General features: G+C 37.5%; 3 protein-coding genes across 6 annotated transcripts; 2 read left to right on the top strand and 1 right to left on the bottom strand.

The window, feature by feature from the left end:
* Positions 1-3,058: 3,058 nt before the first annotated feature.
* Positions 3,059-12,100, top strand: LOC139718633 (properdin-like). Of its 3 annotated transcripts, XR_011710043.1 has the most exons (6): positions 3,059-3,329; positions 5,256-5,315; positions 7,677-7,862; positions 8,935-9,361; positions 10,345-10,397; positions 11,612-12,100. XR_011710043.1 is itself a non-coding variant. In XM_071630094.1 (5 exons), exons 1-4 carry the CDS (start codon positions 3,260-3,262, stop codon positions 10,371-10,373), a joined length of 345 nt encoding a protein of 114 aa, XP_071486195.1. In that variant the 5' UTR covers positions 3,059-3,259; the 3' UTR covers positions 10,374-10,397; positions 11,612-12,100. The 3 variants fall into 3 exon arrangements, 2 of the variants coding, with proteins under 2 accessions (XP_071486195.1, XP_071486194.1); XM_071630094.1 differs by lacking the exon at positions 8,935-9,361; XM_071630093.1 differs by lacking the exons at positions 10,345-10,397; positions 11,612-12,100 and having other exon boundaries at positions 8,935-10,136.
* A 19,676-nt stretch (positions 12,101-31,776) lies between these two features.
* LOC139718688 (ADP-ribosylation factor-like protein 8B-A) lies at positions 31,777-44,504 on the bottom strand. The gene is made up of 6 exons (XM_071630147.1): positions 44,208-44,504; positions 41,613-41,693; positions 40,298-40,371; positions 39,025-39,118; positions 37,119-37,257; positions 31,777-34,514 (listed from the first exon to the last, which is right to left on the bottom strand). The coding sequence occupies exons 1-6, from the start codon at positions 44,328-44,330 to the stop codon at positions 34,462-34,464; spliced, it is 564 nt and encodes a 187-aa protein (XP_071486248.1). The 5' UTR covers positions 44,331-44,504; the 3' UTR covers positions 31,777-34,461.
* Positions 44,505-44,883: 379 nt separating this feature from the next.
* LOC139718687 (dipeptidyl peptidase 1-like) lies at positions 44,884-63,521 on the top strand. 2 transcript variants are annotated; one of them, XM_071630145.1, is made up of 6 exons: positions 44,884-45,176; positions 48,052-48,221; positions 49,960-50,087; positions 53,080-53,247; positions 60,975-61,222; positions 62,548-63,521. In XM_071630145.1, exons 1-6 carry the CDS (start codon positions 45,020-45,022, stop codon positions 63,057-63,059), a joined length of 1,383 nt encoding a protein of 460 aa, XP_071486246.1. In that variant the 5' UTR covers positions 44,884-45,019; the 3' UTR covers positions 63,060-63,521. The 2 variants fall into 2 exon arrangements, with proteins under 2 accessions (XP_071486246.1, XP_071486247.1); XM_071630146.1 differs by lacking the exons at positions 60,975-61,222; positions 62,548-63,521 and adding exons at positions 55,060-55,307; positions 56,911-57,422.
* The last annotated feature ends 8,568 nt before the right edge of the window (positions 63,522-72,089 follow it).

Raw genomic sequence — 72,089 nt, 5'->3', positions numbered from 1 at the left:
TACTTTCTTCTGGTTTCTTCTTCGTTAGTGAGAACAGACCGAACTTGATACATTTTCAGTCTTTATTTTCAAAGCATGCCAAAGCGAACCGGATGCCTGGTACATAGATATTGAGATTAATCGCAACTCTTCATGAAACAGGGCCCAGAATGGTCTCAAACGATTCCAAGTTGGGACGAGCGCCCCCGCAGTGAACCGTGGCAGAGCGAACTTTTAGCCACAAAGCGCGCTCCCGTGGGCCATATCTTGCTATGTGGAGTGTCCAGAGGGAAAGGGACTTAATGCAACCAAGCCGGAGCGAATTTTGCTGCATTTGCTTTGTCCACCGTTTAGATTTGACACACCGGCAAATGTATAAGATTACAGAAAGAATCATTACAATTTCTGTAAAAAAAAAAAAAAAAAAAAAAACACACGCACACCCAAACAAACAAACGTGACGTGACTATACCTGTATCTTTTGTCTTCTTCCTCGTCACCATATGTTGAATCTGACCCGACCCCCCCCCCAAAAAAAAATAAAATAAAATAAATAAATAACGCAGTTTCTTTTTCAATGGTTCTAGGGTTAGTTACGGCGCGCCATAACCTTAGTAGATGGAAATGCAATCTCACCATTCAAGCACCAAAAGTTACAAAATGATTTTCAAATCGGCAGGACTGAATTAAAAAAACAAACAAACAAACAATCGGAAAGTAGATAAAATACCACGTAATAATGGGCTTAAATCCCACATTTATTAGTTATGAAGCTCAAAAAGCTTGCACAAAAAATTTAGCTCGAATGAGCGAAGCGTCATTCGGATGGTATGCTTGATGAAATTTTTTTTCGACATCATGGACTTCCAGCCTCTTTGTGATTCGCCAACAAAGTTGCGCTGTGTTTGTCCTTCGGGAAATCCTAATTTTGTGTTGTTACCATGACTACCTTCCTAACTTCCTTCCTCTAGGTTGTATAGGAAACGTAATAAATTGACCAGGGTGGCGTTTTTATCGACTCCCATGGAAACGGGTCAGATCAGGGAGGTGATCCATCCATTACACAAATGACCAAAATGACAAGAAAGTGTAAACCGATTATTGCAGAGACCATTTGCAGACAAATGGGTCATTTTTTTAATATCTACATCTCCATGCATCTTTCTGTGTGTTAACATAACAACTATGCATATTTCTCATCTGTCCTCTCTTCCTCCCCTTTATCCCCCCCCCCCCCCTCCATCTACTCTCTACGTTTGCTGCGTGTGATTTTTCATCAATACAGTACACGTCTGTCTGTTTAAACATTGGCGACCATAAATAGTAATGCTGGTAGTACCAAGATATCCTTGACAATTTGCGATGACTCGGAAAGATTCAAGAGAGTCAATTTTCATGGCTCAAAGCCAGCCCCCTTACCCAATTCGCGTGATGGCGGACGTTAGTCAAAGTTATGTGAATTTGAGCGTTTACTACACCGTAAATTTGTCAGTCGTCACAGCTATATGTCAAGCTATATAACGTAAATCGATCTCTTGCGGGTGATACGTGATAGTTTCAACTAGCGGAATCCAAATACCATTGCCTCTGTGAAATTTTGTATTCTATTATGGGTCGAATATCATGTTGGGAAGGATACTACTGGAATGCGGAAACTGCAGTGGACAGAAAACACAAATGTCTATACTCGCTTCATAGAAGTTGAATTTGTTTGAAAATCGGAGCAAATCTCCACTCTTCGTTCATATACAGTACCTAAATGCAACTATAGACTAAAAACTTTTGGGCTGCTGAATTTTACACATCTTTTGACGATGTAATGATGTTTGGTTACAGTGATATCATGCAATGCAGCACTGCGCTCATCGCATCGAAAGTCTTCCATTGGCTTCACTGTTTGTATGCATTATAGATGTGACTGTGTGTCATCCCTTATTATACATTAAAGGGATGGTTATATAGTAATGGTTGAGGTGAGGATTTAGCTTGAATTTATCTGGGAGAGATATTTAGAAACCACTTCACGAAATGTTAAAGATCATACAGTTCTAAAAGTTTACTTGTTGATGAAAATCGATTTTATTAGAATCGTTTTGTTTCGGATATCTCAGCAATTTCAAAACGTATTTTCATCCAGCTAAATGAAATACTGATTTTCTCTTAGAACTATTATGCTCTTTCATATTTAAAGAGAAGTTTCTCATCATCTCAAAAAATAATCATCGAAAGTAGTTGGAAACATGGAACCCCATCTCAACCGAAACTGTACCGTCCCTTTTAGAAGGAACTGATGACACAATGTTGAAAAATTACTAGCAATTCCGTCGCTAATCTTATTTCAGGGGTAAAACCGAGCTTTCGGCAAGTCTTGATCATCAATAACAGCCAGAACGACTGCAGAGTTCAGTCTAGGTACTCTCTGAAATCTCAACTGTAATTCAGGAAGACTTCTGCACCAGTACATGGTCAAGGCTTACACACTTTGCATGCCGCTTTGCAAAATATTTGATTGGCCATAATCAGTCAAAATTGCGCAGCAGAGCATATGATTTTAGTAGCTGCGCAATAGACAATGTAAATGGCAATTCAATAATAACGATGATGAGCGACACTTGTCACTAATATTGAGCAGCTACTAGGATACATAATACTATATTCTGTCGTGCAATATTGATGATGATTATGTCCAATTAAATTTAAAAAGCTTATCAACTCCATAATATAGTTTTAGAAAAGAAAAAAAAAAGCCCACCTGCATATCGCATCAAACGTGAAGTTGTAAAGGAAGTAATAACGTATACCCACGCATATACACATACAGATAGAAAGAGAGAGAGAGAGAGAGAGAGAGAGAGTGACGCATTATTCTGCTCATTATTTCCTTTGTTTTGTTTTGTTATATAAGTTGCTTTCCTGCCCGCCCCAGGTCGTTGATTGCTTTACAAAAACGGAAGTTTAGGTTTATCACACTGGCAGGGACACAATACAAAGTACTACGCACTGCAACACTCGCGCGTAACCTATATAAATCTACGACACCTTTCGTCTTACACGCCAAACAGTCTGTGGACAGCTCAGCGAACGGAACACACCCGTAGGTAGACATACATTGTGTTATCATCATAGTTACGCCCGCTTGCTGCTCATCCACCAGGTAGAATCCTTTGTATATTTGGGTTGTTATTTCCCCCATCTCTCTCGTTTTCATAGTGGAAGTGTGTTCGACGCCACAGGGAAGATTTTTCTATATTCTCTGGTATCTGATAAAGCATTTGGAAGAATGATGGATATTTCACGAACAAGAATTTGGATCAGTTGTCTACTACTGGGGGTTCTCCTTCACATATGCTGTAAGTATTTTTCATCACAGCGCTTTCATTTTGTTGCCAGTTTTGGAATACAATTAGCGTTTCTCCGAAAGTAGAAAATCAGTGGAATTAGTTTATTATGAGACCACACGACCATGGAAGGAGAGTACAAGCTTTCAGCACGTGTTGAGTTTTTAACAAGAGTTTCAGTCAAGTGTATAAGCGAAATTTTGCTGCATTCTACGATATGATATTGTTTGTTCTCTTCAGCTGCCGAAGGATCGTGTTTCATAAAGCATGTAGAATCTAATTTCCTGTAATTGTTCTCATGATATACCGTGGTAACGTGACACGGTGGCAGTGTGATTCACAATAAAGACCCAACATAAAAGAAACAGTCAACAGTAGGCGCGCTATGATGATTCTAGATAAATAAGGCCTTATTGATTGTCAACTTTATACAGTTGCATATGATTACCACGTAATTATATTATGTGTTATGTGTGTAAATACAAATATGTACGTGAGTATGTATTTCAGATACATATTTTATACAAATAAGAAGATATGTATATGCTTCTAATGAAAATTTAAACTAAACGCAAACAAAAACGATTGACTACGTAATCTTCTTTCATTAAAGCCGAGAACACGTTAATGTGACGCTTGTTTAGATTTGACAGTTGTCTTGAATTCATGACAAAGAACAAAGTGATCATGGTTTGTTGAGTAGTTGGATGTCAGTAAAGCATTCAGCATTAAGAAGGGTGCTTCCGTTCGTGACATCACACGACTAGAAATGTGTAGCGTGTATATTATATATTATTATTGTTCCATATTCCACATTTTGGTACAAATTTACATCTCATTTGACTTCGAAGAAAAATACGTTGAACACAGCAGTCAATTTGAGACAAAATTACAGAAATGTATGAGGACAAATAAATGATGTGTGAGAGGAACCTACTAAAAAGCAAAGCTTGCACGATGTAGGCTCCAAAGTTATGATATAAGCGTTTAGTATCTATGTTTCTACTCATTTTCTTGACTTTTCTCTGAAGAAATGGGCATGAAAGGAGAAGGTTGTTTCCCAATGCAATGTTTTTACCAGCTGCAGTCACTAACGGAATAGGGCTCTCCTGTTCGATATTGTGCATTTGTTGAGATTTTTTTTTTTTGAACGAGACAGGTGATGATGACCTCACAGCGGTCATTGTCAAACGTCGCTTGACCCAATGTCATTGTCGATTATGCCATGTCAGATTACTAACGTTCAGATGGCTACAATTTTTTTGACAGTTTCCAATACTAATTGCTCTTATCCAAAGTTCCCCGTCCATTAAAAATTGGGGGGGGGGGGGAGGGGGAGGGGGAAGCAGCTCATTTTGCTCCCTAATAGTTCCTGAGGTGTGGACATTTTTCTTGCTTTTTCTTGATTGGAAATTGTACAAATATTTAACCAAAAGTATGCACCAGATCGCTCAATTTCAATTGTTTGTTTGTTTGTTTTTATTGTTCCATATTCCACGTTTCAACAATTAAACTATAAACATAACCAATATATATATATATATATATATATATGCATGGATGAATTGTCAAATACAGCATTTAAGACAATTAAACTTGTGAAATATGAAGAATCTACATTAAAGCATTGCTTGTAGGGTGTAGATTCCCAGATTTTGATATGAGATTAATTCTTACTTGATATCTACAATTGAAAGGAAGAACAATTTTTGAATGAGGGAAATATAAGCGTCGAAGAATATAAAATGAAAAAGAGAAGACAAAGAAAACAATGTCCGCGGTACAAAACTTCTAGAGGGTTGCGTGGTCAGCTACTGCTGTTCACTCCACAGAAAAGAAAAAACAAATTATCGTGATAGAGGCGACCTTGTATAAAACTAAAACAAACACGTTGCACCTTATTTATTCATATGTTGTTGTTGTTTTCTGCTGAACTAGATGTTCCTGGTAATGCCACGCCGGTGTCATACAACGCTTGCTCTGAGGAACCGTGTCCAGGTACGTCGATTTACTACCACGACGATAGGGCGTGGTCAAAGGAGTGAAGGGGTGTGAGCACATCAGAGGGAGAGGGCGGAGCTTGGGCAGGAGCTAAGTAGAGTAAAGGGTAGCGCGGTGGTGGGCGGGATTAATGAGGAATTAAACTGCAGGTGCCTCTCCATTGAAGCGAACAATATTGTTACGTCATTTGTAGAATTTGTGTATAATAATGTTTTCTAGTTTTTAGGGATGGTATAGTATTGGTTGAGGTGAGGAATCAGCTTTTAGCATTTTGCGAGATACTTAGAAACCACTTCATGAAATGTTGAAAAGCATATATTATTCTAAGAGGAATTCAAAATTTATTTGAAGAAAATTGGTTTTGAAGTGGCTGAGATGTCAAAAACAAAGTAATACAAAGCGATTCTAATAAAAGATGGATCCCACCTTTTATTAAGGATTGCTTTGTTTTGGATATCTCAGCCATTTCAAAACCAATTTTCATCAAATTAACTCTGAATTCCTCGTAAAATTATATGCTGTTTCATATTTCATAAGAGGTATTTCATTATCTACAACAACAACAAAAAAATCATCAAAAAACGTCGGAATTAAACCTTAAGCCTCATCTCAAATCAAAATTGCGGTGCATACCATCCCTGTAAACACCTACTTTCTCAGGAGTCAAGAATGCTGTATTACAGAGAGAGAGAGAAATATGATTTTGACAGATGCCACAGTAATGACTGACATACATCTGAGTGTATCTTGCTTCTGTTATGACGACAAGTTGATGTAAACTGCGTAATGAAACAAGGCCCTGAATTAATATGTGAGCAATATCATTATTCTTATGAAGCATGATATAGAAATACAATACATGTAGGGGCATGACTCCAATAAAATAATCATTTGAAGGGGAAAGCATGAATGAATGAATGAATGAATGAATGAATGAATGAATGAATGAATGAATGAATGAATAAGAAAGAACAGAGATTTAACAATTAACAGTTTGACCATTATCTCTTCCTATACATGTATTTTTAGTTAAGCTTATATTGGTAGTAGTGCATAAGGCTCATGGTCATCTTGAATGGTTGTATGACACATCCATTGCGAGTTTCAAGACTATGGAATGAGTAAAGAGAAATATTGCCTTCATGGATGGCTCTGAAGAAATTTATAAGACAAATGAAATGAAATTATGATAAATTAATGAATTATTTATTCAGATACTGAGAGAGTTATGCTTGCAACCAACACCTTCGCGTTCAAAATTTACAGAAAATATTGATGATGAGTTTGAAGAACTTGAGTAAAAAGTAGCAGAGATTGTGTGCTCAGGTTTGGTCATTAATACTAAAGAGATTGTACACTTTCGCTACAAGTTTAGCATCACACTTTCACATGAGTGGGAATTGAACGCTTTCCGAAACCGAGCATAACTTGCATGTTCCTCGACAATGTCTTTTGTTAGTCACATTAGTAACACAGAAACATGGAAGTTATGCTTGGTGCATTCCAGTATCTTTTGTTTAATATGCAGTGGACTCCCGTTGTAAGTCCTCAGGACCGGCAGTTTTCTTTCGTTATATCGAAATTTCGTTATAACCGACCAAATGAACAATAAAAATACATAGAGTGGATAATGTTACCGGCTGAATTTTTACTTCGTTGTAACCGGAATTTCGTTATAACCGTGTTCGTTATAACGGGAGTGTACGGTAGTACTTTATCAATGCTTGGCAGATGAGGTCACGAGTAGAATATTGGATTTGGAAGGTGTTTTTTGGTGGGCGTATCCAAGTAATCAGAAGAAAAATAGTTTCAAAAAGTTATAGAATATGATTATGGAATATATCTAGATATTCGTTTGGCCACACAAGTGATGTTCGGTGTTTATCTTGAATCAAAACAAATCACCATACATTTGCATTACATAGGCCCTTTAAAGGGATGGTACAGTATTGGTGGAAATGATAATTGGGCTTTTGACTTTTTGCGAGATACCAAGAAAACACTTATGAAATAGTACAGAGCATACCATTTTAAGAGGAATTCAAAGTTTATTTGATGAAAATCGGGTTTGGAATGACTGAAATACCCCAAAACAAAGTAAAACAAAGCGATCGTAATAAAAGGTGGGTCCCACACTTTAATAGAATCGCTCTCTTTTGGATATCTCAGCCCTTTCAAAACCAAAACCAAAAATAAATGTCGATTTCCTCATGAATTACATGCTCTTTCATATTTCATATGAGGTTTCTCATTATCTCACAAAGAAATGTTAGAAACCTCAATTTAGGTCTCAACCAAAACTATACGATCCCCTTAACCATGAAAGTTCCATGTTTCTTTCTTCTTGTTTCAATGTAGTTGATGGGAAATGGGGAAATTGGAGTGAAGTTTACTGCAGCGATCCTCAATGCGAGACAACTTACCAGCTCGTCATGTATTCCCGAGAGTGCGACAACCCAGCTCCCGCTGACGGCGGTGCCGACTGTACAGGTCCAGCGGTTCACACGGTCCGGGCAGGCGAGTGCGACGTTTGTAAACAAGCGGGTGAGTATATGGCCGCCACTCATCATGACACGCACGTGCGATTCCATCTTGATTCAACAAATATTCTGAGCAGGTTTTAAATCGAAATTTAAGAGCGATGTTCAAGTTGGTTTGAAAAGATAGCCAAATCTGACTAAAAGAACGGTATTGGTGGTCAGACTTAAAGAACGGTATTAGTAGTCAGACTAAAAGAACGGTATTGGTAGTCAGACTAAAAGAACGGTATTGGTAGTCAGACTAAAAGAACGGTATTGGTAGTCACACTAAAATCCTCATGTTAAACATTGTCCGATTTGGTAGTCACATTAAAATCGGACATAGGGTGATCTCGCTGCTGTTAGAGACCAGACGAAAGCATTATTGTCACATATTTTAATTTAAAGCATTCTATCACACATGAACTAAATATCTGAGGAATTCTTCACTTCCCTATATTCCATGACCTTCTAAGCTTTCAATTAAACTCTCAAGATTTTGTACGTTTCAGTGTAGCCTACTTATTTCATATAAGACGGCTTTAAAGTGGAGCTTTATTCCCCTTCAACCCGGGATTCCGAATAAGACAGGTCACTACATTGATAATGATCATATCTGCAAGGAAGACGTTGAATCGAAATGTTGTCGCATTGCGTAGTTGACCCATGACCAAGTATATAGTAAATTCAAACATCCGATAGTTTTCTTTTATGAAGGTGAGCTCGCTCGTCGGTACCAAATTATGAATTTTTGCTTATCGCAGTTAATGTGTGAATTATAGTTTCATTAATGTTTCATCACACAGCTTTCGTAGCTATTTTGCACAAATGATATATACGGAGAAGACGGAATTCGGGCCAATATCAACATTTTCAATTTCTTCCTGAAAAACTTGACAGACATTATCAATCTAGAAGGTGACGATATAGTATTCAATGCAAGGACCCTAGGAACCCCTTTTAGAGTAGAGAGAAAGTAAAAAAAAAACACAGAAATGCGATGAGTAAATACATTACATGAGCGCGAGACCTCCGGGTCTCTCGTTTTAATCAGATCCTCGTAATTTGACGTGGAACGTTACTTCTATCTTCCACAGCTTCAACTACCCTAATAACGGGAGTCACGGAAGAAATAGAAATGACGACAATGCTAGATCAAACAACTACAGACGCTTCAGAGGAGAATGAACATGATGAAGAATAGAAATCCGCCCAGCGACTTGGAAAAACCGGAAAAACACGCTGAAAGGACTGAAGATCTACAGCCGTTCATATTCTATAGTTGACCTACATGAAAGAAAATGCCTGATATCAGTCTATATCAATACATAATTTCAAATCAACCCACTTTGAAATAAGAAAAACAGAATATTCTACGTGAAATGAAGCTATCCGATATCGATGGATACTGGAGACAATATACGATGGAAAAGATATCAAAGCGGTACATAGGCCCTCGGAACCTCGACTAGACATTCCCTTGTTGCACAGCGAAGAGGTTTCTACCAATAAAGGATAGGGAAGGTACGACAATCAGTGAGCTAAGGTGTACATGATACGTATTTGCACCTGTTGTCTTATTATATGCACTACCACTTTCCATGTACTTTGTTTCTGAGTGAGACGATTATGCGTTTCATCGAAAATTGACTCGGGCAGACTGAAGAAAAAAAAACACAACATGTACATGACTACAGATGATGAGGGAGTTTTTTCCGTTTTTTTCGATGTGGCAACGCAGCACATTTCATTTTATCAGAGACAAATACTCGCCTTGAGTGAGATCACATTTTGTACGTTTGAACGGGATATGTACCAAATGGAGCAAAGAACGATATTTGATAAAAAGTTTTTAAAAAGTGGAAATAAAGTGTAAAGAAATATGTAAGAAACTCATTACGTCATATTTAAGACGTGCAATGAAAGTGCAATTTTACCCTACCTAAAATAGACGTTTATAATGAGATCAGATAAAATAAAATTAAAAAAAAAATCAAACGAAAATTTGTGGGATTTTGAAGTTTCGCGAAACAGTGTACGACCAGATCATGCAAATTATCTTGGGTGAGATGTCTTAACCCTCCAATTTTATATGCCATTAGCCATGTTAACTGGCTTAGATAATGTCAACGCATTTTATATTCTACCCAAACTTATATTTTTGAAACGTGTATCACAATGTGTGTTTGATTTTGAATTGTTTGTGGAAGTTAACTTCAACCTGGAATTGCACTTTTGGCATTGATAAAGTACTCCCTTAAATGATTCTTCATTCGAAATGATGCAAACGCACGAGAGACCAGACCCCTCTGTATATATATATATATATATATGTATATATATATATATATATATATATACATATATATAAACCTTCAGGTGAGAGGGTTGTTCCACCTCATGAGTCAAAAGTAAAACTGATTGATAGATTTCTAGAATCGCATGAGAGAAACTTTATTAAGAAATGACTCACAGCTGATGAATATCTTCACTTTCTTGCTCCGCAGAAATAGCCGCAAACCTGGCATGGAACTGAGTTTGACAAACTTATAACGCAATGGTAAATGTTATTTTGTTACCATTTAAAACATATTTATTACGTACATCGATTATGAACACAATATTATCATTGAGTATCATTGAGTATCATAAAGCCACCTCGAAAGTAGTAAAGGAATACAGGCTCCACAATCACCGAAAGTAATTTCAGCTGTGCAGAAACAAAAACGAATTTGGAAATCAGAGTCTTGAACTGTATGACTTGCCAAAAGGTTTGCTGAATTGCAAATGAAGACAAGCGTTCTGGAAATCAAAAAGTCAAGATTATCTCTTAAGATTACACTGTTCTTCCTCGTGTCATTTTAAGTACTGATGTTCTTCGCCTTCAACTGAAATAAGATTTTCCTTGTCACCAGCTTCCAACAGTTATCGACTACTGAAATAATCACAACAATGTGCAGTGCTTACGCACTAGGTACAATGTACATGATAAACAAGAAATAACAAAGACATGGATCTACATGTATTCATGTCATTATTCTAAAGCAGTATGTATTCATGTATATTACAAACACGTATATTCTGTAGTTTGTTAGTTCTGGCACTTAGTATAAGGGTGATAGAATACTATTTCTCAGCTTCATCATGCAGCAAAGTACCTTGTAGCTGTATCCTGGGTTTGTGTTACGATCAATCTATGTTTTGTGTACATATTATATAATATATACTGTATATACTTGTAGAATGAATTCAGTTTGTCTGTTGTTACCCAGCTAAAACATTCAGTTTTCACCGGACTCTGGAGTTTTACCGGCTTGGGACGCCATCGATTAATCCAAGTTGAGCTTGTCGAGAGATTTAGGAATCAATGAAATCGAATAAAAAAAAAAGTACAACCTCATCGATTTCCAATGATTTTTACTTTGAAGTTATGATTCCTATGATGTAGGATTTAAAGAAAACTAATAAAGGTAGCCGAAACCGCAGACACCATTCGCAGAAATATCCGGGATCTTGGATTCTTTCTTGCCTTTTCTCATTCATATGATCGTCGCCTGTTGCTGGCTGTTATTTGGATAATACAAAAAAAAATGTCTGCCTAAAGAGCAACAAAACAACAAACAAACAAACAAACAAAAACTATTCAAATGATAATCACAATGGCGATGTTAATGTGCAAAGCATGAGATGATGAATAAAGCCATTCATTGTGAATAGTGCATCCATTGATTTGCAATGACAATAACATTTCTCATATTTTACGTGTCGTTGCAGGTCAGTGAGTTCCTTGAAAGACTGCCACAAGGGGACAAATTATCTCGAGAAAGTTTGAGAATCTCACTGATGCCCCCCTCAAAACATCGACAACAAAACAGAACCAAAATCACAACTATACGGGAGTGGAGTTAGACCGGGATCAAAGAGATGTTTCTGCGAATGGACTCTTAGCGGTGGGCCATCTCACCTTTCTGATGTTCCTCGGATGTGTTAATTATTGATTATTTTAAAATTGATGCAATAATCTGCATTTTGTCACATGATGATAGTATAGTTTAGTGTGAGCTTTCGAAAGTGCTCCGTCGTTTCTTCTTATTGGAAAAAAAATTGTTTTCTGTGACGACAGTACTATAAAACATAACATAATAAACGCCAGAATAAAACAAAAAGTGTAATAATTTCTCTGCCACTCCAAGTTTTTATGATGATGATCACGGAAGCGAGGGTAAACTGTAAATATTGTATCGCATATAGGATGTGGTTTTGAGTGAAGGTTATACATAGATACGAACAATGGCAAATTGCGTGGAAGGTCATCCATTCTGAGAAGGCCATTGTTTAACGATGTTTTCAGCTGCTGAAAACCTTCACTGCAAGGTCTTCCATGCTATCCCACAGTGTGAACACAGTATGGAATCTTCTTCACATTGTTAAATTCGAGCGTTTTAACATTACGAACACATTGCGATTCATTAATTCACAGTGTGAAATAGAACAATACTATGTGAACACTGTGAAAACCACACCACAGTGTGAAATCATCTCCACACTGTTAAGTTCGAGCGTTGTCACAAAGCCGACTATGCGAACACACTGTGGTACACTGTATTCTTTCGAGCAGGAACCAGTGTCTCTGATACATGTATTGCGCAAAAAGAAAGTGAAGCCATGAAAACAATGTGGTCGAAACTACAGATGAAGTGTTTGAAAAGTGATCTTTTGTGAGCGACCAACTCTGCCACAAACGATTTTCCCTCCAGGGACAGTGGTGTTAGAATGAAAATAATTTCGGAAACGGTTTACCAGCATGGCGTGGTTATTCATTGCTGTGGTGGTGTGACATCAGTTCTGGTTTATATGCTTCAGGGTTTCCTTTCTTCCGTTTGAACATCATTATACAGCTTAGCCAAGAAAGTTCATATTTTGTTGGCTTATTTCTTGGATGTTGTTGTTGTTGTTGTTGTTGTTGTTGTTGTTGTTGTTGTTGTTGTTGTTGTTGTTTTAAACTTACCCACGACAATGTTAAGATGTGTCTTTAACACTGCCAACACGTGTCATGCTTCGTTACGTCAGGGCAGGGAGGTCAGGGCTGGCATGAAACGATCTGAAGTAAGGTAGTACCTGTACAATAATTATGTGGTCCTTGTTTGCACGTCATATGCTTTCCTGGGAATATAAATCAAATGGGGGGGGGGAACTTTCTTTGAATTGGAAACGTATTAAGTTAAAGTATCTCGAGGTGCCAATAGTTTGATCAATGATTGCACATGTATATGAAAATTAAACGATTGCTGTACCCGCTGAATTCCCACTCAGAAACTGAAGAAATTGACGCACTTCCATATTTCCCGTTCTGAAATAGATAATTGGCAAGAACGGCTATGTATTACTTTTCAGTTTCAGTATCAGTTTGTCTGATTTCCCTGTTTAAGTTCAAATGAAATCCTCATGACAAATCAACGACGTTCTCAGTAAACTATAAACAAGAGTAGAAAAAAGAGTACTTGAAGAACATAAATATAATTATGTTTAAAAACATTAATCTATCGTTATACGTGTAAGGTGCAGGTGCAGGAGAACGTCTTAGTTGTCTGGGATAAGGCCTCTTGGCGACATATTATTACGCTGAAGCCAAAGAAAATAAACAATGATCTTATCAATATGAGTTTTGATTTGATTTATTGGTTTCTGTATCATCATTGTACATACACATTCATGTACAAACATAAATATAAGTTGTTCGCAGAGTATTTTCTTCTTCATTGTCTTTGCACAATGTACAGCAAAACGTACAACAAACATACAACAATAAATAATACAGTGCTTGATTTGAGTACAGCCCCCGTACATATCGCAAGGAGAATAGGAGGGAGTTATTTTACTGTTACCTGTAACTCGATTATTTCCATTTATCATTTATTCCACCTGTTAGTTATTCATTATTCGTGATTAAAGCAAAATAACGATGGTGGTCTTTGAGGTACTACTGAGAGTGAAAGATCGTTGTCAACGTAATCGCTGAAAATCAGGAAATGTGTTGGATTGTAATGTGATGCTGGAACTTGTGTACATAATTATCTAACAATCTAAGTTGTAATCATTATTGATTAAAGGAGTATTTGCTGTAAATACCACCATCACAGTACATCAAGTGTCTGTCTGTTCTCTATATGTATGTGTGTATACATATTTGTATATATATATATATATATATATATATATATATATGTGTGTGTGTGTGTGTGTAATCATTTCATATATGCATTCTCAAAAACTAAAAAAAAAAGTAGTTATTGAAGAATTTTCTGAATATTTCTTTCCGACTGTCTGTGGGCCATTTCACAGGTTGGTGGACACGAGGTTAGAAATAAAAATGCAATATATTTTCTCAATTGTTAAGCATTTTTGTCCCTCAAATATCACGAAATACTTAAACTTCAACACAAATTTATCAATATTCAGTGAAGCTTGCATTCCTGCCATAAGCATAGACAAGCTGTAACGTGAGTTTACAATATATTTGCAGCCTCACTAGCTACATACAAATAATACTGTGGTACATGTATAGCGCGCGCCAACATAAATATATATATATATCTCTGCACACTAAAAAATAAAGGTTCAAATTTGCACCCTATATTTGTCCCTATAGCAGCACCCTGGTGTGCACAATTGCAACTGTTATTATGCAAGTAGAAAATTAAATCTCTTAATATTTATATTCGTATACCTACAAAGATGCAGACATATCCATGAGAGTGTAAGTTTGATCTTACGAGTAAAATCTTGGTACTCGTGGTCCGAATTTTAAATTCACAATGTATTAATGTTTATTGTGCACGTTTGCACCCTTGATTAGCACAAAACTGAGGGTGCAAATTCGCACCCCTGCAGGTTCAAAACTTAGCGTACTGCACCTCTAAGGGTGCAAATTGCTTATTTGGGTGCAAAGTCGCACCTTATAGGGTGGTTGTATGGGGACAATTCTGGGGTTTAAATTTGAACCCGAATTTCTTAGTGTGTGGAGGTTTGGATAACGTTAATATCAAAGAAACTTGAAGCGATATCGTGCCGTTTCAACACCTCATATAACGACATAGGCCATGCCGCTAGATAATGATAACACGATCGAAACAACATGAAAAGCACCGACACGGCAGAATCACTGCATAAACAGAGGACAGAGAAATTGATTTCCTTAATTAAGTTGAATCCAGGAGAGAAAATAATGTGGATCTAAACCTATCCCAATCTGAAGACAGCGCCCCCCCCCCCCCCCCCCCAGCAATGGCACTGTACAGGGCGGAACAACATGCTGACGGGTTTGAATATTGGTCTAGCCACACAACTAGTCGTGGTGCGAATGTGATGTAAGAACATTCAGATGCACTATCTTTAGACTTCTCCGAGTTTGCTCACAAATCTTTGCTATACTTTGATGCTTTTGAAGTCAGAAAACAAGCTCATATATCTGGAGTATCATTTCGTGAGAAAAGTGTGCGGGAAGCCTTTTATCGATTGAAGGCTATGTTATCATCATCACCAGACACCCTATACAATAGAGGTCAATTCCTGCGCAGCTGGCTCGGTCCACTGGTCGGCGTCTTGTCGAATGTACTTGTCATATATTTAGCTCGAGTCTTCCCTTCACTCGGACATATCTAGTTTTGTTTTCTGGCTCGGTTTTTCGAGACAGGAATAGCAATATCCGTCGTCTCTTCGAGAGACGAAGTCAGAAAGTCCATTTTGCTTTCACCCGGTTATTACGGCACAGTGTGCGTGAAAGAGCGTGATGGAAAAATATATACCGTGACACGTGCTGTGGTTGCGTCGATGCGCTTTCGAATATAATTTTCTGAGATGTAAAGGTCAAACAAAAGCTGATAAAAGTCAATAATCCTTGTGGGTATTGGTGGAAGCACATACAAGGCAGCTGCATGCTTAGCCTTGCCAAAGGCTCTAGGCGTGTGTACCGAAGTGTGCCGAAGTGTTACGGGTGGCGCCAAATTCACAAAAATACATGATTATGTCAGACAGAAATTAAATCGTAAGACTACATCATGGATTAATACATCAATATAAGATAAAACTCTTGCGTCGTGAATCAACGTGACACAACACAAGTGAGGGAGGTGGGCGAGAGACCTCGATCCCCAGGTAGGCGAACACTTACACTCACACATCCACACCTAACACATATACAAACACACAGACAGACGCAAGCGCGCGCACACACACACACACACACACACACACCCACACCCAGACACACCCACACACACACACACACACACACACACACACACACACACACACACACACACACACATGAAACTAAAGCAAGACCAGTAGCATCGGAAGAAATGTCAAGAAATATCAAGAAACTTTCTTATCTTATTTTCATGAAACATTGTGTAACCTTGCTACGACGCAATGTGTACTCGTGTATGTATGTATATGTGTGTTGTTGTTGTTGTTGTTGTAAGCACGCACCAAAACGAAAGGAAAAGAAAACACGGACGGTATGCAAGATTGGATGTCTCAAAGGAACTGAAGACAAAATGAACAAGCAAATAAACTAACAGATCATCAGATTCAATTTGATTGGGCGAATAGGAACAAGCAGATAATCCATCCCGTACACCCAAATACACCCTCTGTATATGCTAAATTTCTCCAACATCTATAACAATAGATTTATTCCTTGCCTTTAAGGACTAACGGTCTTGCACAGTCGTGAAAAAAAGAAGAAAAGATTACATTGAGTCTGAGGTTTTGCTAATCTGAATTTTCTTTGCCCAAAATCTTGAGTTCAGATATTTTGGAGTCAAGGACATGTTTACTGTGGAGCGCACATTTAAGTTTGCGATGGGCAAGAAGGAACAAACAACGCTAATGGGTTCCCATAATTGTTTCAAGCAAATACGACATGGCAATATTCCACTCACCATCTCATTGGCCGTATATCTTTTTTTTTTCATCCTCGTGAAGAAATGTTTGTATATTATTTCCTGGTGTGTGTGTGTGTGTGTGTGTGTGTGTGTGTGTGTGTGTGTGTGTGCGTATGTGTGCGTGCGTATGTGTGTGTGTGTGTGTGTGTGTGTGTGTGTGTGTGTGTGTGTGTGTGCGTATGTGTGTCGTAAAACGCGACTCCTTCGAGACACAACCATATCACATTGCAACTCCGTCTGGCAACGTCTGGGGCGTTTCAGTTTCAAGTTAAACGACACCATGTGCCAAAGTTCACTCGTGTTGAGCGCGAGCACACATACAAAGAGTAGATTATATCTGGACTGTGGAAGTTTCATGGGGTGCTGTTCGTTTAATCAGAACGTGATATCCCATAGGTTCGTTATTCCGAAATACACAAATTCCGTATACCTATGTAGAATTTGTGACATTTTTCCGAAGTTCGTTTGTCCGAAAATGAAATACAGCTGTAAATAGTTTGTGTTGCGAAGGTTGGTCATCGTGGTTCAGAACATGGGGAAAAAACGATGCGAATTTCGAACTTTATTTCGTTTTCCGATAAACGAACATGAAATGGACATGGAATACAAACCTTTGTTGCTGTTTTTTTTCCCCCATTTTCGGATTAACGTGCGAAACCTTATTTCATTTTCGGAATTACGAACATTCGCAATAACGAACCTCCCTGAGTGATAACGAACCTTTGGAATAGCGAGCTGTAATTGTTTCAGCAAGATTGGGCATATACGTGGACATCAGGAGTGGTATTGATCAAATGTATATTAAATGAAACGATGAGGCCCCGATGTCCTCACCAGTCACCCATTAACCTGTATTATAGTTTATTACAATCTTCACTGAACTCCGTCTCTGTTTTGGTAGAATTTTATGAAGAGCATAATTATTTTAAAATGCATTAATTGTAAATATATGTAGCATCAAATTATCGCAGAGTTGTTTATCTTACATGATGACTAGATTTGTTTAAAGAGAAAGGGAGCTGTAGCTTTTGAAATCATTGACCGTAACCTTTGTTTACACCAAAAAGCCCTCTGCGAGGGGGAATGATGTATCTTTTCACTGAAACTAGGCAAAACAATAGTACTTATAATGATTTTTTTTTCTTAATGAGCAAAATATGAAATTCATTGTTTCATGGAATCTCCACCGTTCTGTACGTTGAATTCTTATTAACACAGACTTTATTTCATAGGCCCTTGAAGCAGGCTGCCGAAGGCAACGCCATTCGAGAGCGAAGAGCTTAAGAACCACTGAATGCTCTCGCTATTTGGGTCTGGGTTCTCGCTCGTAGCTTGACTACATGATTGCAGTCTCGCGTAAACATTAACCTTCTGCTTGCTTCTCTTGCAATCACTGTACAGCGGTAGGGACTATGACAAAGACTCTTCCTGTATATACCCATTTCGTCCATGACCCATTTGACGTCACCCTTCGATTTCCCGCCATTTTTTTTCTCCATAAATCTTTCATTGGCCCATTGATCTTTGAGGGAGGTTATCGTCACGTGTAAAATGGCGCGACGAATTTTCACGCCACGAACTTCTGCTCGCCGTGTCAGCCGGGAAAACAAACAAACAAGCAAAAAACAAACAAACAAGCACAACTGACTTGCGTTACAGTTGTGAAAATAAATATCTTTACATCACCTGTATTCTGTTATTGTTTAACTACATTCTCTCATTCCCCTCCCTTTTTCTGTCGTTTCTTGGTTACTTGTTTTCCTAAATGTTGGTTGTATGGTTTGTTGTTTTTGTTTGAAAAAAGTGGTTTGTTTGTTTGTTTGTTTGTTATATTTCCGTACTAAAAATCAACATATTTCATACATAAAGGTCCAGAAAAGAAAAGAAAAACATACGGAGGGTAGCCCATTTTCAGTAGTGACAATGATAGTCACTTTTGGTCTTCCATAGGGCCCTGTTCACACAAAAAATTCACATAGGCCTAATCAGGGACTGACAATAGAAAAAAAAATATAACACAAACACAAAAAGAACGGTACTTACATTACTACACTGTGACTACATATATACCATATTATTACATAATGTTCAAAGGTTTGGAGCATTAAAAAAAATCAAGTGGAAAGGATTTCGGTTTTGTCTAAATTGAACTTGAAAACGGGTAAAGAGGAAAGTTGACGTAGATCATCAGGTATGTTATTATACGCTGCCGCAGCTCTGTATGAAAATAATCTCTTACAATAATTAGTTTTAGGCTGTGGTAACTGTAAATCGTTTTGATTACGGAGAGAGTATGCTGATGTCTTGTACTTAAACATTATCTTTCATATACTCGGGGGCCATGTCATTCATAATCTTATACATGAATGAAAGCAGATGAATTTTTTTGTCTTTTGGTTACTGGTATGATCAGTCAGTCTCACACGCATCTAGTAATGATTAGTTCGCACTAATTCTACTTGATTATTAACACCTAACGACCTTCGTAACCTGGCTATATTCACGACGTTCTCCATGTATGATGCAGCTCTGAACTGCGATGCGTTGTTATCACCTTTTCTTCCGTTCATGCCGGTTGTTATGATTACAGTTTAATTACATGGCCTATCAAATGCTATGTTGGCAAGGTCCTCCTTGGATTAGCGAAAACGATAACTTCCTGCTAAGAAATGTTTTGACAAGCCAAAAGTAGGATTTTTCTAGCCACACTCGGGAAACACTAACGGCCTCGTCTATAGTGTTATGAACACAAGATAACTGCCTACAGGATAATCCTTTGGTACAAAGTTTTCAACCAGCGAATAAAGCTCGATTTACCTTTTTGTCTGTTTTACGATACCATAGTAATGATTAATTAGGGGAATTTCCGTTGCGTCGCGTGCTACTAATTGGCTTTTGGTCCTCAATCCAGCATAAATAGATTTTTTGTTTTATATCTCTCTGTACATCCCATCCAAGTATTCTCTTCTGTCTCTTCCTAGCTCTCTTGCTATCTCCTTCCTACTCCTTCTGTGTTTCTCTCTCACTCTCCGCCTCTATACGCAAGTGTTTAATATTTCTTATGTCATCACTGCCGTCTTCATTTTTTTTTCAGTATATGTATAAACAAAATTTAAAAGTTATTGGAGAAGTATAATGATTTGTGTATATTTGATATATTTTAGTCTATAAGTTTGTGTATTGTAATATGTTGGTGACATGAAGATTATGTTTAATTTTTCTCACAGCTTTTTCAATGTGTATGTACAAGTGTATTCGATTAATTTTGATATTTTGGTCATCAAGTGTTTATATATATATATATAATTGTGTAGTTTTATATTTTAATCTAAGAATGATTGTATGACTATGTATGTTATTATAAAATGAAATGATATTGAACAAAATTCTGCAATTCAGCCATCTCCATGGCTGCAAATGAAATTTTAATAAACCATTACCGTTACCATTACCATTATATCGAGAATGATATCCCATAAAAATATCATCTTTGTAAAATCACTAGAAGTGAATGTGATGGTTACAATCAAATCTGTTCTCTTTGCATTTATTAAAAAAAAAAACTAGTGAAGATTTGTAAGCAAGTCAGCTGCATCATGACACTATGGTCTCATTCTCATTCGAATATGTATTGTCTGCCAAAAATACTGTACAACTTAAAAATCCCCCCAATATTTTACTTCATTCTTTTCAATAATTTCACTTATTTCATCTCCACAGAGTATAATTACATTTGCGAGTTGGTATAGTTTTACGAGATCAATGAAGCTCATTTCTCAGTATAATAAGGGAAAAAATTGTAGTGTAAGGAAATACAGTCATATGGGGGCCGTGGGGGCTCGGGCCCCCACACTTTTTGTGCATCATACAAAGGAATACATAAGGTGTTATCACTTTGGGCCCCCACACTTTTTTCAACCCGGAAGTACGTATGTGGCACTAAAATAGAAATAGATAGAGATCTTGAAGTATGGCGGCGGTAAGGTTAAGTGTTTTCTCTGAAGACCTTTTTTTTTTTTTTTATAACACCCGGAAATGGGAGGGGAGAGAATGAGATGAGGACTTTTTTTTTTTTGCTTGTTAGCTCATGAAACCCGGAAGTGGGCCCCCACACTTTTGAAAACACTGCGCCGGCCCTGTTTTATGTCACTTTGCCTTGTTCAGTTTTGATGAATTCTAGACCATTTGTTTACTTGACCTCACTCTTTCATTCAGAATGAATTTACTGCTCATTTCAGAAATCCTCAACGGCAGGCAATAGTTTCGCCACTCAATTTTGAGTATTTTCTTTTTTTTTAGCCTCCGTCAAAATGAAATCTATTAGATGTAAAGGGATGACTGTCTATACCCAATTATGAGATATACAGCTCGGAGATGAAACTCATAACCACAGATCATCAGTTCTCACCAAGCTAGTATTCGTGATCTTCATCAATATAAATTTCCAGCGATTATGGCTGGTAAATAGATAGATAGATAGATAGATAGATAGATAGATAGATAGATAGATAGATAGATGTAGAGAGATATAGATGGGGAGGGTCAGTATGACTTTCTTCTTTTACTTTCCAGTTAATATCAGAAGTAGACAGTCATTGAAAATAAAAAGTGGTACAGAAAATCCGAACTTAATGCTGAACATCGTTTCTGATCTTTAAAAAGTATGCAATGTCATAGAGGTTGTTATTCGTTTTTGCCAGTAGCTCCCGTTTCTCACACTTCCGCCTATTTTTACGTTTCGCGTTAGAAGATTAGTATACATGTCTTGTTATTGTTCATGCCTATACAGGTTTAGCAGAGAGCGAATGTGATTCCCCAATAATATTTCCTTTCGTTTTCTTTGAACAGAACTTGTAACAAACGCTGTAAAAAACATAATCTGCCTGGGTTAGGCGTTAAGCGCCAACAGTCATTTTTGCAGTTTTGGATAGATACATGTGTAGACATAGATAGACAGACAGACAGACAGACAGACAGACAGATAGATAGATGGATAGATAGATAGATAGATAGATAGATAGATAGATAGATAGAGAGGGAGAGAAATTGGGAGGGTTAGTATGACTTTCTTATTTTACTTTCAGTTTGTATCAGAATTACACAATCATGAAAAAAAAGAGAAATGGTATTGAAAATCCGAACATAAGTCTGAACATCACTTCTGATCGTTAAAAAGTATGCGATGAAAGGTTGTTATTCGTTTTGCCAGCAGCTCCAGTTTCTCACAATTGACGTTTCGCGCTAGAAGTATAGATGTCTTGTTATTGGCATGCCTATCCCAGGTTTAGCAGCGAGCTAATGTGATTTCCCAATGATATTTCCTTTTGTTTCTTTGAACAGAACTTTGCCCGCTGTAAAAAACATAATCTCCTTAGGTTAAATGTTATGCCCCAACAATCATTTGCAGTTTGTAATATACGCTTATACAAGAAGTATCTACTCTAACTTGCAATGAAGTTATTCAAAGCAAAACCTGCTATTCTATGCAAATCCGGGTTTGAAATCCATCTTCTTACTTGCAGAGCCCTTTGTCGCAGAATCTGGTAGATACTAAAGCTGTCATAGTGGAGGTATTTTGCAGTAATAGATATATTGTTATCCCATGGGAGTCAGGAACAATGGCTGCATTATTAGTAACAGACTGTTTTGAGACAACCGTATTGTTTCTCTATTAATCATACACTGATTTATGATCGGTGGGGACAACATTTTCCTCACACGTGACCAGGAACTGCATTGTTTACTTCCCCTGACTCTGGAACACGTGATAGTTGTTGTGGTACCATAGTGCACGATCTCTGATGTTTGGCAAGAAAGGGTGAAGGAAAAAAAAGAAGAAGAGGAATTCAATTCAAACCAAATTTCATTTATAATGTCTCAAATTATTATGAATAAAACGATTCAAACAACGACAAAATCATTGTGATACAAAAATAAAATACTTTTTTTTTAATCGCACTAATTTTTTACAGTCACATTCACATGTTTTCCATATGTTTTCCGCAGGCTCTCATGCGCCGAGAGTATCATTAATGATAGATACGGCGCATTATAAATGTACTTTAATATTATTATCATTATTATTAATTATGCGTATGAAAGTGGACTAGAAAAATTAGCAGATGCATAACCTATATCTTAATTAAAAAAAAGGTCATGTAAAAGACAAGAAGAGGAAGAAGATTTAGTAAAAGGTAGTAATACACTTGTAGTGGGCGAAAAAGAAGTAATGGAACCAGAAGAAAAAAAAGGAAGAATGGTTTTTAAAGGAAAAAGAAAGAAAGACGGAAAGTTTGTTCACTTGGTTTTTGATAGTGGCGCATCATGGTATTTTCCTTGAGCTGTGAAGATAAAAAGGGATGGTATAGTATTGGTTGAGTTAAGGATTCAGCTCCAACTTTTTTGCAAGATACTTGAGTGTATACTTAGAAAACCACTTCATAGAGTGCTTAAAGAGCATACAATTTCTAAGAAGAATTCAAAATTTATTTGATGAAATCGGTTTTGAAATGGCTGAGATATCCCCCAGATCAAAGTAAAATCATAGTAACACAAAGCGATCATATAATGAAAGATGGGTCCCATAATTTTATATATATATATATTAAATCAATATCGCTTTGTTTTTGGATATGTCAGCCGTTAGAAAGCCCACAATTTTTCATCGAATAAACTTTCCTCGAAGTAGAATTATATGCTCTTTTCATATTTCATAAGATGTTTTCTCATTATCTTAAAAAAAAAATCATCTTCAAAAAATCGTTGGAAACCCGAAGCCCATCCCAAAAAGAAAACTGTACCATCCCTACAATATTTTTTTTTATATACAGTGTACATTTACTCTGCATATTATTCATCGCTTATTAGCATTTCTCATGTTTCTGTGTGTGAGGCCAGCGCAATATATTTTTTGACATTTTTTTTTTTTCACTATATCGGTCGTTTGTAGAAGTGACGAATTCCAAGATTTGACCGAGCAAGAAAGCAAACTCCTACTAACCTGGATTTCCTAACTCCCTCTCCTCCTTCTCCTCCTCATGTATATCATAAAATTTTTCTCCTTCGTCTGTTTCATCCTCCTTCTCCGATTGATTCTTGCAAAATTCCGAGGTAAATGAGAGTAGAAATTCCCTAGAGGGAGTTTTTATTTGTATGAAAAACAGGAAAAAAAAAAGTAGAGAAGTAAAGTTAGCGAAAAAAAAAAATGGAAAAAATATCGCGTACATGAAAAAAAAAAAAAACATGAAAGTTTAGAGAGTAAAAACAAGTTGGGAAACTCTGTGCGATGCAAAGGGTGCTAAGCAGCTCTCTATGTGTTTTTGTACACAAAAATTTCACTAATTGTAATTTTTCTCAAATATTTGGCCAGAGCAGACAGAATTTATGAGCTAAGGAGGATGCGCGAATATTCTTGTTATGATCTGGCCCGAAGATTTTTTTTTCCCTCCGAAGAAAAACTGAAATTGATGAACTTTTGTGCAAAACAAAACCTATAGTGGAGAGCTGATCAACATCTTCACATTACGCAGATTTCCCAATTTGTCTTACTCTAGATTTTTTCCAGTTTATAACTTTCTGTGTCTGATTTTTTTCCTCAGATTTTCTTCTGATGGACTTCTCTGACATTTCTGTTGACATTCAAAGCGACATTATCACAGGATGGCGCTTCCCCCTTTAAGTGTGCTTCGGATTCGTTTTTATACAACGCCCCTTCAATAAAAGAGCGGGTGAAACCGAAGTAGGTCACATTCTTCCATGTTTACCGGATGCCAGTTCAAATCGAAGGATGGCATGAATAGTATCGTGCATGATGAGAGCTGATCATCGACTCTACGGCTGAAAGCTAATCAGCTTGGGGAAGTCTGCCCTTCAGCATTCAGGATGCCCTTATACGAATGTAAAGAATGAGGACTCTGATATATCATGATGTATTTTTTTCACATATACCCTATGTTAGTTCTCACTGTCCATTTATCTATCCATCCGTCTATCTACCTATGTGATCTATTCTGTTTTGTCTGCCTATTTCTCTATCTTCCCCGTCCTTTATTTCATATTTTTCCCTTTTAATCGTCCTCTCCATCTTTATCTATCAATCCATGTATCCATTCATATATCTCTCTATCTACCTGTAACATCTATCTGTCCACCGGCTATCAAGCTGCCTGTCTATATGCCCCCCTTTCCAACTTTTAATTCCTGTTCATAGCTAGGTGTTTATCCCTCTTGTCTTTCGTTATCTCTCGCCTTTTCCTCTTTCCTTATCTCACTCGCTTCCCTCCTTTCCGATTCAGATTTCATTATCCTCGTCTTTCCCACACTTTTTGTCTGTCCTCCGAGCTGTTATTTTATACATCACCTTCGTTTCTAGCCCTTCGTTTCTTTTTCTTTTCCTCCTCCCCTCTCTCCTCCTTCTGTGGCATATGGGAGGCAACGGGGATGAATGTTCATGAGAGAGGGTAGAGGGAGAACAGATCGCTATAACACATACATCAGCATTCATATAATATTATATATATATATATATATATATATATATATTATATATATATATCTATATATATATATATATATATATATATATATATATAGAGAGAGAGAGAGAGAGAGAGAGAGAGAGAGAATATACATGTATTATGTATAGAAATATAGAAACAGAAACTGAACAAGAAAATATCATGGTGTCTATACCAACAGTTTTCTTTGAAAAACACAGACATTATCGGGCTCCTTGCCATCATGATTCTGTCAAGTGATTTTGATTCCGTTGGTCTTGACAGCATGATACATTTTCTTGAGTTTCTGTTTCTAGTTCTTATTGTACCAACACGTGGGACTATAGGAAATTACTTAACACACGCACACACACACACACACACACACACACACAAATATAGATATACATATAAGAGACAGAGAACGAGGGGAAGAGAGAAGGAGAGAGAGAGAGAGAGAGAGAGAGAGAGAGGAGAAGGAGCGAGTAATTGGATTGAGGGGAGGAGAAGTGATTTTTTTTTTTTAAGATTGGCTAGCTATATAATGATGAGGGAGAGACTACCTACAAAAAAAAGGGGAAAAAAAGACATGTTTTTGCCTCAAAGAACTTCTTCATCAGCGGGAAATATAATAGTTTTTTGTACTCTTTTCTTTCAATCTAATCTAATCCCACCGACTGTAAGCTTAAAATCCAAAGAAGCATTAATAACGATATCCACGAGCAAGATCGAGGCACTTGCTAAGTGATGGCTATTGCAGAAACAGCCGTCATTGATTGATTGATTGATTGATTTTATTTTTCCATATAAAACAAAACAACAAAAACAAAAACAAACGGCTGGATAGCCCATATTCACTTGGTAGCGCTGGTCTTCAATGGGGTCTAGAACATCAAAATTACAAATACAATATGAAATTATGAAATAAATAAGTTGAAAACATGAAGATATGAAAGTATATAGTTTGAGAGAGATAGAAAAAAAAAAAACCCTCAAACAACAACATCGCATATTACAGTTTGATACAAGCAAAATAACAAAAGAAAATGATACACGGGAAAGAAAAATGAAAATATAATAAATCATAAACTTATGGTAACCTGTACTAATTTAAATGATGCAGCTCTTTCTCATCAACAGATAAAAAATTAAATTAATGGGGAAAACACTCCGTCATATCCACAGCGCTTCGAGCCTTAGATCTGTGATTACAATAAACGTGATTATTACGGGGTCCCCACCAATTCATCGCAGAAACCATATAAAACAAATCACATAAAAAAATCAACCATGGAAAAAAGAAAAAATCAACCAAAGAAAAAATCGCAAAGACTCTCTAAAGAATGACGGTTTTGAGAATTAGCTGTTTCTATTTACAGTTGATTTTATTTGATCTTTAACAAAAACCCACCCCATCCTTTGCTACCTGAAAAACTGGCAGGACCTTTTTACATCGTCACAGATTCATACGGTATATTTGAGTGAAAAACACAGGACATTTAAGAATTCTTGAAGAAGTTTTGTTCCCTCCCCGGTAATTTTCGTAATTGAATTGAGACAAATTGGTCTACCTAGATATTGTACGAGAAAGATAACCTTTCCCTGTTTTTTATTACACATCCTTTTTTATATATTGAAAAACATGTGGGGTCTAATCATAGAGAATGATTTTACCCATACGAAGACCTTCACCCCGCACCCCGGTTTACTGCAAATTACAATTTTACAACAAACAGGTGGCGGTATATAGGTGAAACACAGCTGACAACCAAAAAGGATTTAGTGCATCACATTCTGCCCCCCGCCGGGTATGAATGAGAACTGGAAAATTCGCGACGTTTTGTGAATATTATTTCTCTGGAGAATGCTTTTTGCTCTTTTCCCGCCCGCACTTTTCATCAATTCCTTCCACATAATTATCCTGATCACAAAGCCAGAGCTGACCAATATTGTGCGCAGTTATAGGTCAATGTCGTGCCAAAGTTGTCATTCTGACTCCCGCCATACCCCGGGTCTACCTTGCATCGAGGGCAGATTTATGATTGTTGCAGTCCCACTACAACTCGTCACTGCCACTTTTTTAGCGATACGCCACCCCATTTTACAAATACCAAAATAACTTTTAAAAAAAAATTAGAATTAGAAAAAAAAACACACACCACAGAACAGTAGAAAATAGGTCACGGTCACATACTAATGAAAATTAGATGTAGTGATGACGTCCACAGTAAACACAATTCTCCAATTTCCCTTTCTCTGCCAATGAATCAAATGTGCACAAATGTCACACACAAACATATGGCCAGATAATTGATGTGGAATACAGAGGGTTAAAATATCATACACACGTTTTTCAATCTATAAATCTAGCTTAGTATACAGCTTCTCTCTGATGTCATATCTGTTTGAGTTATAACAAAACCTATGGTAAGCTAAAGGGGATGGCTAGTAACTGATCAGTGGGAATGCCTGGGGGATGATTGTTCCAATCCTTGTGGGATTCATTTTTAAGAGTACATTATATATCTATTGTGTGAAAATAATTTGCTTAAGAAACGGTCCTCATATTCAAGTGATGTACAATTTAATGTTTTCCAGGTTAGAATTGCCTGTACAGTGACAGGACATTAAAACTGTACATTACTTGAATATGAGACCGTTTTGAATATTTTTGAATCTTTTGTATGTTCACGAACCCATTGATCATTAATTTTTTTCGTTTGATTATTGCTGATTGTATATTGTCTGCATACATTCAAGATGAATGCTTTTTTTATGTAAAAATTAGAGAAATCAAAATAAAGATTATTGAAAAACGAAAATGTGTTTTGTGTGCGTGTGAGGGTGAGTCTCGATGAAAACTTTACCTGTCATTGGTGATTTGATGTAACTTGTGCAATTCGATTTTTTCATATTCCCAACACCAACACCAATAAATCAACGCAATGACCGTCACAGGGGAGGTATCGAATGTAACGCAGGAGTATTTGATATACATGTCGACTGCTGTCTGTGAATTTTATACCGAAAAGTTACAATGGGGCCTACTTGTGTCATTATATCTGCAAAAGCTGTCAACATTTTACACATCAAAAATCCGTTAGGGAGATTAGTGTGAGTGCGCGTGCTAACGCACAAAACTAGCAAAACAGGTATACTTGTGGGAGTACCTCGTTGTTTTTCTCCCACAAATACTCCCACAATGACATTTTTTACCCCCACAGTGCCCCGACTATATAAAGCGAAATTCACGATGGAACCCCCAAAAATGTACCTCTTGCTCGTCCGCTTCCGTGTGTTTTGTGTTATGAGCATCTAAACAGGTGAAAAATATCTAACAAGTTATTTATAAAGAGACTTTTTCTTTTACTTCTCTGGTGGAGATTTTATATTCGCAAGTTTTTAACGGAAAAAACTCTCACAGAATCAAACATATGTCATACAACTGGTTGTCTGCCACAATAATGCTGTCATACCAGTCACAAGTTCACCAAACCACAATGATACAAAAACTCACACCAGACGGGGTGTTGGGCGGAGGGTGATACGGCTCCGTGATTAAGACAGCAAAGACGCAATAATTATTGTATTTGACCTTTGTGGTACCAGAAATTTATTTCAACTGATCGCTTGGTTGACTCTCTTTGGGTATTGTGGCTATGTGGTAAAATTAATTGTAAACTATTGTACTAATTAGCGACAATTTACAATACCATGTATCAAAAATCTCATTGCAAGATCAAAGAGATTGAGTTTGTAAAAGAAAGGGAGAGAGAAAAAACACAAAACAAAACAAAACAAAACAAAACAAAACAAAACTAGATATATCGCTACGGCTACTGATATGCCTCCGCCATAATGCATGGTTCTCCTAATAGGTCTCAATGTCTTGACAACAGTTTCACACAATTGGCACAGGTTTGACACAAATGTGCAATGTTCACTTTCCTAGAACTAGGTTCAATTGACAGAAGGAAAAATTTTTACTTGACTTTTGACCCTTTTATAAGTTTATGCATTGAGTAATTTTCAAGAAGGAAAAGTATAATTTCTTCAAATGGGAAAATAGCATCTAAACCTGGCCTTTGACCTTTGACCTCACAGTTCCAAAGAGAATCACTGTTAGGTTGAGCATGCATAAATATGTAAGTTTCATGATGATACCTTGAGTATTTCCAATTTAGCACTTTCAAACCTTTTGCACCTTTTGGCAAGAAACTAAAAATATATATTGGGTAATGCATGCCATATCAAGTTTAAAAAAAAAAAAAACCTTCAGGCTTATTGCATTTTAAGGAAAGTAGTGATAATTTTGAGGAGTTGACTTGACCTTTGACCCCCCTGACCTGTGACCCATGACCCCCAACTTCCCTAGATAATCACTTCGGTACAAGGTTCCATGAAGATACCTTGAACCATTTGCGAGATATGGAGAAAAACATGAAATTTCATTTTTTCCCCCACAAAATAACCTGTGAACCTTTGACCCTGACCCTAAAATCCACACAAAGCATTATCCCCCAAGGATATCCCTCATACCAAGTTTGATGTAAAACCACCTCACGAGATATCGACAAAAAACAAAACGGGACGGACGGACGGACGGACGGACGACCCGAAAACATAATGCCTCCGGCCACTTCAGGCATAACAAAACAAAACATGATCACGCTTTGGGATTTAACTCCCAACCGCAAGGACTTTACAACATGGGTCGACAGAAGGAAAAAAACAGTCAATTACTCTGTGTTGAATTTATTGTTAACCTGATCATCCAAAATGCTCTCTTCATATACCAAAAACACATACAGCCAATTTGTCTTTCCAGGAACTGCTGAAATTTCAGTCTATGTGTTACAGTATGCACCTACAACTGCTAAGAGTTATACAGTACTGTGACTGTAGACGGACCCCCTTAAAATATCTCTGCACATCCTATCTCGGAACTGGCAGCTTAACCTGCAAAGTTGGAACAGTCACTTGAGCCTGAGGAATTGTAAAATGTATACAGAAAGGATTTTAATATCTGTCGAAAAATCAAACTGCAGGAATCTTGGAAGTGAAAAAATGTACCAGGTATATTTCATCAGTGCCACCTCGGAAGTCTCGACAACTTTTGTGTACATGAACCAAAACATTACACATTCTTACTGTGATTTTGAAACGTGAATTTCTAACAAATCATGCACAATTAAATAAACTTGTATATTCCCCTATTAAAGCAACTGTCAAGATAAGGGACAATGTACATAGTATGATGCCCAAGTCCTTAGCATCGAGCATGCAGAAAAGAAACTCCCACATCCTCCTTTTTTTTTTTTTTTGCTTGAAAAAATTCTGTCACATGTATTCAGCTGATTACACCTTTAACATGAAAAGGAAATAATAAGTTCAACTCCAGGCTGCAATGATTGACTTCAGGCCCCAAATGCGATGTTCTTCACTCAGCTCGTTTCTCACCATAGAATTTTGTACCCTAGAAACCTGCCATCTTGTTTAGTTGCTCGGAGAAAGTTTAGCCCGTTCATTTGGGGTGAAACTGTATCCATCACTACTAGAGGCATTTGATTACAGTATTTCATTACTTCTCATGCTGAAACAAATATTTTATGACTTAAATTTGGCTGAAAGGTCTTTGAATCCTACTTAAGATAGACAGTTTCCTTTTTTTTTCAAATGATTGTTTTACTGGGAGTCACTGGGATTTTCCCTTCCCTCAAGTTAGTTTAATATCTCTATGAATGCAATGTTTTACATCGTCCCTGTACAAGCTTACTAAGTGCATGTAGCAGCCTTGTCAATAGTATCATTCAATACACATGAATGGCTGCAATGGCAATAATAACACAAACATCCATGGCCCATTATAATAATGTGTATGAATGGCAGAAATTCTGATCATCATGGTAAACCGGTAGTGGGAGTTTAAAGGTTCAATTTCTGTTAATCCTCAAGCCTGTACATTTCTTCTTTTCTTTTTCATAACGTGAAGTACACAAGCACACAAGAAATACCAGTATTAAAGATTTCTGGACACGGATATCTTGGAGGAACACAAACATAAAATTGATTGGTATCATTCCCATTGACCAGATCTGTACAATATGTACAGAACTCGGATGCTGAAGAATTCATTAAGAGCAAGCTATAAACGGACTGTTAATCAATGAACTTATCAAAGACTAGTGCCCTTGCAAATTCACAAGGAAAATTTCTACCAAATGATCACATAATTTCATAATATTGATCAAAATCTCATATAAAACACAATTTGAAACTGACTTACAGTAGTGAATGAAAACACACAGAACAACCAGACAGACACAACATATAGTATGCATGTACGTATGTATGTTTATCTATTTACATTGTATTACACACCAGAGCATATTATAGACAAAATGTCTTCACACTGCAACAGTTGTGGCAAAATATGGTGTCATTTCTATGGATTTGTTCCCCCCCCCCAAAAAAAAAACAAAACAACAAAACAAAACAAAACAAAAAACCCACAAATTTACTGGCATGCCAATCCCTGTCTCCAAGACATTATCATTCACATTTGTGCATCTTAGCAAAGAGAATTAATAAAAGGGGAATATCATCAAACCTGTACGATGAGAATTCATAAGGTCACATGTTCAAAGTTGTCTCGTCCACAGTGTACGGCAGAATTTGTGGTCGCATCAGGTTAGGAGATGAAAGGTACAGAGTTTGGAGAGTAAAGTGACTTCTACACAAGTGAGATTCATTTCGTCTTGTCACTGAACCAGAAAGGAGTCTGCTCACAACTTCCAGGAGTGAGCCATAAAGATGGAATAATTATTGAAGGCTTGGTGTACTTGCCACATACTCTGCTCTCTCTAGTGTCTTGCTTATAGATATCCAAAGCATTAGCTTGGAGGTGTGGAGCCATTCTCGATACAGGCAGTGGACTGGGGGAGACGATGTGAAACAGGAGAGAACTTGGCAGGTCAGCATCAACTCTTTTGTCTGTACTCCTGTGAAAGAAGATTCCAGCGCATGCTGTGTCATGATGAGCTGCTCACAAAGCTCAGCAGACTTGGAGCACTCTGCCTCACACACCTGCAAAAACTTGTGACTGACAAAACCTAGCCGAGGATGCTTTGATGAAAACCAACCTGCCCTCGCTCGCCAAGGGCAACTGAAACTTAGAGTCAGGCAAGTGACGTCTATGGGGGCACATGCTCAATAAACGAGGTACAGTGGTCCTTGCCTAAATGCGAAAATCAAACACGTGGTATAAATATTTTCTCTAATGCCCTGTAACCCCTTGTGGTTCACCCAAGGTGACAAGATATCGCACACTAAATAGTCATCCTGGCGTGCCCTGCTACACAATAGATCACTCAGTCCTTACCCCAAGAGATCACTTGGTGACCAAGAAAGAGTACAAAACACAAGTGGTTTTAATAGTCCAACACCACTGACCAGTGCTTCTCAACCTTTTTTCTTTTTTTATGCGAGGCCCACTTTGGCCCCTATGAATATTTTTGAGGCCCAATCACATGTGTAGATCGAATAAAAAATCTTTCTATTTTTTAATTTGGAGAGACATCACATCCCACTGGTTGAGAAGCACTGGTCTAATACTCCTCACTGGGCAGGAGAGATAAATTAGGGTGTTGCTGCAGGCAACAAATTAAGATTGTTTCCTTTTGAGGGCCAGAACACTCACTACATAATAAGAGGTGCAAACTTTGATATACATGTATTTCAATAGACACAAGTGAACTCTTTAATCACTCTCCTTCGTAAAGCACATGATCAACACATATAACTGATGGAGATTATACATTCACACGCACTGAACTTAACATTTTTGCAAAGAGTCAAAAAATTCCTACAAAGGTCAAATGGCATTTGAAAATATTCAAGAAATACTTGGAAATACATGTATATGAATTACACTTGATTAGAACGCTGTACAAATATCGAGACCACACCTTTTTGCCTGTCACTTCATCACAGGAAAAGATAACCAAGAATATATTCTGCCAACTTGCTCTCAAACCCTACTGTGCTTGAATAGCACAGGTATGTCCAAATGTCAAAATAAATAAATGCATAGACTTTGCCATTCTAAGACAACTCTTTACCAAGAACTAGCTGCAGAATACATGGCATCACTTCACACTCTATTGTCTTGACAATAAACTTCAATCAAGCAGAAACTATCTATGATTAGTGGTTAAAAAAAAGAGTAGCTCTTGAAAAAGCAAACAGTCACATGAAAGAGTACAGTGTCCTCTCTTAATATGTCCAAGGAAGAATTATATTTTGATGCAATGGTCTTTTTCAAAATGTCAGCAAGACTCAAACATCTAAAGTTGAATGTTAATAGTATACAGCCATTGTCAGCTAAACAGCATGAGTTTGCTGTAACATGCAACTTGGTAAATCAATGATTTCTGATGATTATGCTTGTTTAACTACAAATATAGCAACAAAAATATGCTGCAGTATCACTATGTGCGGGTTACGAGTAAATGCACTGAGTTGCGTAGGGCTTGTTTCATATTCAGACAACAATGTGCATTCCTCAGCGCTGGCAAAATGGGACAGTTGCGCAGCCAAGAAAAGGGGAAGAACCCATAAGAGTATATTCTACATATGACTGAGCATCTGGAAAGTGGGGGAGCCAAAGGACACATTATTTGCAGCTTTGCAAAGAAGGAATGTACACTGGTATACATGGAGGGACTTTGGGTGGTGCAATAGCCTAGGTGACGTTATGAATATGCACATACATACAGCAGTGTCTCATTGTAGCTGTCAAAATACCTCTACACTCGCGTGTTCTCAATCCACCGGTGCAGCACATCCCAACACAGTCTCTGAGTTGGATAAATTATGCAGACTACACCAGGGCCCACTCACAACAAAGTTGTGATAAGAGACGGAAAAGGAGATATACTATAGATCCCTCTCCCAAGAAGAAGAAGAAGAAAAAAAAAGGTATTTCTTTGTCTGTTTTGTTTTGTTGTTGTTTTTACAAATAGCAGTAGTTTTTCTCTGACATCTTGGTTACTGTTCATCTAACATAATATACACAACAGACAACGATAATAATAATAATAAATTCATTCAAATCTATGTTGGTCGGCGTTGATCTCCCGCGATACTCTGCCAGTAGACAAGGGATTGTCAGCAGCCAAACCTAGCGACTTCCTCCTGACTTTGAATGCTGTATCAGCCATTGCAACGTGATGTCTGGAAGATGAAAATGAAAGAAAGTATGGATATTTGATAATCAAATAAGTCTGCTTGCTTTTAAGCATTCCTATTTGCTTTTTGGACAAACGCTTACTGAAATCTTCTGTATTTGATCAAGATCATACTTGCTGCACACAGTGAATTTACTGCTTTTAAAGGGAACCCAAACCCAAGGAGCATTGTGGATTGAGTGAAAGCAGCAACATTAGTAGAACACATCAGTGAAAGTTTGAGGAAAATCGAACAATCGATGCAAATGTTATGAATTTTTACAGTTTTGGTGTTGGAACTGCTGGATGAGGAGACTACTAGAGGTTATGACGTATGAGTGGACAACAATATAAAGAACATTCCACAAAAATTCACTTTTCTAGCATAATGAAAGAGCACTTGACTAACCGCTTTCAGAAAGCAGGCGGAATAATTGTCAGTATCAAGTTGATGGAATGTGTAATTTTCATGAAAAATGAATTTTTGTGGAATTCTCTTTACATTTTCTTTATATTGTTGTCCACTCATACGTCATAACCTCTAGTAGTCTCCTCATCCAGCAGTTCCAACACCAAAACTTCAAAAATTCATAACTTTGGCACCGATTGTCCGATTTTATTAAAAATTTCACTGATGTGTTCTACTAGTGTTGCTGCTTTCACTCAATCCACACTGTTCTTTGGGTTTGGGTTCCCTATAAGGGAACCGAGTGTGCAATGGATTTAATCAATGTATATTACATACTTTATCTCAGATGCAATATTCACAATGTGTCATTACAACAAGAAGATTTTCATGATTCTAGCCATGTGGTAGAACTTTACAGCAAGAAGATTTTCGTGATTCTAGCCATACTAACACTGACGAGAAACTTGGATGTCACATGCAAATACTGGAATGGAACACTTTTGATTGGGGCAACTCATTTAGAACAAGAACTCTGAAAGTGCTGACAGAGAACAGTGGCTTTGTATATAACTTAACTGGCATAATGCTAGCAGCAAACCACGACAAACAAAATTACAAGGTGTATTACTCTGAGGCATTCCTGTTCACTGTCTATTGATTGTAGATATATTTGATATGATTAGGGGATGCAGATAATATCCAGACATATCTTGACAGCTCTGGGAAAGAACTTTCATCAAAAATTTATTCACTGCCTTCCTGAGATTTCTGGCTTGTTTTGTGTGTGTGTGTGTGTGTGTGTGTGTGTGTGTGTGTATGTGTGAGTTTTGAGATAACATTCACCTTTACATGTATCAATGTGCATACACAGACGAGTCCAGGTAAACGAGTACACTCAAGAGTGTTGTCAGGCAATGATTGAAAAAGGTCCTGCACATGCCTAAATACACAGTTGCAACAATTATCTCGCTATATCAGGGTACAACAACCAAAGAAATATGAAGATTTAAAGACATATCATCCCTTTTGCATGAAATTTTTGAAAATTTGGTGAGAACACTTAGGTATTGAAGAAAACACTACCGTATTTGGAAACCTCCTGTAAATTTTGAACTCAAGAGGGTCTTTATTTGTTGAGTTAAATTGACCATTAAGATTCGAATAATTTTTTCGGACTACGAAAAAATTACAAATCTAAACTACTAGTCTAGTTTTACAGACCTGTGTGATGCACTTATGTAGTTCATGTAAGTGGTGTGTTGTTAATTGCCATAGATAACAAAGTAAAAGAAGCTAGTGAATTCTTCCTTTCTGACTGCTTTAACATGCATATCTATTGTTCGAAGTGTAAGTATCATATTACAACCACAGGAGGATTAGTATACGCAGCTGTGCCTTGTACACAGAATATGTTGCGGTGAGCATTTGGTGCATTATTTGAATTTTAACAGCTAACAACCTTCAAATATCACAGAAATGTTATAGCTTTACAATAGTCTTGTCATTCTGGTGGAATATATCATGTTCTGTGCTATTTGGGAAGGAATGCAGAAGGGATGGCCCATCTTTAAGACCTACAAAGTCGTCTTGTTAGAAGGTTTCATTCTATCCGACCTCTTTATGACAAGGTTCCACTGTATTTGTAGGGATGGGTGGGGGTTCACAGCCCACATGAAGGAAACCGAGACAGACACTAGGGCTTGACAAACATGTGAATGACATTGAGCTGTTGGGCATTCAATGGAAAAATAGAACAGCCAGTTTCCAAAAACTTAAAAGGACATCTAACCAATGTCATGGCAGAGCTATCAAAATTGGCCTCTCCAGTAAGAACAAACTCCTTGATTTGCAAATGTATGTACATATTGTAAATGAACATATCTTTGTGTATGTGTGTGCAATTACCAGGAAAGAAGATGATTACATGTATATCTTTTTGAAAATTAAGTGTTATTGCTTTTGAATTTCCGTTTTGAGTTTTGCTTTATATCCTTCTTCTAGATCTACACACTTCAATCAATAGTGTCTGTACTTTCATTAAAAAAACAATTCTTTTAGTCTTTTCAACATGAAGTTCTCTGTATGATCATATTATGGGTTTATGACATCACCTCTTGATCTGAAACAGAGAAATAAATGGGTGCAAAGATTATCTGTAGGGGTCAATTTCAGTTTTAGTTTCAGTTTCAATAAGTAATTTACCAATGTTTTCCTTTTCTTTGCACGAGATGGAATAGCAGCAGATCTCCCGGTCCTGGATCGCGGAGAGGTTCATCCTCTCGATAAGCTCCTTCTCATCATAGGCTGTGGGGATGTCTCTCTTGTTACCCAGCACTAGTACCTACAAATATCAACAGATTCACAGGCAGAGAGAGTTGACAAGTGTGATGTACATCTCGCTGCTGCACACGTGCATTGCCACATTATATGAGTTTGACTACACACAAGTCATTGTGTGAACGTGTGTTCTTTCCGCTCTCCAATAGTACTCGAATTTCCGATATAATTTTGGTGATATAGTTGAAGTCAAGACATATTAACAAGGAACTCTGCATCAATCATCACATTTTTCTCAACACATGTCGAGCACAAAATTCACAATCAAATAAACGATACTGCCACAAAAGATAGGTAGTATTTCTTCGAAAAATTAGGCAGTGATATATTCAATACCACATTGATGGTCTCTATGTTGCATTATAGACCTTGATGGAAAGATATGTTAGAAGACAACTTATGGCAAATGTGAGGGCTACTTGTACAACAAATCACTCACTATTCAGGACTGGATTCAGAATATATCCTAGGGGATCGATACTTTACATCAGTATTCTACTTTCTGACCAGTTATCAACACATCAGTTCTAACTTTGACTCTTTCATTACCATGAGCAACTTGTTTGAGTACTGTGTCTATGGAATTTTGAATCATTGGTCCCCTGAGAGTTAAAGCAGATCTTTCAATCCTCTTGGCAATGCCTATGGTTTCACCCTTCATGTGCCACCTTTGTATGCCCGACTCAGTTGATGGCTTGCCAAGTTTGCATATTTTGCTTTAACAAAAACACACACACACCGTTCAATAAATTGCCACAGTGAATTGAAAGTGTCACACGCATTTCCTTGTGCATTTATGACATACATACAATGTACATGTATCTATCACGCTGTGTGGTGATGGAATAGCCGTGTTTTCTTGGGATTTTTCGAGAAAACTCCAATTTTCTGTTGTGGTTGTGACTTCAGAAAGTCTTGTCTCCCAGAGCTACATGTACGCCTAAAAATATAAGTGCTTGTGACCAAGAATAAAATTTTGCATTACATGTACCTTTGGGATAATGTTTTGAATACTGACAATTTGCAAGGAAGAATACCATAGCTTTGTTGCAAGATTAACAACACAGCAAAGCTTGAAATTTTCCCCACAACTTTGCTGTACTGTGATTCTAGCATGAAAGTTTCTATCAAATGTTACAGTTGTACATGGTTTGAAAAACAATGTTTTTCCAAAATGATGAAGCAAGGCAGACACTTTTGTAGTACTTACTTGGCCATTCACCAGTATCAAAGCTAAATCAACTAAAGCAGGCTCACAAATGAAAAGCTGTGTATGACGAAGATATACATGCTCTCATAATTGTGATGATGTGCTCTGTGGAAAGTAATGTCGGTACGACTTTGCTGGTGGTGCTGTCATTTCGTCAAACTTGAGTCTATACCAAAATCTTCTTTTATATTATATACACAGCACATTGATATTCTTTGCACAGAAATAATCTCCAGCATAATATCATGTTTCTGCATTCGTAAGACGGACGATTGATGCTAAACTGAGGTGACTCTCCATCTGTTTATTTCAGAGCACCCAGGCACTTTGCTGACATTTTCCCGATCAAACAATAGCACTGTACCTATCTCTGCTAAGGGTATACTTGATAATGAAATCACAATTTATGCACAATTATGAACTCTATCGAACAAATACACTAAGGCGTCATGGTATGAAGAATTTCAATCAGTCACACGAGATGGACGAACTGTACGCACTTGAACTTCCCTTCATAATGGAGTGTCCGTTTGTAGTACGAAGAGACCTGAATCAACTTACTGGAATTCCTTGCAATTGTGGTTTGTCGAGAAGATTGTGCAGCTCATTCCGTGATGCTTCTAACTTTTCGTGATCGGCTGCATCTACCATGTACCTATGGAATGGATCACAGTGAATGAGATGAGAAATGTTTTGATGAGAATATTATTCCTGTATGCACAAAAATTTGAAACAGATACAACTTACAATGTATACATGTATGCAACATGTACACAACATCCCAGGCAGTATTGTTAAAATCATTCAAGGAGCTGCTCCTATAAAAAGGACTTCTGATTTCTAAAATCGTCAGGGCCCTCTATAAAAGCAATGGAAGAAGGTACATGTACATCTTTGTATCTGTGGAATATAAAACCAAACCAATATAGCTTATTGTTACCAAATTATAACAATCCTCATTATCACATGCATTTTAATCAGAATTTTCACTATTATAATCATTTATTAGAAGTAGTAGTTGTATTTCTACTACCATTATTTTTATTCTGATTATTACTATCATTATTATGATCATTATCGTTATTACCACGACAGTTATCTAAAACAATGAATGGATAAGAATGAATGTAAAGCAATTGACTTGATGAGATGGGAGATTCCATTTTCTCCAATGCAAAGAAAATGATGATTGACAGGTAGTAAATTCAAATGACTACTGACAACTGATGACATGTAGAACTACACTGTGAAGGTTCTACAGTGATGGATCAAATTTATGCTCATAATGAAGTTGTTCACTAGTGTACTGTGAATGGGTCAAAAGTCTCTATCACAAGAAGAGGACAAAACATTTTTTTTCCAGCTATTTCATAATAAGGATTCCCTATCAAATGAGATTTGCACGTTGTAAAGTGATGAATCAAATTTGTGTCAGTCTTACAGTCACTTTATCCCCCCTCCCAAAAAAACAAACACACAAAAAGAAAAAACTGTTCACAAGTTTAGGGTGCCTTTTTCATGTGAACACAAATAGTTGAGCATCAAAAATCTTTCAAGGTAAACATTCTATTAAAGCTAAACTCATTGCTAGATAACAGCAATCTCTTGGATAGTTTCAAAATCTGTGAAAGAATGTGAATAATGATTAACCAAAGCAATAGAGAATCTTCCAAGAGGTAGCAGTATCCGGAAGATAAGTTGAACATAAAGTTGAAAATAGAATAGTTCAACTAACAAAACCATTGATTGAGCTACACTCGAACTGTGTTTTAAACATAAACGGTAAAAACTAAATCCATTTGCATTATGTACAGTCAAAGGCATTCATACTTACACAATACAGTTGACCCCCCTGCAGTATCTTTCCCACATACTCCTGAATCTTGGTTGTCCTCCGATATCCCAGAGCTGCAATGAACAAGACATGGACAATATCGCTCTCAACAACAAGACCAACAAGCTACGAGATGGTAGTGGACAATTTGTCCATTTTCAAATTGCTTTGTCTCTCAATCAAAAATTACTGTACTTGTTTGCTTTCTTGCAGGCAAGAGAAATACCAGAAAAGAAGAAGAAGAAAAAAATCCAGAAAAGAAGAAAAAATACAAAAAAAGCATGAGTTTTCACTAAAATTGATGGCAACAGCTCATCAAAAGTCTGAAATTTCCAGAAATGGACAATAAAATTGAATTGAATTGAATTGAATTGAAGGAGAGTAAACACTGATTATACAGTAACATTTAGATACAGACATTTTTTTTTGAAAATTTGTCCAATATTGTTCATATTTACACCATTTGATTGACTCTATTCATTCAGGCCAACTTCTATACAAGTCATACAATAGATTACTGATATCATGGAATATTTTTGAGGTGAGGAAGTTACTGCACATTTTGTACTCTTCACACTCATTTTGCTAACATTATTCAAGCTACATGATTTTGAGATAAATTATCAGTAGTACTAAGGCATCCAAAGTCAGTGAAACTGAAACGAAAAACAAAAAAATGTCATCTAACCATGATGAGTGCAAGAGTATTAAATGTCTGAAAAATTTTGCTTTCACAGAACACATTCAACAATTAAGGCAAAAAATTTTAAAATAAAGACTTGTCTATCTACACATTGATTGGGTATGACAAATACTCCATCCCGGTACTTTCCTTCTACCATAGGCCTATATACAATTGTACAAGTACATGTACTTGTATGCAGTATTCATTGTACAGATTCTTAAAAATGACCATTAATACAAACACTGCTTTCGAACTGCTGTCACTGAAACTTAAATTTCTCTCCTAGGCATTTTTCCAGACTGACAGAAGCACAACTGAAGTCATAATTACACTGAAGAAGATCTATATTGGCTGGCAGAATGGTGTTCATTGAATTTCCAACAATGCACTTCAGATTTAAATATGAAATTGTAAAAAGCTTCTTATATCTCTCTCTCTTTCTCTCCAGTATTTGGTTGTAGTAACTCAGATGTGATATACTGTATATGATAATTTGTGTGTGTGTGCATGATGGCACATATAGTGTTATTAAACAAGAAATAAACCCTGGATGTGAAGTTAACCCAGCATCATGCACTACTGTATGAGATGAATCTCCTCCACCAAACTGCATACAAGTGTACAACTTACCTTTATTGTGACATTTCCTTTCGTGACTTTCCTCATGTTGAAGCCTACTGTGGGTATCATGTCTTCGCTAAATTGTCCTGACTGCAAATGGGATGGGATGGGATGGGAAGTAGGAGAACATTAAGTCATAAGGCATGATAAAAATTCTCTGTAATTTCATCCATTTATTCAACATGACCAATCACAGCAAAAACAAAACAAAAAATAAATAAAAAACACACAAACAACCAACCAAATCATACATCAAAGAAAACAAAAATCAACAAATATTAAAACTGAAATTCAAGCAACACATGATTTTTTTTTCAAGAAACCCTTAAAAGAAAGTGATATACATGTAAATTAAGATATTCCATCAGCCATAAACAGTTGACACAATCAATGCTTATCAATAAAGTAATAATACCTGCATGTTGATTTTAATACTCTGCAAAACTGCCATCTGCCAACTCAATGAACAGACTCATTCCGAGAAATAAACAAAATGTATAACTATGCTGTATGTTCACCACATGTGCTCATGCTGCATGAAGGCCCAAATACACAAGGGAATTTAAATAAAAAACCTTGGCTTAACCCATTGAGGACGGGCTGATTTTGCTACAACATGCATTTCCCATAGACGCTTGCCAAAGTACATGTATACTCGAGACTCGTTCTCAATGGGTTACGAAATTGAGTCCATGGACTGAAATACAGTGTAGGTCAGAAATATGGATACACGAGGCCTACCCTGCTGAGCATGTCAGCACGCATTCATTTTGGATGTTCTAAGACACTGTAAGAATAAAATAATATGTTCAAATGCATTCCAGTGATTTTATTTTCTACATTATTAATTATTGGCCATGATCACTAGAATTATGATTACCTTTGGTACTAGAAAATCTAAGCAATGCAAGTATTCTTGTAAGATGTACTGTAAAGCAAGCTGCCCATGATTTGACCATAACGCCTTACAAAATTCGACCGGCTGCTACATGTAAAACCTTTGGTTAAATTTTGGCACAGGAAGTCGAACCTTGGCATTTTTGCTTTATAGTCTCTAGATATACAAGACAGGGTTCAAGGGTCAGGGTAACTCAACTGTGACCAGTCCGAATGCGAAGCGTCCTAACTGACTGTGTACAAGGAGTGCCCCGGGGTTAGGGTCAGGGAGGATCTTTTAACAAGCATGTGACAATGCCCAATGGCCTATCAATGCCAAATAAATAGAAAGCAGTGCAATGTGCCTCTTTTTTTTTTCTTTGACACAAACAGAAGGCATCGTGTAGAGTAAAATATCCAGTTTGCGGCAGTTTAAAAATTATTAAGGGTTTTTCCAACTTGTAAACAAATCAGGCAAATTATTTTCAACCATTTCATATATCATAGACAAGATTATTCATTAACGCAATGTTTTTCATAAAATAAATTTACCACTGACAAACGCAGTTTTCATGATTTACCAGGGCAAAACCTAGCACAATTTTTGCCAATAAGGGCAGTATGCGACGTAGTGGTTCTGCTTGCGGCACGATGTACAATCCCTATGTAATACGCGCGTGCTCCGCGATCTCTAGCTGAACGCATTCACATGTCTCACGAACATTGCCTGTTGCGAAAGCATGTGAAAATAGCGAGCGTGCATGCATTGGCAGCAAACAAGATCGCAATTCTGGCGGTGTTGTTGATGACTTTCTCGTGTTTTTCTCAATTTTTTCGATGGTAACATTCACTTTCCGAACAAAAATGGCGGCCCACATCGGCTCGCGAAAGTCCTATTTTATGTGAGGATATGTTTTCAAAATGATGATGATGATGATGATCCACAGCATTTGTATGGCGCCATATATCTGTCATAAAATCCATGAACATCGAGTAAACGACAAAAAATCAAGTTTCTCGGAGCATTATTTCTTAATTGTTATGTTAAGAAGTACCGAAATTGTTTTTTTTTGGATGTGATATGTTGTCATTTAGCCTTTAGGTGAGAAAATTTCACTTTTATTACAGATCGTGCCCATTTTATCGGTTGGTTTTTGTTGATTGGTAGTGTGTTAGTGTGTGTGTAGTGTGCATGTAACACTAACAGTGCAATGCTGTGTTTAATGGTATATTACCGATGCCGTATGTTGCACGGCCGCTTACTGCCGCAGTTACTAGCGGTTAGTTACTAGTTAGTTACTAGTCTTCCAACTTTACAGACTTAAATTTTTACTGTAATTACTTACACCAGCCTCTTGGATCAGCTATACTAGCCTATAATAAATTACATCTGGGCAAATGTAAATTTAGGGTCTCACGTTACGTAGACATGGTATTTTCAATGGTAGAGGGGGTCTAACAGTGGTAAACAGTGACACATTTCTTGGCATGATCATAATCAAGAAAATTGATAAACAAGAGCATCATCGAATGGGGACAGTGAGGAAATTTTATTGACACTAGAATCGATTTCATGTTTAATTAGGCTATGCAGCATGCAGCATGCAGTTGATACTGAAAGAATAAAGTTTACTGTTGTAGTCATACGTGTAAAATTTATTCATACGCATTAGTACACATGCACTTGCATTGCAGTATGCAGTAGAGATGCAGATAGCTAACACCTACCGAAATCACATTGACAAACGTTGTTTTCCCCGAGTATTGCAGCCCAACCAATGTAAGCTCCATTTCTTCCTTCCAGAAAAGGCTTTTAAGCCAGTCAAGAAATCTGTTGATGGCTGCTAACATCTTGACTGATGAAAAGATAGTCAAGTGGGTGATAAATTGCAAATCCTGTCGACTAGCAGTCAAACAAGCGTTTGACTAAGGAGTGTATACACTGTGTCTTGTAAATCGATGTCTTGTACCATACATAAGAAACGCCGAGCCGATATCCGTATCCGAACTGCCTTTCTTCACACTGCGACTATGTTCCACGCAACGGGTTACTGTTATGTGTGTATACAATGTACAATAAATGATCAACCCAAAATGATCTCATGACCCTATTGTCTCTTCGGTAATATTGTGTTACAGCTGAAGTAGTAAAATATCACTATAGTCTTGATTTGAAAGAATCATATTAAAAAATCTAAATAAGATATAATTGATGGGAAAAAAAATATTGCTAGCTGTTAAAAAATGCTTCTTTTTGTTTCCTGTCAAAAAAGTGCGTCTTTATTGACTCCGTTTAAAGTCTAGTTGTACCACCCCCGTAAAAGTCATATGACTGAGTCACCTGACTCTTTGTCTTGTGACTTTACACCACACGGCTTTACACTTTCCTCCAACATACAGCATGTAGCTAGCTCACGGTGTTTCGCGGGATTGAAGCTGACATTACATTCGCTGAGCTGAGTGAAGCGACAACACATTGCAAAAGAACACTGTCTGCCTCCCAGGATTTCAACGAAAGACGTCAGCTGAAGTAGCGTATAATGATGGATGTTCGGGCAGTCATCCTAATCGCCATTACTTTATCTTTCGCAGCAGCTGACACCCCGGCTAACTGTACCTATGAAGACATTGCTGGTTTGTGGACATTTGAGATCAGTGGATATGGCGGGGACAACACGCTTGATTGTACAAATCCAGGTTGGTGGGGCACTAGACCAGTGTAGACCAGACGGTCTACTGTAAACTATGTCAACACTGAACACTCATACAGTAATCTGATCACCGCATAATCATGTTACCCTGATGGTTAGCATTCCGCTGCTGTTGTCAACGAAATTATTTTCAAGGCATACCATAAGGTTTAAATGCCATGTTCAGAGGAGATCAAAATTACAGTGAAAATGAAATGAAATTAAATTCAAATAAAGCTATTCTACTGTATAATTAGGGATCTATATATATGACAATGAAAGTAGGGAAAGGGAAATGTTGACATCTTGGATCATTATGGATGGATAAGCTCTGAGGAAGTGGCTGGATTCATGTGGCACCTCATGGCCCCCAATCGGTAATTTAGTACCGGTATACATTTGTAGAGTCTAACAACATGTTAGATCTAAAGCAGGAATTTGCCGCAAGGGAAGAGTTGCTGCTGATTGACAATTGTCTTTCATCGATGCAAATAAACACCAATTATTCAGTAATTAGAGTAATTAAATTACACAATAAAAATCATTGGTAACTTTATATAGCAGGTGTACAGTTAGACAGAAAGATCCGTCTGTCCGGAGGATTCTTTTATATTTTGCCATTAACGCTGTCCTCCGTAGACAGAGGGGATCCATGAAGCCAGACGCAGTCTCCGCGGAACATTCCCCGACGGACAGATACAGACCGATCTTTCGGTCAAGTGTACAGTGTACATCCTTGGGTGGGCGGGGATGGGATTTTCCACACCACAATTTTCTGGTTGCTAGGCAGGCTTACGTGTATCATATCCATTTAGATTGCAGAGCGAAAAAATGTGAGAAAAGGAAGAGCAAAAATGGCTTTGAAAAAAATGAAGATAACTATAGTAAAGGAGCAGGAAAACAAAAAGCTGAGCCCAGAGCTGAAGACAAAATACAGATGGAAATTTCAAAATAAAATGAAATCAAACACTATATAACTACCATTTGAATCTCAGTAAATATGCTATTCCTTTTATTGTTGCCAATCTGAGGTTGGTAATCACTAACCCATGGTGATTATCGCCAATGCCATGACCTGACCAGAGCACCTGACAAGTTTTGGTCTGTAGAGTTCACCGAGTTTGACAGCCCTGTGACCCCCTCAATGATATTCATGGGTCTTGTCTCAGGAATACCTTACTACTACATTGCAGTTTTAATGTCATTTTTGGACAATTATATACATAAAAATGTACTTGCTTAAATGTACTACAACTTCTCTAGACTAATACAACTGCAAAGTAGGTATCAAAGTAAAATGTATTTGTACTGTAGGCTGCAATGGAAATTAAGAAATTTTACAATTAGATTCGTCAGAATACAGCAAGCCAGTTGCTCAATCTCAAAAATATGTTAAACTGTATTGCAGCCAAACAGAAAAAAGAGTATGTGGTTGATGTTGCAATGCGAGGTTTATAATACATTTCTTGATTTACATGATGTTACACTGAGTATAAAGATCTAATCTTCATACACATTTGACATACAGTATACATATCCATGGAAATCACATTTGACATAATATGCATGCAAATTCTTCAAAATCATGAGCATAATACATGCAGAAATAAGTAAATGACTTCTTTGCAATGTACAAGATGTACATGTGAATGATATTGATTGCATGGGCTACAGTATTTTGAGATTATGGCTGTATTGACACAAATATTCGTGACATCTTTAGTGTTTGTCTGATTTCCAAATTTTGCTCAGTTATTGCCCACAAAATTGTTCTGTTGTTTGATTCAAAGTGAATTCTGTGTTACTTCTTTAACCCTAAAATGGCCAGGGGCTTGAATCACGCCCCCTTGACATTTTCCATGACCATTCCTCTGCACAAAATACATGTACAATGTAATTGACCACACTGCTCACTGACTTTTTATTTTCTAGTCTCGCACATCTCATAACACCAATTTTTGCAAAAATCAGGCATACTGTTATGATGCTGCACAACCTTTTATACATGCTCGTCAGACTGAAAATGGCTCAAAAACAGGATTTTTTTTTTTTTTTTTTGCACAAGGTCAATGCAGTTGGATTTTTCTCACCTTTCTCAAAAAGGTATGATTATTTTCACTTCCACTGGCTGAAATCAGTTCATTTTATTTTAGCATAATTATGCTTGAAAAAGTTCTGTGATAAATTTTGCAAAGAAAGTAACAAAAACAAAAGGTCGAAAACAAAGGAATACATGAGAAATTAATTTTGATACCAGATATACGTATTTGCTATTTCAAGAATGTTTACACTAAAAATTAGAATTCTAAGAGCTTTATTTTTTGATCTAGAGCAAAACATATGATTTCATGCATATAGTAGCATTATTAATAGTTATAAAATTTGGAAAATGAAAATGTAAATTCTTTTTTTCAAAACTCTGGTTCTGATAGATTAAGTCACAGGTAACATATGTGCTAATTTTCACCGATGGCGATTGTGCGATCGATGGCTGAGATCTTAGGAGGGTTAGTTGTAGACAGGCACAATGTTTATATAGTAAACTTAGTCATAGTTACTACAAATGTGTACTTCTACTATTATTTAATGACAATGATAATTATACTCAGAATTGCAGTGCAATAAGAATTAGGGTTGTTTGAGTTACATTGCATTGCACTTACAAAGGCGTACATACAATATTGCCTTGTGATTGACTGAAGCCTGAGCTATGATCCCATTCCTCCAAATTATTTAGATGCCACAGCAGCCCAAAGCATGACTTTTTATAGAATACCCTGTTAGAGGACATGGCTGCCCAGCCTTCTCCACCCTTACAATGTTTATACTCACACACTCTTGCAGTATTAGAAGTCATTTTCCCATCGTGTATTTTCTGACAGGTCCAGTGACTGACACAGTCACAGTTGAGCTCATGTTTCCTGACGTCGCTGTCGATGCCACGTACGGTACCAAAGGTTTCTGGACCCTCATCTATAACCAGGGGTTTGAAGTGGTCCTCAACAACCGCAAATACTTTGCCTTTTCCAAGTACAGCGGATCTGGATCTGAGGTTGGAACTGTGTTGTTTAATTCTTATACTCACACTGCCAAGTGCCCTGTGTAAGATGCCAATGGGATTTCTCAGTTGGCAGCACCTAGTGGAGTAATCTTTGTGGCAGTTCAAAATGTGCACCCTGTTTGGAATTTAAATTAGATAAAAATTGACTATTATCTGAGTTTGCTGAGAAATACACCTTGCCAGGAAACAAATACTGATAACATGCTGTCTTTTTTTAATTTCATTTCATTTTCAGCGAAGAATATCGGTATACAATACATATGAAAAGAAGCAATATACATAGTCTGCATACATCAAAATATAATATAAACACAATAAGTTGAGAAAGCTAGATAATGTTGAAAATGGAGGGGAAACTAAAATGCAGAGCTCAAAAGATGCAATTTCCTCAAAACCATTATTTACAAGGTACGGAAAAAAGTAACTGTGTATAGGCAGAGAAACGTATAATATGTATGAAATCACAACAACACATCAAACATTGTGGATAAAACTAAAACCTACAAAGCCCTTTATAAGGTTGCCTTCTCTCAGCAAGGAATGGGGTGGGGTGTGGAAGGAGTCATGACTTGAGTTCAAGAAAACAGATGCAGAATGCGTGACATAGCCTTCGATAATACAGGTGTTATTAAATCGTGCTATTAAAAAAATGAAAAAGAAAAAGAAATGCTTTTTAGTTCATGATCTTTTTTATGCCTCCGCAACGAAGTGGCCGGAGGCATTATGTTTTCGGGTCGTCCGTCCGTCCGTCCATCCGTACGTCCGTCCGTACGTCCGTCCGTCCCGTTTTGTTTTTGTCGATATCTCAAGAACCGTGTAGTGGTTTTACATCAAACTTGGTATGAGGGTATATCCTTGGGGGATAATACTTTGTGTGGATTTTAGGGTCACAGGGTCAAAGGTCAAAGGTCTCAGGTTATTTTGTGGAAAAAAAAAATTGAAATTTCATGTTTTTCTCCATATCTCGCAAATGGTTCAAGGTATCTTCATGGAACTTAGTATATATGCTTGTACCGATGGGCAGTGATTATCTAGGGAAGTTGGGGGTCATGGGTCAAAGGTCAGGGGGTCAAAGGTCAAGGTCAATTCCTCAAAATATCACTACTTTCCTTAAAATGCAATATGCCTGAAGGTTTTATTTTTTTAAACTTGATGTATGGCATGTATTACCCAATATATATTTTTGGGGAAGTTTCTTGCCAAAAGGTCAAAGGTCAAGTGAAAGTGCTAAATTGCACTTTTTCCTCCATATCTCGAAAGTAACTCAAGGTATCATCATGAAACTTACATATTTATGCATGTTCAACCTAACAGTGATTCTCTTTGGAACTGTGAGGTCAAAGGTCAAAGGCCAGGTTTAGATAATGCTATTTTCCCATTTGATACTGAAATCATACTTTTTCTCAATACCTTGAAAATTACTCAATGCATAAACTTATAAAAGGGTCAAAAGTCAAGTAAAAATCATCAGTCCCCCAAATACCTGCACTCTGACATTTTAATCATTCATCCAATTGAACCTAGTTCTGGGAAAGTGAACATTCAGCACATTTGTGTCAAACCTGTCATTTTAATATTTTGCCAATTGTGTGAAACTGTCATCACACATTGTCAAGACATTGTACTATAGACCTATTAGGAGAACCATGCATTATGGCGGAGGCATATCAGTAGCCGTAGCGATATATCTAGTTTATTTTTTATTTTCTAAATTCATATAATGTTTCAGGTGACGATGAACTGTTCTGAAACTCTGCCTGGGTGGGCTCACAATGTTGTTGGATCTGACTGGGCCTGCTACGTTGGCAAGAAAGTTTCATCTGGTTATGCAAAGGCATACACCTACAAGAAGGAAAGGTAAGAATTGATCACCATGGAGGCCAAACTTTGGATTGATGCAAGGCAAGGCCACAAAGACATCCCAAAAGCCTTGATATAGTCTACATGTGGGCTGCCTGAGAGAACATGAAGATACATGTTGAAGACTATGTCATGCGTTCTACCAAACTCTTAGCAGATGCTTTGGAAAATGAACTTGCTGTTTTCTTGAAGTGACAGACAGTTACCCCGTTCCTCCGGCAATTCTCAGAGAGCCTCCCATGCCCCTAAATGAGATTCTTTTGGAAGTCAACAGACGCGGACAGGTTGTTAATATTTCGCGCTTGGCTGGGCAAAAAGAGATTTGCGTGTTACTCCGCGGAATTAAAACATCACCTACTGGATCATGCAGCAAGCAAAAATATTTGGATGCTTTTCGCACTAGCTTCTGATTGCGCGAAATGCGCAAAAATTTCACCACTGCGAAAATTTCCACTTTTACAGGAAACTATTCCTTAGCATGCTGCATTTATTATGATGGATTATGATATCAATAACTGTAGCATTGACACCATCTTAAAACATGGCTAATGGCCCATAGCAAGCTGAGCAGTGTTTGTTTTTGGAAGAGATAAATGTCTTTTACTCTCCCGGTCTCAACCTAGTTTGCACTTTAATAAGCACCACTTCCTTTACAATGCCTGTCCACTTTAGATCAAAGAGGTGGGAGAGTATCAGTATCTTGTAAAAAAAAATCTCTCTCTCTCTTTCTACCATAATGTCCTAGCATGAACAGTTCCTCCCACGTGAATAAAAGAAAACTGAGATGATGATAAATGTGCAAGGAAGTGAGGTCTAACGTTCAAAAGGAATTTAATGAGAGCAATGATAATAAACTGTGTACGGAATAAAGCTTGTGTTTAAGCAAGCTTTTTTTTTTCCAAGTTCTAAAAGTCAAACTCTAAGAAATGTAAATGGTCCTTGTAAGAGAGAGTCATATTGATCATACCTTTGAAGGCTATGAAAAGAAAGAACATATTTTAATACCATAAAATGAAATTAAATGCTAATGTGCAACTGAAACATTCTTAAAGACCAATAGAGACAGTGTAATATCAATTCAAACTAGAGATGAATGAGTGCATTAGATAAAGAGGAAATGAAACAAAGACAGAACAAGAGGTGATAAAAGGAGTTAAGGTGATAAAAGGAAGAAAAAGCCTTTGATGGGGATTTAAGTGAAAGTGACCATGCGTGGAATGTTTAGAGTATTTAAACTTACCTCCGTAGTATGTGTACTGTTTCCTCTTTTTATAACACCTTTTCACATCACCAGCTCCCATCCCCACACCCCTTACAATGTACAAGGCAAGGATACTGCAATGCATATTTAACCATGTGCAGTTACTTAGTTGAAAATTCAGATTTTAAAAATTCAAGATTTGTTTTTTCATGCCTCCACCACGAAGTGGTGCTGGAGGCATGTTTTCGGGTTGTCCGTCTGTCCTTCCGTCCGTCCTTCTGTCCGCCCGTAATGAATTCTGTGGACAGCGTAACTAAAAAACCTTTTGAGGTATCCTAATGGAACTTGGCATGTCTGTGTATTAGGGGGTGAAGTTGTGCCTATCAACTTTTGGGTGCACATGCTCAAGGTCAAAGGCCAAAAGGTCAAGGTCAAATGCACAAAATTTCACTATTTCCCCCATATCTATGCAATGCCTGAAGATATTTTCTTGAAACTTGATGTATACATGTATCACCCCATTAAGATTCCCTGGTGAAAGTTTGGGGTCATGAGGTCAAAGGTCTAAAGGTCGAGTAAAAATGTTAAAATTTTACTTTTTTTTCCATATCTTGGAAATTGTTCAAGGTATCTTCATGGAACATAGTATAGTGCATGTACTGACTGGCAGTGATTATCTAGGGAATTTTGGGTTCATGGGGTCAAAGGTCAGGGGCAACCCTTCAAAATTTAACTATTTCCCTCATTATTCATGCAATGCATGCAGGATTATTTTTTTTTTTTAAACTTGGCATATGCATGTATAACCCAATAGAGATTCTCTGGGAAGTTTTTTTTTTTTTTTTTGCCAAAAAGGTCAAAGGTCAAAAATCAAGTGAAAGTGCTGAACTTTACCTCTTCCCCCATATCTCGGAAGTGGCTCAAGTTATCTTGAAACCTAGAGTACATATTTATGCATGTTCTGCCTGACAGTGATTCTCTTATGAATTTTAGGGTCAAAGGTCAAGGGTCAAAGGCCAGATGAAAATGGTAGCCTAACAATATACTACCGGTATTCAATACAGAAATTGCACTTTTTCTCCATACCTTGAAAATTACTCAATGCATAGACTTATGAAAGGGTCAAAGTCAAGTAAAAGTCCTAAAATCCCCAAATACATGCTCTCCCATTCATCCATAAACCTAGGTCAAGGAAGGTGAACATTCAACACAATTGCGACAAACATGTTGTTTTAATATTTTGCCAATTTTGTGAAAATATAATAACACATTGTCCACATGTACTATAGACCTATTAGGAGAAACATGCATTATTGCGGAGGCATACCTGTTGCCATAGCGACATTTCTAGTTTCAAGATTTTTATAAATGTTCTATTTGAACCCTTCTGAATCCCAAATTGTATATTTCTGATACACTTGAATGTTTCTTCATGAAGTTTATCACACTCTGAAGTGGAATGAGGGCCAAAATGTACATTTGCCCATTTAAAGGCACTCTCTTTATGTATTGAAATCTTCATGAGTGCTTATTTGTGTGTTTGATAACCTTTATTTATGGTACTGGTACCCAACAGATATCAAAACAGAACCATTGTCAGAAAGCCCCCAAACTGTTCAAAAGTGGTTTCCGTTTGGTAATTGATAGCAATAATCTTGTTTTTGGAGACATATGGGAAACACGAACAAAATCTTCACCCCAAATTTTGAGTGTGAATGTGTCTATTTGTCTGTGATTTCATGTCAGGGACAAAATTTGCATTCATCCTTTTCTCTTTCCCCTCATCAGACACCCGGACTTCAGCCAGATGATGTACCACAACGATGAGAGGATGGTGGCCGAGATCAACAGAGTCCAGAAGTCATGGCGTGCCGCTGTGTATCCAGAACACGAGGGATACACGGTGGAGGAAATGCGGAGGCGAGCAGGAGCGAACAATCACGTCGGTGCCATGAGGTAAGACCGGGGGGTCATTACCATTCCCACTTTCAATCAGTGCTTTCATAGACCCTGTAGTGTGGGGAGAGAATGTTGGCCTGATTGAATTGATTTTCATTCGCTACCGCTGGGGTACATTGGAAAACAACAACTAGCAAATGCCTGCTAAAATAGAATTGCCTGTCAATAAATATGAGCATCAAAGTGTATGCTCATCAGTAATGTTTAACTCAAAGTAAGACTCCTCAGCTGTGTGCATATACTTACATAGAGATCAGTGATAAAGCTATGATGATAAAAATAATGATGATACTAGCTAGTTTTTATATAGCTCATTTTACTCTTGTTAAGCATCTCAATGCACTTTACAGATTATTATTACCCCGGTTACTGGATACATTATTTCCAACCAGCACTGACATAGTGTTCACTCTCCACTCCCTGGGGAGCATTCCAGACAGTCACAGCCATTTTATAAGCGCGCACATGCTGATTAACCAACATAAACTTTTATACTCCTGGGTGGAGAACAGCAATGTGGACAAAGTGCCTTATTTGCTGATGGGCAAACATGCCAGGCTTGGCATCTGGACTCTAACTCATGAACCCATCCATACCGTGCTCATGTCATTTGGAGATGAGCGCTCTTATCCACTCAACCATGACACCTTCACACTCTCCCCACAGTACCTGGTTCTCACTTAATACACATACATGTAGGGGATCCCCAACTAGAGAAAAGTCAGCTTTCCTATTGGATGGAATCCCCATGCTACAGTACAACACTGTACCATGTCTAAAAAGTCTGTCTGTGGCAAGCACATTTGATATAGGACAGTTTGGGAGTTGGCAACTTGCACCAGAGCAGGAATACTTGTATATGGTATGTTATCACAAAGCAGTGAGGATACAAGTCACACCCATGCTCTTTAACCCGTTGAGGATGAGCTGATTTTCCTATAACATGCATTTCCCATAGACACCTGCCTGAGTATACGAAGGACTAGTCTTCATGTATAGGGTTAACCCATTGAGGACGGTTTGATTTTGCTACAACACGCATTTCCCATAGACACCTGACCCAGTATACTCAGGACTCATCCTCAACGGGCTAAGGAAGAGGGGCTTTTGTCTTTTGTCACCTCAAAACTCAAAACTCTCACATCGATCTGCACATACACAAGTCTTTCCTGAGTTTTCATAATAGACACAAAATCAAGCAGAAAACCTTCATCCCTCACACGATCAAGTACTTGTTGTGTGCCACTATAAACATCACCCATTCAGATTAGATTTTACTTGATCTTTATCGCAGGCTAGTTTTGCAGGGAATGTAACTGCATATCAGTGATGCAGTGACTAACTGAAAGACAGCTGTGGCTGATGTTAGTACCATGAAAACAATCTATAAATAAGATGAATGATTTGCTGTAGCAAAGCTTCATATTGATTTTTTTTTCGTGGAATCAGTACCATACATTGATAGAGCTTTTGGGAGTAATTCTTTAACTTCTTCAAAATACAACCTCATCTGTTATACACCTTGTTATTCCAATAATTCATAAAGAATCAAAACAGAGATTTATCATAGTTATAGACTTAAAATTTATGCTACACTGTACTTACAAATTGTTTTCAGTGATGTGCCTTATAAATACAACTTATTCAGAAAAGGAATAAAAACTGAGAAATGACAATGCAGGGGCTTCTTTGGTACAGGAGAGCTTTAGAAGAGGTCTTACAGACATAAACACACACAGACACACACAGACACACAGACACACATAAGAATTCAAAGCAATTGAAGGGCACTTCGTGTATGTGTGACAGACCCAAACCAGCCCTCGTTACACCTGAGGTTGCACAGAAGGCCTCCTTACTTCCGGAGTCATTTGACTGGCGTGACGTCGGTGGGCAGAATTTTGTGTCACCCGTCCGTAACCAGGGGTCTTGTGGCAGTTGCTATGCATTCGGCTCCATGGCGATGCTGGAGTCGCGCCTCCGCGTAGCAACCAACAACAGCATGAAGCTAGTCCTCTCTACTCAAGATGTGGTGTCGTGCAGCGAATATTCTCAAGGTATGGCACGCATACAATACTTGCTGCTTCCTTTGTTGTAAAACTCATGTACGTCAAACTCATAAACCCTATAATATCTTGGAAGTCAGTAGAAAATGAATGTTTTTTGCTGTTGTTATACATCAAAAGTAAGTTAGAAACCAGATTCATGTTGCTTTTTTATGTATATCTTGATAATTTGACATACCAATGAAATTTTTAGTTTGTACATACAAAACATACTGATAAGTCCATATTTATCAATTGTTTTATATCTATACCTCGAGTTTTCAGTGTGTAATTCAATGTTTTTTTGAATCATTGTAAAGCATACAAAATGTAAACAGCAATTCATCCTGTTCGCTGCTATGTTTTACTGTATATGTTTTTATCAACAAACCAATAAATCGATCAATCAGAAATCGTGAGAATGGCCACAGGGACTAGATTAGAGATGGAACAGAAATGAATTCAATGTAATCTTCTGTGTTTGTTACACAACTGCAAATACAGCTCTTGAACTTGTCACGTAAAATCACCGAAAGTGTGGATTTGATTAATTTGCCATCCAAGTAGTTGGCAATGTGAGACATTCTTAGATGTATTGACTGCATGAGTCCAAGTACATGTAACTATGCCATTGAATATAAACTGATATCTTTATTGGACAATGAATGTTGCTGAAAGATGAATATAACCTTGTATGGTGCTGCGCTAAATCCTCTTATAGCGAACTCAAATATAGACCAACATTTGCTGGAGGTCACTCACATGTAGGAAATCATGGACAGGGGTTCATCTAATACAGAAACTGAAACATGAATAAGGTTTCATTTTAAGCAGAAACTGCAACTAGAGGAATGAAAGGATGATTTTCTGAAACCTATTCAAGTTGTCAGGAAGTGTGATTGGATATGGCGTCCTATTCATGCTCATGGGCGTGAAGATATCACATGATAGATACTACAATGTGAATTGGGAGGTATAATACAAAGAAACAACAAAGATATGTTATGGCTGATAGTTTTACATTCTATTCATGAATCATTTAATTGCAAATAAAGAAATCAGGAAATAGATTAATCTATTATAAACATGTGCTTTCTGTGTTATTCAATCTTCTGTGAAGTTTCCATGATTTTATTCAATTACTTTAGGTACTGGAGTACATTGCAAGCAAATTTACTTAACCTACCTCTCTGAAAAAGACTTTGCACAATGTGCATCAAATAAAGTTATGTTTAATATGGTTCACAATGGGACTACAGTACTTGTAAGGTGATGTTGTACTTCCTTTTCATTTTGCATTGGGAAATTCTCAGGGGCGGATCCAGGAATTCCGTAAAGGGGGCGGGGTGCAAAAAAAAAATACTTCTGGTGCCACTTCTGGGTTAATCACCTGACAAGCAATAAAAAAAAAATACAAGTAAAGAAAATAAGGTTTCAGTGCAATTTTTCTGGTACCACTATAGCACAAGTGCCCCCTTTCATTTTCCTTTCATTTTTTTCTTTTGTTTCAAGAAAAAAAAAATCCGCCACAAATTCTAGTACAATTCCTAACAAGAATCCAGGAAGCTTCATTAATTATGATATCTTTTTTTTTTTTTTTTGTGAACATGTATAGGCTGTGAAGGGGGTTTCCCCTATCTGGTGGCAGGGAAATATGCAGAGGACTTTGGGGTGGTGGAAGAATCCTGCTTCCCCTACCAAGGAGTGGAACGGTCTTGCTCCAAGGAGAAGTCGGACTGCAGGCGATACTACGCCACGGGCTACAACTACGTTGGAGGATTCTACGGAGGATGCAACGAGGAACTGATGCGAATTCAGCTGGTCAAGAATGGACCCATCGCTGTCAGTTTCATGGTTTACGATGACTTCCTCAGTTACAAAGGGGGCATCTACGTCCACACCGGCATCGGCAATGCTCAGCTCAAGTTCAACCCCTTCGAGATCACCAACCACGTGGTGCTGGTAGTTGGGTTTGGGGCAGACGCGAAGACAGGGGAGAAGTTTTGGAGCGTGAAGAACAGCTGGGGGGAACAGTGGGGAGAGGAGGGGTATTTCCGCATCCGCCGAGGCACCGATGAATGCAGCATCGAGAGCATTGCTGCCGAGTCTTTCCCCATCATCCAATGAGATTCCAAAAAATGGGTTCACAATTGAAAATTTATAATGTATCCAATCTTTCCTATTAAAAAAAAAGAAAAAAAAGAATGAAAATTCAGAATGATAAGGCAAAGTGAAAAAAAGAATGTAGTTTCTTGACCGGATTTTCGGAAAGAGGTGATGCGGGAGGTCTTATGCATATGCATACACACGAGTATGAGTGTGTGTTGAAACTTGTCCATTCACAAAGAACGTTCAGTTAATGTTCTCAACAGTATGCTGTCCAAGTCCACAGTACTATATAGAGGCTGCTGTGTAGGATTCTTTGCTGGCGGCCGTGATATGATCAACAGTTTATACACAAAATTAGAGATTCTAACACAATGCATTCATTAAATCGTGATAGGTAGAGCCTAGATGAATTTCCGATGCTTTCTTTTTTTCGGCTGCCCAAAAGTAGTAAATACTATAAAGTGGAAGTGGCATCTCTAAAAAGATGTGAGCGGGGTTGTGCATTTGAAAAATTGTAAACAGTGAAAAATTTGAAGCGGCACAAAAATAGGAAGCATGTGAGAACAAGAAACTAATTTCTCTTTTTACTTGGCCTAATGCAGTATTGGAAGCATTGATTGCAAGCCTTCCCCTCTTTACAAAGCTATCAAGTCTTCCTAATTGTGCTGAAAGCTTCCTGATAAGATAAAAGATCACTTCCGTCCTTACAGGAGATGATTAATATGTCAACAATTTTTTTTTAACACACTTTAAAGTTTTATGCACCTTATTTTCTGTAACCCCCCAAAAAGTGATATCTATATGTTCGTGAAATAAAAATTGAATTGAATTGAATTCAATTTTTGAAATCATTTTTACTATCAATATGGATGTATTGCACACAATGCCCTTTTGATTTCATACCTGATGCTCAGGTATAACAAAAAGACAAATCTTTTATGGACTGATAAGATGACGGAAAATGTTAGCAATTTCTTGACCAGCAGAATTTTACAAGTGTGACACACGTCCAAATCATACATCAGCTGTTTCTTTATTTTACAGATGTATTTCAGAGGCTTCAAAAAATCATATGTTAATAAACATTATATTTTTCTAACAAAATCAGGTTTGTCTAGAAATTAGCTTATGCAAGGATTTAGTATGATGTAATGTATTTCAGGGAATGTTATAAAAAAGATTGTGTACACCTTGTTAATTTTCACGATGCCAGTATAATCAAAGTGTGCTGAAGATATATTTTGATATGAGGTTTAGAACAACCATCTTATCATGAAAATAATATTTTCTTCAAGTACTGCTAGGTATTTGAAATATTACTGTAAGTTGGACATATAAGGATTTATTCTTTAGAGGATTTACAAAGATTAAAAGTTTTTTGCCATGGGGTTAAAGGCCAAGTGAAAATGTTAACATGTCATTATTTTCCCACTTATTTTGAAAATAGCTCAAAGTATTGTGAAAATTGGATGTTGCTGGTTATTACCCGTTGTGATTATTTGAAGAAAGCTGTTGGCTGTGGTGTCAAAGTTAAAGAGTCAAAGGTCCAGTGAAAAGGCTTAAATTCCTGAATATTTGCTCTTTGAAACATTTCAGTCATCCAGATGAAATCTGGTTCATGAAATTTATTGACAGTAAAGACATTTGGGTTTGTGCCATCAAACTTTCCAACATGTCATTGCAATTTTTTTTTTCTAATTGTGGGAAAGTGTTGTGTCCATTGTCAAGATGTCCTACAGACCTATTCTGAGTTCTAATAATGTAAGATGACATAGGCATACCAGTCGCCATAGTGACATATCTAGTCTTTTTGTTGCAACTCCTTTTGTTTGTGGTTTTGCATCACATCCAATTCTGCAAGGAGTTCGTTATTTGATTTTCTTGCTACAGAAGAATCTACTTTCAGCCTCGAGCCAATTAGCATTGTATTAAAAAAAAGAGTTGGATTTTGAATTCATCAATGAACTTTTGATGTTTAGAAAGGTTTCCACCCATTGATAATGCTGATGATACCAATAATGATAGCAACAATGAAAAGGATTATATTGATGATAATACTAATGATAGTAATTAACATTTATATAGCACTTCATACGGATTTTACATAGCACATTGATGCAGAACTGAAAAGTTGAATTGAGATATAGAATATGATTATAAACATTGTGATACATACAGTTGGGTATCTAATATACCAAAGAAAAACAGTATGATTGATTAAACAAGTGAGTTTTAACATTAGATAAAAAACCTTGAGTGTTTACAATTAGATAGGGGAGTCTGTTCCAAAGAAATGGTGCAATTGAAATGGAAAACAAAAGGAGCAGTCTAAAATGTGAGAAGAGAGTGGATAGAAAGGACAATGATTTCAAGAAAATGTTAAAATATACTGTATAATTTATACACTATAGAATGATAAAACTTACTCAGATGAATTAATTTTTATCTTTTTTTATCTTTTTTTTCAGTTGTGACAAAGATGATTCCTTGAGAATACCTATGTGCAAAATTATTGTATGTTATACTTTTCATGTACATCATATATTTGCCAAAATATATTGGACAAAAAGACAGCCAAACTCTCAGAGTGCAAAGTCTATGTTGCAATATAAACAGATAGCTATGGATGTTTTCTTTGTTTTGTCTATTCAATTGTAATAAACCAAAATCAGCAGAGAAAATAAGACCCAAAGAATTTGTACTGCCTGGTTTGATTGATTCCTGTGATTTGAAGGGAAGGGTAGAATCATTTGAAGAAGTGTTCTCAATGACATGCAAAGAAAGGCATGGTCATTGCAGTAAACATTGTGTGTATAAATTACAGTTTGCATAAATTCTAAGCCCATTATTTGTGTGTCTGTGTGTGTGTGTGTGTTTGTGTGTGTGTGTGTGTGTGTGTGTGTGTGTGTGTGTGTGTATGTGTGTGTATGTGTGAGTTGGGAGAGAACGAGAGAAAGAATAATGGGGCGTTGCAAGAAAGTCTAGTTGCAATCAATTGCAAGTCTCGCAGTTGATTGCAAAAATTCAGTCGCAAGTCTTACAATTGATTACAATTTGCAATTGATCAATTAAAAGACTTGCGATTGATTTTCAGGAGTTGCAATTTATTGCAACTTTCTTGCAACACTCCGTAAGACTTTTATGTTGGGTCAACAGCTTCTATTTAAATCACGGTCACAGTTTACAGTGTAGATCACAATTTGAATTCACACAATCATTTCAGTGAGGACAAAAAGTGAGACGAAATTATGGTCTCTTTTTACCGTTTGAATGCTATCTTGGTTGATGTACAAAAAGAGGAGCTTATTCAACTACACTTAATCAAATACTACTCACAGTTGTGTGCAGGAACAACGAACTGCAGAGTGAAAGAATGTGTGGGTGAATGATGCACCTGCATGCATTTGTATGTGAGATAGAAATATAAAACATAAATGAAGATCATCCAATCAATGTTCATAATAGCTTGTTGCTAAAAAACAAACAAACCCACAAAAACACAGTTAAACAAGAAGGTGTCTGTGACTTCTCAGAATTTCTTGTTTCATTTTTTGATTACCCAATGCCCAGACCACAAGCGATTCCGGTAACTCCTGACGTGGCGCTTGCGGCCTCCGCCCTGCCAGCTGAATTTGACTGGCGCAACGTGAACGGTCAGAACTTCGTAACGCCAGTGCGGAACCAGGAACAGTGCGGGAGCTGCTTCTCCTTCGCTTCCATGGGCATGCTGGCGTCACGACTCCAGGTCGCCACCAACAACACGGTAAAAAAGGTGTTCAGCCCGCAGGATGTTGTGGCATGCAGTCAGTATGCACAAGGTAATATGAAGTCCACGTCTCTTTCTTTTACTGTGTGATAATAAAGGACAAGCTCACCCAAGTACATGTGTGGATTGAGTGAATTCAGCAGTATTAGTAGAACACATCATTGAAGTTTTAGGAAAATCAGAGATTCCGTTTAAAGATTAAAGGACAAGTTCACCTTCATAAACATAAGGATTGAGAGAATGTAGCAATATTAGTAGAACACATCATTGAAAGTTTGAGGAAAATCAGACAATCCGTTCAAAAGTTATGAATTTTTGAAGTTTTTGTGCAGTAACCGCTGGATGAGAAGACTACTGCAGTGTATGAAAAACTTAGATGTCACATGCGTACAACAATATAAGGAAAATATAAAGAGAATTTCACAAAATGCCATCTTTTGAAAAAAGTACACATTCCCCTGACTCGTTACCGACAAATGTTATGGGTGATATCATTCCCCCTGCCTTAGAAAAGAGGCAAGTCAAGAGCTCTTTTATTCTGCGAAAAAAGTGAAAATATGTTGAATTTTCTTTTACATTTTCTTTATACTGTTGTACGCATATGACTCACAAGCTGTAGTAGTCTCCTCATCCAGCGGTTCCAACACAAAAATTTTAAAAATTCATAACTTTTGCATCGATTGTCCAATTTTCCTCAAACTTTCACTGATATGTTCTACTAATATTGTTGCATTCTCTCAATCCTTATGTTTATGAAGGTGAACTTGTCCTTTAAGAATTTTTAAGGTTTTGGTTCCGCCATTGCTGCATGAGAACACAAATAGTTTGTGACATCACTGCAGGACCATAATATAAAGAAACCAAAATTCACAAAATTTCAGTTTATATGAAAAGCACACATTCTTTTGACTTGATACTGACCCATGTTGAAGGGTAATATTGTTCCTCCTGATAGAGGTATAAGTCAAGTGCTCTTTCACTTTGCTAGAAATATGAAAATATGTTGAATTGTGTATATTTTCTCTCTCTTGTTATCCTGCAGTGACGTCACAAACTGTTGTAGTGTTCTCCATCCAGCGATGGGGGCACTGAAACTTTAAAAACTCTTTGAATGGATTGTCTGTCCTCAACAAACAAGAAACAAAATTATTGTATTTTGACTTTTGATGTGCATATGTTAAGATTACAGTAAAGCAGAGGGAACAAAAAATTGCTGACCAAAGCAAAAGTGACTGACTTAAATGAACGAGTGGTACACTATATAATATATAACTATGGAAAAGTTAGTATGTAATGATTGGTCATCATGCAGTGGTCTTTACTGTACGTGTCAGACTTTAATAATGGTGTTGTTCATCTGTTCATGGTGCTGTTCAGGTTGTGAGGGTGGCTTTGCCTACCTGACCGCTGGCAAGTATGCAGAGGACTTTGGTGTGGTGGAAGAATCTTGCTACCCCTACCAGGGTAAAGATATGTCGTGCAGCAAAGAGAAGCCGCATTGCCGTCGATACTTTGCCACCAACTACCGCTACATCGGTGGCTTCTACGGAGGATGCAATGACGAGCTCATGCGTACCGCTCTCGTTAAAAATGGGCCTGTTGCCGTTGGTTTCATGGTCTATGATGACTTCTTCAACTACAAGAGTGGGATCTACCACCACACCGGCGTCAAGAATTCGATGCTGAAGTACAACCCCTTCGAGATCACCAACCACGCCGTGCTCCTGGTGGGATACGGCACAGATGCAGCGACGGGACAGAAGTTCTGGATTGTGCAGAACAGCTGGGGCGACACGTGGGGTGAGAATGGGTACTTCCGAATCCTACGAGGGGTGGACGAGTGCGGGTTTGAGAGCACTGCAATGGAATCTTTCCCAATCTATCCTTGAATACTCCCTACATGTGCATTGGTGTGTCCTCTGATGTGCAGATATGACCAAAGAAAAAAAAAATCAACGATTAAAGACACATCAAAATCACATGAAACAAAGTTATCTAGAATTGTGGTACGCACACATGTCACATGAAAGGGATTGATGTACTAACAGAAAGTGTCCTTGCCTTAACAATGTATTAGAACAATTGTTGGACTGTCAATTTTGCAAAATTACAGCTCAATAAGTTATGCAAAGAACCTGTAGATGAAGTTCATACGATAAACCTTTGATTATGCACATAATTGTATCATCACACCGGCAAGCAGATAATTGTAAAAACACCTTTTCAAATGAATAGATTACTAGTAACTGAATGGGGTGAGTTTCTGGACTTCAATGTCTTTGCAAGGCAAACAAGTTGAATATTTTGATGGGATTATTAGTTCATATTAAGTCTGAAATGTGTAGGAGCTTGTTTTTGTGTTTTTGAGAGGCTTTAATATTCTTTACATACTTTGTATTCCTTGCCTACCATGTGTAATAAGAGCCTGACGATTGATTTAAGTCTAAATCTTGAGTTGGCTTGTAATAGAATATGATATCATGACAAATGGTGATAATGTAACCTAATGGCTCATAACTTACTTCTGATGAAGTAGATTGATGTAGTCAACTGTTCAAACTTTGTCTTCTATTAATACTTAGATGATTTTTTATTCTTTTAATGGAAAATGAAATTTAAATTCAGTCAGAATTCGCACTTGTATACATCTGTTGCACTGCAAATGCATACAGTTGTAGGTGGCAATTTGATAATTTAGATAAATTGCTGATAACAGATATTTGTACCTCTACTGGAAAGGGTAGATCTCATCTTTGCTAAACTTTATGGGAGACTGCAATATACTCAAATGGAGACTGTCTTATTGACATATGATATGATCACACCTCATGTTGTTAATGTCTACCTGAAAATCAATTTACATTCCTTATATTATACTGACAGTAACAAAGTATCAGATATTTTCATTGGTTCTGAAATGACCAATCACAAAACACAAGTGATACCCAAAGTTCATGATACCTCAGGGATAGTGGGCTCCAACATTTGCGAGAGTTCATGGGAAAAATGCAGTGTAGTGCTTATGAATTGAACGTTATTTTCGATCTCTTTGATAGTGATATTTTCACAGCAATGCTGCATCAGATATAGTGTGCTTGTTGTTAATGTAAATTCCTTTATATAAATTGAAATCCAAATATTTTTGAGTACTTCTGTGCAAAAAAAAAAATGAGTTCAGCTTATGTAGTGTAGACATTTGGCCAGTACACGCAATATGTGATGCTTTAAAAGCTATTAAAAAAAAGATAATAACCTTCCCTTTTCAATTTAAATTCTTTCACAATCTTAGTGATGTTTTTCTTGCGTGAAATCATGTGTGTATCCTTCTGAATGATGGCAAAATTATGGACTGTGTCATTTTCATTAATATACGGGTAAAATACTCAAAAGGTGTCATCTCAGCAGAGATGATAATGGACATGTAGTACTGAATTTGATGTCTTACAAACTCGATGGCACTAAATACATTTGTTCACTTGGGTGGATTCAGTTTTTCAGTGTTACAGTGGTAAAAATACAATGGTATACCGGGTAATGACTTCTATATTTTTCTTATACATTAAAATCTAAATCATGGCATCTAAATGATATTTCATAAGGTTGATAGGGTTATGCAATGAAAAGGATTTTTTTTTACAAGGGTATTTTTAGGATGAGTATTCTAACAGTTCATTCTCTGTCGCCAATCTATAATTGTCATTTTGTAGAGTCCTACCCATTAGTAGACTTCCATGGTTTTTGCAGAAACTTGAGAAAGTCAAATAATGGATTAACTCATGGAATTAACACCTGCTGGGAGTCATGGTCACTCGGGAGTTTTCTATTGGTCAGGTTTAATTTTTCTTTCTTATGTGTCTGTCACTTTGTAAACCTTTTTTTCAGTACTGGTGCCTTGCTGCTAGTCTTTCAGTCTGTCTATATTCGTTTGTCTACATGTTTGTCTGTCTCTAGCTCTCTTGTCTCTCTCTCTCTCTCAGAAACGTGCACACATACACCAACACACAAGGCAGTCATTATGCTTTATCACATAAATGTTGCACGAAGAAGTTGTGCAAGAGCTTTGGGTATTGAGTGTTTGTAATTTATGTTTTGCACTATGTATTCTTTTAAGAAAGAATTGAAGCGTTTGAATGAAGGTTTTTTGAATGAAAATGAATGGAATTGAAGTTATGGAATGAATGAATAAATTCTTTAAAGAACTTTGATCAGCATATGTTTACATTTGTGTTTATTTCAATCATAGGTGTGGATCTCAGTTTTTGGCTCATTTTATGCTTATTTGCAGATTTGTTGCTTAAGTCACAATTCAGATATAATTGGTTATAAACAAGAGCACAGCAACCATATTTTATCCAATAAAACTTGTAGTTTAAATTGACAGGTTAGTACCTGTCATCCTTAAGATCGGCCATAGGCACTAGGAAAAATATTGATTATGTATGGATATATATAGAAAATTTAAATGAGAACTTACCTGTTTGAAATTTAAATTGTATTTTATGAGGAAGGTGAAGGAAGAGACTACGATGCATAATGAGTAATAATAGGAGAGCCCGCACGCGCGTCCAGCAATATTAGTAGCTCCGAAAAATGTGACTACCAATCAAACAGTCATCCTACTGCTATTGAGAACTACCTGAAATTATGAAGAAGGGTGGGAGAGGAGGGACTGTAGTCTCTTCCTTCACCTTCCTCATAAAATACAATTTAAATTTCAAACAGGTAAGTTCTCATTTAAATTTTCTATTTTATTTCGGAAGTCTCGAAAGAGACTACGATGCATAATGAGTAATAATAGGAGACTTTAAAGCACATTTTTTGGCCATACAGAACTGTACCAATGACCGTTTTTACCACTGAGGGGTAAGGCTTTACCTTTTACGATAACACTGCTTGGCTGAAACCCCCATTCTCATCCCTGAGGGGTTTCGCGTAATAAGTTTGAAATGTCTTCTCATTACTCCAGCCTGCCTGTGCCAAAATCTCATGTACAGGCAGATCTTTCCTCTGGGCAGCAGACGCTGCAGCTGCTCTTGTGGAGTGTGCCGAGAACAAGCTGGTGTCAATCCCAGCTTCTGCCATAACTGTCTTAATCCAACGAGACAAAGTTTGGGTAGAAACCCTGTGATAAGGTTTACGAAAACTTATTAACAGATACTTTTGGTCCTTCCTAATAATCTGAGTCCTTCTCAGATACTCTCGAAGGTATCGTACAATGCAAACTCGTCTGTCTGGAGGGTACGCTCTTAGACTCACGACATGGCCTGTATTACCAGGTCTGTGATGTTTTAACAAGTCATCGATGTAGAATTTGACGGAATTGTCTTTGAACATCATCTTGTCTATTCTCAAAGCATTCAATGACTGTACCCGTTGTGCTGAGAGAAGCGCTAACAACATTGTCACTTTCAACGTTAGCTCTTTCAAGCTCAATTCGCCTGCAGGTGATTTCCTCCTCAGATAGTTGAGGACAGTTCTAACGTCCCACACCTCCGTGTAGCGAGGTCTGGGGGGTCGTAAGTGAAAAACTCCCTTCACAAATCTAGTTATTAGAGGATGTGCGCTTATGGAAAGCGAACTGTCTGTGAGAGTCAGAAAAGATGCCAGTGCACTTCTAGCAGAGTTTATGGTACCGTAGCTGGCTCCCTTGTGAAACAAGTCTGAAAGAAATTCTAGTGCCCATTCTGATGATGTCTGGAGATAGTTAATGTTGTTGGCAGTGCAGAAAACTTTCCATTTGCTGATGAAGCTATGATATTGTTGTCGTGTAGATTTCCTCCAAGAAGCTACGATGACCTTGACGGTCCCTGCACTCAATCCCTGCGACCTGAAGGGTTGGCCGAAAGCCTGCAACAGAGCAAATCCAAATGTTTGTGTAAGGGGTGGGGCATTAAAGACACAGGTTGAACAAGAAGTTGTGCATGTCTACGTAGAACAAGTGGTTTTTCAGTCAGCATGTCCTGAAGTGCTGGTAACCATGATTGTGTAGGCCAGTTTGGTACTACTAACAACCCTGTGGCTTTATCTGCCCTTACCTTTTGCAGACATTTAGGGATAAGGCAGAAAGGAGGGAAAGCATAGAACCATAATGGACCCCAATCCACTGTAAATGCATCTACATTCTCTGCCGAAGGATCAGGCTGCCAAGTGATATACCTGGGTAGTTGTGCATTAAGTCTGGAAGCAAAAAGATCTAATTCAGGGAGGCCAAAATATTCTACCACTTCAGTGAATTGAACTTTGTTAAGCATCCACTCTGTTTGATCGTTAAACTTCCTTGACATGAAGTCTGCTGTGGTATTGAGCCGTCCTGGCAAGTAGGCGGCTGTGATCCAAATTTGTCTTTCAATGCACCATTCCCAAATGTCATGTGCCAATTTGTTGCAGTCCTGTGATCTGAAGCCCCCCATATTGTTGATATATGAGACTGCAGTAGTATTATCCAGTCTAATGAGAACATGAACATTTCTCAGGCTAGAACAAAAGGACTTCAATGCCAATCCTGCTGCAAGGGTTTCTAGATAATTGATCTCATTGTTAACAGCCTTTTCTCTTTCCACTTCATTCCATCGTCCCCCTGTGTTTGTGCACATGTCTGTTGCTCCCCAACCAGACCCACTCGCATCTGTACGCAATTCTATTGTGTGCCTAGGTCTATCGATAGGATTAGAGGTGTACTGTATGTGGTCAATCCACCACTTAAGTTCCTGTTTGGCTCTATTAGACAGGCTCATTTTCCTATCAAAGTGACCTTTATTGGCCTTCAATGCCAAAATCTTCTCTTTTTCCAAGAGTTTGTAGTAGAGGGGTCCATATTGGGCTGCGGGAAATGTAGCAATAAGCTTCCCTATTACTCTAGCCACTTCTCGAATAGAGGACTCTGTGGCATTCAACAGGTCTATGCACTCAGCAGTGATATCTTCCTTCTTAGATTCAGGGAGAGTAACTTTCATGTTCACAGAGTTAAGGACAAATCCCAAAAAGGTGAATTCTTTAGTGGGTTTTAACACTGATTAGACTGATGGACAAGAAACCCCAAATCTTCGAAGAGATCAGTCGTAGCATCGACTGCTCTTTGAGTGCAAGCCTCATTCTTCCCAATAATGATAGTATCATCAAGGTATCCCACTACCATATGGCCTGCTCTTCTCAGATGAGCAAAAACTGGTTTGAGAAGCTTTGTGAACAGACGCGGTGCTGTACTAAGCCCGTTTGGCAGTGCACGATATTGCCAAAGTTGGCCCAGCCACACAAATCGCAGGTATTTCCTATGGTACTGAATAATAAGCATCCTGAAGGTCGACTGAGGCTAGAAAGCAATCTGGTGTAATGAATTGCATTGCTGTATGGATGGAATCCATTTTAAAATGCTGGTAGACTAGGCTTTTGTTCAACTCTGAGAGGTCAAGAATGACCCGAAGGCTGCCATTCTTCTTGGGGCGGGTAAAAATGTTAGAGATGAACTCTCCCGCTTCATGTGAACAAGGTTCAATAACATTCTTGGCTACCAGTGAATCAATTTCAGCTTGGATATTGGCCAAATCTTCATTCTTTACTTTGTACTGAACCAAAGGTTTCAGCCTTTCAGGTGGAAAACATTCAGGTTTGAATTCAAGTTTATAGCCATTCACAGCTTGTAGTATTGTGGGATCTGAAGTTAACTTCTCCCAATTACATGCATGAAGCCTCAGTCGACCTCCAACTGGATGGTCATTTACACATGAAGTGGTAGGTCTAGATTCTATAGATCTAGTAAATCGAGGAGTAGATCTAGAAAACTGTTCTTCTAGACAAGATAGAAATGCATCATGGTCAGTTACTGACATGTCAAATGAGCAATCTGTTGAATCATTGTCTCCTACCTCTTCAGAGGAGGGCTGTTGGTTTACTTGTTGTGGGGAGCCTTGCTTCTGGCCTGTGGATGAGCTCTGCTCTGCGGCCGTTGCTGTGGGGGAGGTCGCGACTTCCCCTGGTAGCGCTGGTCTAAAAAAGGACGATTTGCCGTTCCATGCACGAAGCGTGAGGCTGCAGCACTACGTGCGCCCGTCCAGCCCGCATCGCGAGCCTGCCGGCGAGCTCCGCTGTAGAAGGGTCGTCTGTACGGATGGAAAGAGCCGCTCGGGCGAGAAATGTGTTTCTGCTGGGTCCTCATGACCCCAGCAGAGGCCTTGTGTTGTTCTTTTAGATCTTTCATCTGTCTTGTGAGATCATCACCAAACAAGAGCTGCGTGACTGGTGTTGAGGGCTTACAGAGATGCACGTACAGTCAAACTCGGATACCTCGACATCGGATAAGCCGAATATCACTTACCTCGGGGCAAAATGAAAGTCCCGATTGTTCCTATGGAGTTTCCGTGTATTAAAATTCGCGTAGCTCGAAAAAGATAACTCGAAGTTCGGTTACCTCGAAGGGAAATCTAATGTCCCGATCTTAATTAACTTATTGTTTTTCCCAGCATGTTGCTCGAATCGAAATTGTAAACATCACTCAGCATCTCCGATTAAGCGCGCGTGGACAGCGAAGACGTGTCACATGTTTTCACACTCGATTGTAAATATTCTGAGACCAGAACAATCGCGCGCCCAAGAAGAAATACCCGATACACAGCTGACAAGGAAAATCCCCAACACCACACGTACATGGGTATGCACATAGCACCCGTGCCAATGGAGTGCTTTACGATAGAGCACTACGCGCTGCCCCATCATTTGCTTTTCTTTAACCACTGTGTTTTGATTTTTGATCGAGACAGTCATACCGTGCGCGTAGATTTCTCAACCGTCGGGGCGCACCTGCTTACGTTGACAGTTATATCTTTGCCATTAATCACGCTCCACTGTCAAAACATCAATCTACCTCGTAGTGCCTTTTTTTAAACTATTTTTTTTTTTGCCTTTCACGAAGTTTACTTCCCCGAGAACGCAAGCACTGAAACTTTTTTTTCCAGCAATGCGATTATGAAAATCTGGAAGTATAGGCCGATCACAATGAAGAATAGAATACACAGGGCTCCGCACTAAGTTTTATCGGGCCACCAATATCATTGATTTTTATTTTCTGGTGGTCGAAAGTAAAATCTGGTGACAAAAAAAAAATCAGGAAAAACATTAGAAAAACTAAATCGGTCCTACTAAACATAGACAAATTAATATTAAGCATTATTGAAGTGATACAGATGTCCATGTCTAAAACAAATGAATAGAAAATTCAATCATCTTACTTAGTGTTTAAAGATTTGACAAGTTAATAGGCGTAGATATTATTATAAAAGTTGATGCCAATATATTGAGGAGGTCAAAACTTACGTTTGAAATGAGAAAATGGGAGCATTTGCTGACATTTGTTAGCATCCGACATTTGTTTTAGCATTGTAAAAAACCGAAAGTTACCGTTATTCATTTCTAAATGTAAAAGCAAACAACCGACATTCATTTTAGAATCTTACGGAGCTGAATACTATCGTAATCCATTTCCAAACGTGAAAGCAAACATCCGCTATTTGTTTTAGCATCTAACTGAGCGGATTAATACCATTAATCATTTCCAAAATTTAAAGCAACAATCTGTTATTTATTTTTGCATCGTACGGAGCAGAATATTACCGTTATTCATTTCAAACATCCGACATTTATTTCATTATCGAACGGAGCCGAATGTTACTGCTGTCCACTTCCGAAAGTGAAATGAATCATCTGACAATTATTTTATCATCGCACGGAGCCGAATGTTACTGTTCATTTTTGAACGTAAAGGCAGACATCAGACATTTTGGACTATGAAACGTATAGCTGAATGTTACTGATATTTATTTTGAAATGTACCGTAGCAAATATCTAATATATATATATTTTTTTATCATCGTATGGGGCAGAATGTTACTGCTGTTCACTTCCAAACATGCCAAACGTAAAAGCAATCATTCGACATGTATTTTAGCATCTTCCGGAGCTGAATGCTATTGACATTTACTTTCGGACGTATCCGGCATTTATTTTATCAGCGTACGGAGTTGAATGTTATTGTTATTCACTTCAGAACATCAAAGCAAACATTCGACATTTATTTTAGCATCTTTCGGAGCTAAATGTTATTGCAATTTACTTTCGAACATAGAAGCAAACATCCAGCATTTATTTCATCATTGTCAGGAGTTGAATATTATTGTTACTCTTTTCCGAACGTCAAAGCAAACATCAAACATTGACTTTACCATTAAACGCAGCTGAATGTTACTGTTATTCATTTCGAAATTTAAAAGCAAACATCAGACAGTTATTTTAGCATCATATGGACATGATGGAGCAGAATATTACTGCTATTTTCTTCCGAACATAAAAACGATCATCTGACATCTATTTTAGCATCTTCCGGAGCCGAATGCTATTGCTATTTACTTTCAAAAGTATAAGGAAACATCCGACATTTATTTAACCATCGTACGGAGTTGAATGTTATTGTTTTTCATTTCCGAACGTCATAGCAAAAATTCGACATTTATTTCAGCGTCTTCCGGAGCCGAATGTTATCCTTATTCATTTCCGAACGCAAAATCAAATATCTAACATTAGTTCTAGCACCATACGGAGCTGAGTCTTATCGTTATTTCATTTCCAAAAGTATGAGCAAACATCCGACATTTATTTTAGTATCATACCGAGTCGAATATTACCGTCATTCATTTCCACAATTAAACGCAAAACTCTGACATTTATTTTAGCATCTTACGTAACCGATTGTTACCGCTGTTCATTTTGAAAAGTGAAGGCAAACATCCGACTTTTTTTTTTTTTTTTGGTGGCGCGATCGGGCCACCAAAATCTTTATTTCTGAAATTTTGATTTCATTTCCTATTTTCACTCAATTCATTCATATAAAAGTTGATTCAATTCAAATTGACAAGCATGCAAACAATCACTAG

This window comes from Diadema antillarum, unplaced genomic scaffold, assembly GCF_040938485.1.
Source record: "Diadema antillarum isolate AM-2024a unplaced genomic scaffold, OU_Dant_1.0 scf00000098, whole genome shotgun sequence".
Classification (NCBI taxonomy): domain Eukaryota; kingdom Metazoa; phylum Echinodermata; class Echinoidea; order Diadematoida; family Diadematidae; genus Diadema; species Diadema antillarum.
This window is presented reverse-complemented; position numbering and strand designations above follow the sequence as displayed.

Bases quoted from the DNA above. Each gene is read 5' to 3' on its own strand.
- LOC139718633 (XM_071630093.1), top strand. From the start codon at position 3,260: ATGATGGATATTTCACGAACAAGAATTTGGATCAGTTGTCTACTACTG. The intron at 3,330-5,255 runs GTAAGTATTTTT...CTGCTGAACTAG, and splicing joins GGTTCTCCTTCACATATGCT to ATGTTCCTGGTAATGCCACG. The intron at 5,316-7,676 runs GTACGTCGATTT...GTTTCAATGTAG, and splicing joins CTCTGAGGAACCGTGTCCAG to TTGATGGGAAATGGGGAAAT.
- LOC139718687 (XM_071630145.1), top strand. From the start codon at position 45,020: ATGATGGATGTTCGGGCAGTCATCCTAATCGCCATTACTTTATCTTTC. The intron at 48,222-49,959 runs GTTGGAACTGTG...ATAATGTTTCAG, and splicing joins ACAGCGGATCTGGATCTGAG to GTGACGATGAACTGTTCTGA. The intron at 50,088-53,079 runs GTAAGAATTGAT...TCCCCTCATCAG, and splicing joins TACACCTACAAGAAGGAAAG to ACACCCGGACTTCAGCCAGA.
- LOC139718688 (XM_071630147.1), bottom strand. From the start codon at position 44,330: ATGTTAGCAGCCATCAACAGATTTCTTGACTGGCTTAAAAGCCTTTTC. The intron at 37,258-39,024 runs GTAAGTTGATTC...TGATATTTGTAG, and splicing joins CACAATTGCAAGGAATTCCA to GTACTAGTGCTGGGTAACAA. The intron at 34,515-37,118 runs GTAAATTACTTA...TTCATCTTCCAG, and splicing joins CAAAGAAAAGGAAAACATTG to ACATCACGTTGCAATGGCTG.